Source organism: Orussus abietinus, unplaced genomic scaffold (assembly GCF_000612105.2).
Source record: "Orussus abietinus isolate OABI.00-Male unplaced genomic scaffold, Oabi_2.0 scaffold298, whole genome shotgun sequence".
In the NCBI taxonomy this organism is placed as follows: domain Eukaryota; kingdom Metazoa; phylum Arthropoda; class Insecta; order Hymenoptera; family Orussidae; genus Orussus; species Orussus abietinus.
This window is the reverse complement of record NW_019394442.1, coordinates 1-71,129: the sequence shown is the minus strand read 5'-3', so window position 1 is coordinate 71,129 and position 71,129 is coordinate 1. Positions and strand designations below refer to the sequence as shown.

Genomic DNA, 71,129 nt, shown 5'->3' with positions numbered 1-71,129 from the left:
GGAGCCATTCCGACATTTGGGCGAAATTCCTATGACCGTGCAGGCGAAATTGGACCAAACGTCGGGCGCCTTTAGGCGCTCTTAGTAGCCAAAGGATTAATCGCCTTCAAGGATGTCAAGGCAGAAAAAGAATCTTTTTTGTTTCCTCATTGTCACGTATATTCTCCCCTTATCATTTATTTTAATAGACCTGTAATTATGTAACGTGATATATGGCATCTTTTTAATCTGCTTTACTTGCAACAATTGTCATAGGTGTCAATCCAGTACAATGGAGTTCACGATTGTGGCGGTTCAATAATATCTAACCGATGGATTTTGACAGCCGCTCATTGTCTCGTTGGGTGAGTGACAGAAATTAATCTGCTTATCATTTTTAAACTCTTATCTCAGCCATACAATTAGGGTTCATTTTAATTCCATTAATAATTCCTATAACGAAAATTAATTTAATTAAATTAGCTGGCTTTAACTTCTTGATTTAATTAAGGTGATATGAAAGGGTCATTCTACATATATACAAAGTCAAAATATTTATAAAGCTTTTCTCGAATCGTTGGAAACTTCAATTGTTCAAATTTGCGATTAAGGAAATCGGTGAAAATTCGACTTTAATTTCTCTCCTTTCAGGAAGACCCCAAAGGCTTTAAAAATCCGAATTGGCAGCGCTAATGTTAATCAAGGAGGTCATCTCATCTCAGGCATATCTTCCATAATTTTCCACGAAATGTACGACGACGATAGTTACGATTACGATGTCGCCCTGATAAAGGTTCTTCATCATTTTGCTGATATATTTTAAAAAATATATACATATACTTCACTATTTCAGCCCGAGAAACACAGCCAATTGTTCCTTACAGACTTTCAAACAATAAATGTCCTTTTGAATTTTCTTAAAAAGTCAGTACTTTCCGAGTTACAAGCGATTGAATTTCAGCCAATGAGAGGAGAGCGACAATCCCGACGCGCTTCTCTGATTGGTCGAACTTAAATCCCCAATAACTCGAGAACCGTCAACTTATAAAGAAAACCCAAAGAGGCATTTTTTGTGCAGATTGTTATAAGGAATCATTCTGTGCACGCCAAGTCACGATTTTTGTAGATCACGGTTCTAAGATACCAGAATAACTGTGTCCATTTCTCGGGCACTTTCTAACGCGCTGCAGAGGTGTCGATCAATTGCAGTGAAACGCATTTCCACGGTCGTTTAGAGTCTTCCAGATGACGAATGATGATCTGGACGATGGTTTTGATGACTGGTCCAATTTCAGCTGACGAAGGCTTTGCCGTTCAGCAGTTCGGCGCGCGCCGTCACCTTGGCTTCCTCTTCGTCCGCCGTGACCACGGGGCTTACGGCGGTGGTTACGGGATGGGGAAAAACCACGGTGAGTTTACGAGCTCGCTAATGGCCGAATGTCGGGAATAACTGGAACGATAAAGTTTCTTGTGGCGGCGATCGGGCGCCTTTCCTCGGCTACGAGAAAAAGTTCTTCCCGGGCGAGCGACCGACCGTGAGTTACGAGAACGGCGTTTCATCATTTCGCTAAGTGACTCGCCACATCGGTTTTCCAGCCCACCGGCTCGATGTCCACCAGGCTGCAGTCCCTGATGGTGCCCATCGTCGACCAGAAGACGTGTCAGAAGACGTATTTGCATCTGAACGTGGTCACGGACAGGATGCTGTGCGCTGGGTACATGACGGGCGGGAAGGACGCCTGCCAGGTGAGGACGTCATCCAGGGTAGCTGAAAATGACGGGGACGGATCTGATGGTCATTCTTGATCTAGGATGACGGGAGAGGGAACCCTGATCATTCGGTTGCCCGATGCACTTGAAGCCTTGATAATGGTGACCAGCAAAATGGTCATGCACGGTCGAGTCTTGATCTTTCTCTTGCAAAGTTAGGGTTTGGCCTGGTCTTGGTCTTGCTCTCTTTTCAAGACCAAAACCAAGACCAACTTTGCTCATCGTTATCTAATAACTGGGTGACGGTGTGTAGATTAGGATACCCTTGTAGAAGAGGATCTGATGGCTTGGAGGGATCTTCCAACTCCAGTCTTAGGTGTCTTTGAGCCCAACATCAGTCAGACCAAGTCTAATTTACCATCTCATCTCCAACTGGGACTCTTTCGAAGTTTAATCACCGAATGATTATGGTCCTTGTCATACAAATGTGGTTAGGGCTTGGCCTGGACTTGGTCTTGTTCTCTTTTCAAGACCAAAACCAAGACCAACTTTGCTCATCGTCATCTAATAACTGGGTGACGGTGTGTAGATCAGGATACCCTTGTAGAAAAGGGTCCGATGATTGGGAAGGATCTTCCAACTCCAGTCTTAGGTCTTTCAAAGTTTAATCACCGAATGATTATGGTCCTTGCCATACAAATGTGGTTAGGGTTTGGCCTGGACTTGGTCTTGTTCTCTTTTCAAGACCAAAACCAAGACCAACTTTGCTCATCGTCATCTAATAACTGGGTGACGGTGTGTAGATCAGGATACCCTTGTAGAAGAGGGTCCAATGACTTGGAGGGATCTTCCAACTCCAGTCTTAGGTGTCTTTGAGCCCAACATCAGTCAGACCAACTCCCATTTACCATCTCATCTCCAACTGGGACTCTTGCAGAGTCTAATCACCGAATGATTACGGAAAACCTCAAATCAGTCCCGATCATCCCTTTCACAAGCATCATAGGTGAAGCACCAAAATGAACTGTCGACTCTTTTCCCTAGGGTGACTCTGGAGGACCTTTGGTGCACAACGGGAGGCAGGTGGGAATAGTGTCCTGGGGAGCAAAATGTGCATCACCAGGATATCCTGGCGTCTACACTCGCGTATCCTCGGTGCGAAGTTGGGTAACGAAAAAAGCCGGAGTGTAAGGGACCCCGCCATTATCTTAGCAGTAAAGAAGGAAAGCCTCGGATAGGAGGTACTTGTTGCAACACAACATCCTTGGCGTGTAATTGTTTGTTGATCCTGGCGAGAATGGGAGGTTTCTAGAGCGCCGCTTGAAGTTAACGACACGCGTAACGAGCGTTGTGTCTCGGTAACGAGACCAGCCTAGAATTGAGAGCCGCTGAGGCTAATTATCGATATTACATCAGGCTGTAAAACCGATCCTAGCTCCGGCATTTTCTGGGAAGGCTGCGAAGTTTACAGGATTGTTCCTCGGCGCGACTTTGTCGTCCAACTTTGTCGCGACGCCACGTGGCAGAGCTCTCTCGCCGGGGAAAAGTCGGAAAATCGGTCCTCGTCTTCAAAGATTTCCCCCCCAGCGAGGAGGAACTCTTCAAGGTCTGTCGGGAAATGTCGGAATATCGGGTTTGAAGATTTTTCCTGGGGAGGAGGATCCTTTCTCGTACTTTCTAGGACTGGTTCCTCCAACGCGATCGTGTCTTCGGGTCCGTTCCAGTGTCTTCCGGTTGTCTACGCCGCCATTTTGGCTTTCTGAATTTCCTCTTTTCGATTTTCCGGGGGCAGTGGGGGACCTACGGAAAGTGCTGATTGTTAAAACAGGACAATTGTTGCTGAAATGTTGCCCAGACGCCTGGAATCGTGAACGCAGATTTCGTCGGTTCTTTTGGTGTGGTGAGTTCGCCGGAAGTGGTCACTATTTAGTATTATTTTAGCCATTGTTCGCCATTTAGTATAGTAAAGATAACTAGTAATCCTTATCGGAAGAGGGCCAAGGTGATTTTAATTTGCACTTATGGGTGGCAGTTAATAATAGATACGGCTTGGTAATGTTTATTAAAGGGATTAAGTTCGATAGCAACTATCGTGGCAGAATTGGAAGCAACTAATATTTTTCATTACGTGATATTTATTACTGGCAATTTTAATTTCTTTCTAATATATTAATCAATAGTTAGAAATTACAAAAAGGAATCAGTAGGTGCCGACACTTTTAGGAAAACTAACCTAACCTAACCTAACCTAACCTAAACTAGCACTACAACTTTAATATAGCACATGCATGCAATTTATCTCAATAATGGTTCGCCAGGAAACATATCAAAGCCTTATCAACAAAAAATCTGAATTCCAAAGAATGAAAGCGCTTTTCCGAAATATTTTATAAATATAAATTCTCCGCAACTGTGTTAAATCGGAAATATAGTTACAACGTTGTGATAATTATTTAATAACTCCTGTAAATTCCAGCTGACGAAGTTAAAAATATTTTCATACATTTTATTAATTCAACAAAGTATATTGTGACGATGATATGTTAAACATTTTCTTTCTGTTAGTGGATTTTAAAATTGTGAAAAATAATGAGCCTTAAGAGATAATAAATTGTTAAGTGGTGTATTAGTAATATCACTCTGGTTTAGTTTCTTCGTATTCCGTGGGACGCAAAACAATTATTTATAAATAATAGACTGTGTTATGAAAAAATGTTTTAGGATTTAGTTTCTTCGTATTCCGTGGGACTTAGAACAATTATTTATAAATAATGGACTAGTGATGTGTAATGAAAAAATGTTTTAAGGTTTAGTTTCTTCGTATGCCGTGGGACGTAAAACAATTATTTATAAATAATAGACTGTGTTATGAAAAAATGTTTTAGGGACGGAAGAATCGAAATGCGCGCCGCAAAATTGACATTTCTCCTCGGTGGATTTACCTTTTCTCTGACAATGATAAGTAGTTAAGCTCGGCATTAAAGGCTATGAATAATTAGGCGTAATAATTCCCAGGATTTTCTCGTTAATTATCGAGTTGTCGCGGATCCTCATGGAGGACAGAGCGGATTACCGGAAGTCCGGAAATGGGGAGGTAGTTGCTCTTCTCGGTGTTAGGATCGCTACTAGCCATGCTTTCGATATAGTTGCCGGCAATCAATAACCCCAAGCTATCAGGAATGTTGGCTAATAGTTCGACACCCTGCTTCCCTTGGGTTCGACCAGGGCTTTCCAGCAACAATGAATGATGCGCCTTGTATCACGAGCCTTTGTTGAAATTGTTTAAGACAAATATCTCCCAAATCATCCGACTCTGTATAGTTGTTTATATATTGATACATAACATCGAAATATCAAAAGTTGTTGGAGAACTTCTGATTGAAGATATGCACCATTGTTGCTTGTTGCGGAACAATTGTTCAAGACAAATGTCTCCAAAATAATCAGAGTTTGTATAGTTGTTTATATATTGATACATAACGTCGAAATATCAAAAGTTGTTGCAGAACTTCTGATTGAAGATATGCACCATTGTTGCTTCTTGCGGAACAATTGTTCAAGACAAATGTCTCCAAAATAATCCGACTCTGTATAGTTGTTTATATATCGATACCTAACTAGACATCGAGATATTAAAAGTTGTTAGAGAACTTTTTAAGAAAGACATGCACCATTGTTGCATTTTGTTGGGATGATAAATAACTATTTATAAGAATTTATTTAATATAAACATTTATATTAAATAAATTATATTTAATATAAAATAATCTAAAGGATTTTTCCGAACGCCTGTCATTAATTCATTAAAATGACTTCCGGTAAATACTGCATTAAAAACAGCTGATGAGATGAATCATTCCTTTAAGACTCTACAGTGCAGAAACTCTATTACAAAATAAAAAAAAAAAAAAAACAGAACATAAAATGTCATAATACCTTTAGTAACGAGTGATGAAACTTGTTAGCAGTTCTTTTTTTATTAACTTTAACGATGACTCCATCTATTCAAGATGAGACGGTTTTCCGAAATCGGTGATTAATTACGTTCTAAGAAATCCAGGTCATCGTCATTAGCTGTCTTTAAAGAAACGTCATCCAAATCATTTTATGTTAATCACTTCGTTCTAACAAAAATTAAACCTCACTCATTTGGCATAAATACCACCGATAAAATTCTATTTTTAAACAAAGGTCTCCCGCCATATTGAATTCACTTAGAGGTTGTAAAATTCCGTAAAATGGGTTAAGCTAATTGTAAGCGTCCGACAAAATATTTTTACGGTGTGGACAATGTAACATGTAAAATGCATAATGCATGGTTAAGGTACTTGTCAAAGAGGTCATATATAATTGCATGGCAGTGCTTCAATAATCCGGCTTTATTACAAACGTGCAGCCATTTTCTCGGACGAATTTCCTTTAGTCGGTAATTAGGCTGGGCAAAAAGTAGGTCGAGATGGATTCCCTTTTTTTCCAGATTACAGTGGCCATTTCGATTAGAAATCAATTAACCCACTTAGGTTAAAAGAGAAGAGCCTTGCAAGCAGGACGCATAGTTCGTTCAGAGGCGCCATCATGTTTACTTCTTCGTGGGTCTTCGCGGCCATTTTTATTCTGGGCAATGGTGAGTCCTAACCTCAAACTACTTGAAGAGCAAGAAAAAAAATCCACTGGATAAATCAGCTGATAGAATGAACACCAGAAATTCTTATGCATGTTTACCTTTCATTTATTTTGCAGTGGTAAACATGGTAATAAAGGTTTAGTGACATAAAAAGCAATAAATCAACTAATACAATGAACACCAGAACTTATGCACGTTTACCTTTCATTTATTTTGTAATGGTAAACATGTTAATTAATCTTAAGTGACATAAAAAGCGGTTCATTAAGGGGATATGAAAGTGGAGTCAATCGTTCATGAAACATTTCCCCAAACTGGGTTCACCGAATCGTATGAAACTTTAGAACGTGAACATGAAAACTATAAGGAAGGTCCTGACACCCATGAAATTTGATTTTTTATTTAAAAAAAAAATTATCAAAACGTCCGTAAATAAATTTTGTAGAAAATTGAACTTTCGTGAGTGTCAGAATCTTATATGGCTTATCTGGATATTAATAGTGCATAAAAAATGTAAACTTTGGCTTCTTTAAGTTCTACTTCTAATTGTTTATTAGGAGTTTTCGGCGAAGAAAGTGGTCGCATTGTTGGAGGACAAACGACGACGATAGAGCGATACCCTTATCAGGTGAATTTCATATATTTTTTTTTGTCCAGCGAAAGTCAAGAAGATAATATAAATAATTAATTTAGTATAGACTATTTCATGTTTATGGTAATTATTTTCAGGTGTCTTTGCGATACAATAACCGACACATTTGCGGTGGGGCCATACTTAGTGAAAAGTGGGTGATAACAGCAGCACACTGTGTCAAAGGGTGGGTTAAAAAAATTGTTTAAACATATTAAGGAAGACGTACTGTTTATAAAAATTGAATATCATTATTAGGCCGTTCGCTCGAAATTTTTCCGTGAAAGTTGGCTCCTCGAATCTGGACGCAAAAGGAACTGTTGTTCAGGCTGAACAAATCATCATCCACGAGAGTTATGATAAGAATCTTTCCGATTTTGATATCGCATTAATTCGGGTAAGTCACTAAAATTATTTTTCCCTTGATTTGTATTATTCTGGATTATTGTTTAACTGAAAATGTTCCCTGAGTGGAGTTTATGAGTATTGGGATTCTGAATGTTCATGGAACGTGTTAAATTGTTTATGGGAGACTTGTATGTTTCGGGCTCGAAATTTATACGCGGACATGGTGCTATCATAATCGGGAATATCCAATGAATAAATCAGCGAATGAATTGGCCCATGAATGTTCCATGAATGTTTCATGAACATTAACGTCTTGGGTTGACGTCACATCTGCCACTCGGCGAACGTATCAGTTTCATATCGTCGGCATATTTTTTAAATTAAAATAAAGCTACTTTTATTTTTAAAAAAATATTCCAAATGCTCTATGAACAATTTGAGAACATTTTTAAGGCAGGGACATTTACATAGTGTCATTAGAACAATAGAAAATGAATATGAAATTATTACAATGATCTTAAAGTGTTCATATTAATCTTTCTGGGTACATGTTATCAGGGCTGAAATTACACACGTACATGAACATATTATGACAGGGGCTATCCAATGAATAAATCTATGAACATTATTCAACATATCTTTCATGAAGATTAATGACTTTAGTTGGAGTCACCACTGACACTAAATGACCATGTCAGTCCAATCTCTCTGCCATCATTGACAGAGCGCTACTCCAGTGGCACCGTGGCAACTGTCACAGGTTGGGGTGCCATGAGAAGTAATGGCAAACTGTCAAACCAGCTGAGAACTGTCAGCGTTCCCTTGGTCTCACGAACAGAGTGCTCTTCATTGTATGGGAAACAATTGATAACCGAAAGGATGCTCTGCGCCGGATACGTCAGGACCGGCGGCAAGGATTCCTGTCAGGTGAGAAATCTGTTCATCATTAGATACCTCCTTCGTTAGGACGTCATCGTCATCGGTGCTTCACCTTTTCACTCTAATTGCATTTCATTTCATTGTAAACATGCATTGGAAGGTGCAGATCGGAAGATCAGCATCAAACCTCTACTGTTGGTCTGCGCCAGTTTGCTCATTGTTCGTTTCTTATCGTTGTTCCTTTGGATCGCTGTTTAGTTTAGCATTTTCCTTCTTCGTCCACAGAGAGACAGTGGATTGGTGCTCTACATGTTCACTCTAATTCTATTTAATTTCATTGTAAACATGCGTTGGAAGGTGCAGATCAAAAGATCAGCATCGAACCTCTACTGTTGGTCTGCGCCAGTTTATTTATTGTTCCTTTCTGATTGTTGTCCTCTGGACCGCTGTTTAGTTTACAATTTTCCTTCTTCGTCCACAGAGAGACAGTGTATTTGTGTTTCACATGTTCACTCTAATTCCATTTAATTTCATTGTAAACATGCGTAGGAAGGTGCGGATCAGCATCGAACCTCTACTGTTGGTCCGCGCCAGTTTATTTATTGTTCCTTCCTTATCGTTGTTCCTCTAGACCGCTGTTTAGTTTACAATTTTCCTTCTTCGTCCACAGAGAGACAGTGGATTGCTGCTCCACATGTTCACTCTAATTCCATTTAATATCATTGTAAACATGCGCTGGAAGCTGCGGATCAGCATCAAACCTCTACTGTTGGTCGGCGACAATTTGTTCATTGCTCTTCCCTCATCGTTGTTCCTCCGGACCGCTGTTTAGTTTAGAATTTTCCTTCTTCGTCCACAGGGAGACAGTAGATTTGTGCTTCACATGTTCACTCTAATTCCATATAATTTAATTGTAAACATGCGCTGGAAGCTGCGGATCAGCATCAAACCTCTACTGTTGGTCGGCGACAATTTGCTCATTGTTCTTCCCTCATCGTTGTTCCTCTGAACCGCTGTTTAGTTTAGAATTTTCCTTCTTCGTCGACAGGGAGACAGTGGAGGACCACTCGTCCAGAATGGGAAATTGATCGGCATAGTGTCCTGGGGAATGGGATGTGCAGAGCCCTACTACCCAGGAGTCTACACCCGCGTCGCCGCGATGAGGTCCTGGATCTCGCAGAAGACTGACTTATGAACCAAGACTCCTCTCCTGGGCATCGACGGCGACCTCTTCTAGAGCTCCTCGAGGAGGTTTCGATCCGGGGTATCCAAAGCATCTCGAGATTCTAGGAGTGTCCTGCTCCTCTAGAAGATGGCTTCTTAAGGGCCATCGAAAGCCTGGAGGCGCCCAACGTCCCGACGCCTGCAATGCGCTTACAATGTACACCTACACCATCGGTATATCTTTACACCAGCTGAAAAGACATTTAAAAAAAGATCAAGAAAAAAAGTTCACCAGCACGAACCATTGCAAATCAGACATTTGGCAAACGAACGCCACCACGTATCTGGAGTCTTGCTTGGTGCCCGACGCAACTTCTTCATTTTTTAAGGGGATGTCAAAGGCGGTAAAAAATATATTCTACGTCGATATATTAAAATTCATATGTACCCATTTTGGTGGGAAGGTCATTTTGAATCCTCAAGTGGGAACATAAGGCGGTAAAAAATATTTTCTACGTTGATATATTAAAATTCATATGTACGCTTTTTGGGTGGGAAGGTCATTTTGAATACTCAAGTGCGTCAGGTTACCGTCATTTATATTTATGTTGAAGTCTTTTACAGTCCACTTTGATAATTATACGAACTGAAGCGTTCCATGTCATTTCGGTAAAGTAATGACGAAGAGGTCGAGATTTATAAATGGGTTATAAACCCACTCCGAATCGATCAGGTCGAACGTCTAAATCTAAAGACAGATAACTGAAGTTAAATAGAAATAATAAGTTTGGAGGAGGTTCATAAACACTAGTTAAAATCGGAAATTGCTGTCAAATCTCTGATAACGGAACTGGGAAATCCGTAATGTGTAATCATCTTATTACGGTCTTTTCTTCGCGTTTGTTATCATTATCTCCGAAAGACATTTTTTTTTCTGCCGTATCTGTAGACATATCTTAGATTAGTTCTATTGTAGTTCGATTACGGAGTCTGTGGAATACCCAAGAGAGATGTCGAAATTTTATAATCCGATGCTGAAAGTTGAAATATATAGCGAGTAATAATAATTTATGGTAATTTCAGGCGTTAAGTTGTCTCGACTGCAGCGGCCATTTTGTAACGCTTGACACTCGACTTAAAAAACCGATTTTCTACATTTACAAGCGTTTCTTTTGCTTATTATCGTTCGCCAATATTTTCTATCCAATATTCAAATTCTAAATAGTGTAGAAATTCCTCCATTTATCGAGAAATAGTGTTTTAATTTAATTTCGAGCGCAAAATTGCGTGAGGCGTCTCCAGCCGCAGCAGCCATCTTGAAATGCTTGACGCCCGACTTAAAAAATCGATTTTCTACATTTACAAGTGTTTCCTTCGTTCATTACAGTTCACAAATATTTTCTATTCAATTCTCAAATTCTAAATAGTGTATAAACTCTTTTATTTATCGAGAAATAGTGTTTTAATTTAATTTCGAGCGTAAAATTGCGTGAGGCGTCTCCAGCCGTAGCAGCCATTTTGAAATGCTTGACATCCGACATAAAAGACCGATTTTCTACATTTACAAGCGTTTCTTTTGCTTATTATCGTTCACCAATATTTTCTATCCAATTTTCCAATTCTAAATAGTGTAGAGACTCCTCTATTTATCGAGAAATAGTGTTTTAAGTTAATTTCGAGCGTAAAATTGCGCGAGGCGTCTCCAGCCGCAGCGTCCACTGTGCCCTGGTCCTCCACTTGCGAGAGTTGCATCCACATGCGAACTTCCTCTTAGTTAATTCGTTGTAATCTGTTCGAAATTCGAAACTCATGATACTTAGTCCCAAGCAACGGCGTACCATAGCTAGTTGGAGCTTAACACGTATTTACGTGTATGCTCACGCCTTGAAAGCACCCTGGACCGGCAAATCTCGTCCGGTAGACGGCTTAAGGCGACCAAAATTCCTACATAACCTCAAAAACGCAATATTAACAGAAATCATTGGAAATCGCTAGAAATTAAAATCCTGTAACAATTTTAAGGTCGAACCGTCACTCGTTACCGAAACGCATTATTGTTTATTATATAAAATCCGACGCTATTTCCAGACTTTTAAGGCTTAAGGCGACCAAAATTCCTACATAACCTCAAAAACGCAATATTAACAGAAATCGTTGGAAATTGTTGGGGACCATTGGAATCGTTTATACCTTTGATAACACCTGTCTTATCTAAGCAAAAGGAATCAAAGCAACATAATTACTCGAGAGGCAGAACAACACATGATATCACTTTTAGAATAATCCCAATCAACTTTCCATTACAGATTTAAGACCTTCATTTGTTTTTCAGTCCCTCGAGAGATAAATGTTGCTAAGGTGAGAAATCAACATGTCCAACTAATCATATCAACGTTAATTGAAGACTCAAATCTTGCTCCACGACCCACGGGCGTGTTAAATTAATAAATGGAATAATTTAATCTAATTATTTAATATCGACACTTAATTTCATTATTAAAAGTCAGTTCTTCTTGCAACGGGCGCCTGGATTAAAATTTCTAATATTTTAAATTAATTAATCAATTATTCCATTACGTGTGTGCCTTAGAGGGAATTTACAAGATTAATGTTGTAATTGCAATTGCAAGGATTAAACAATGGGTAGTATTTTTTCCGGCCCCCAAGCGATAAAAAATATATGTCTGAAGCGACACTATGATTCATTGAAGAGTTATCAATGGATTATCGGGAATTATTTACGAGACAGTCTCTTAGTGGGCAGACGGGAATTTTAATTGCGCCGATTATGCGAAAAATAAGGTTTATTACTTTATTACGGGATTAAGGCGGCGATTTAACGTCTACCTCCTGTCTGAGTTTGCCGTTTACGCTTACTAAGATTTATATTAACTTTCGCGATATCCAATTTTTTCGGAAACAGATTTTCGAGGGATTACCGAAAGCGTATAATCATCGCTTAATCATGTTTTCGACTAATTCGTTCCGTCAAGAAATTAATCCTTTCTTGTATCTCCCTAAAAATCGTCGAATAAATAATGAGTAACGCGGTTTGCACATTGTATATTTTATAAAATGCTTTGATATACACAAATCATTAATAAAATATTTTTAAACCATGTATTAAAAAGTACTTTATTTTTTTGGAGGATTTACGTAAGGAGATATAGTTGCGAACCTTATTAACCTTCTGGCTACTAAGAGCGCCTAAAGGCGGCCGACGTTTGGTCGAGTATTGCCTGCACGGTCAGACGAGTTTCGCCCTTACGCGTTCAGGGAGTTAAAAAAAGTCAACTATTATATGAGCCATGATCTCATTATTTATTTGTTACGCTTCCGAAGATTTTTCTCAAGCATTCCAAAGCGTCCTAAAGTTTTAAGCGGGCTTTCCGAAGTTGCCAGAAAAAGTGGGTAAAACAAGGCGTGGGAAAAAAAAAAAAAGAAGAACGAGGAATTAAAAAGTACCGCCAAGTGGTGAGCAGATTTATATGCTAATAACTAGGTTAACCGAGCCATTCGCAGAGGGAATAATATTTTCCTCCTATTATCGGCCCGTATTTCGGCCGGCACATTTCAATGCATAATTTATACGAGCAGAGATAGGCAAGGAGCGAGATTTCCATATTTATCGTAATAACGTTTCCAGGATATTAATGTAACATCCAACGAGGTAAAGGGTTGCGGCTCGAGGTTGTAAAGCCCAAAGTGGACACACTTGGGTCCTCAATTAATTAAGCGGACACTTAAGCTTTTACGATACCTTGTAAATAAAGTTTTGCCACTCGTGTTGTCCCTAGCTCGTCCTAAAATCCCTAGGGAACGAAATCTGACCCCTTTCGAAACACCTCCATCCGATAAAGTCCGAACAACCTACTCCATAAATAAATAATAAATTAAAAAAAAAAATCAGAGAAATAAATTACTTTATTTATTAATTTTATATCTGGATCTCCGGCATTAGCTAAAAATCTCATAGTCGGTAAGCTCCTCAGATGTTCATCCCATGTGATAAAATATTTTACATTATTAAATACTTCTATCATTTCATAAAATATTTTGCATTATTAAATTTTCTACCTGGTATAATTTAATCGAAAGAAGCATCGCCTCAGGAAATAGATTTAAAAAATCGTCTAGTTTTAATCTGAAAATTATGCAATTTGATATGTTTAATGGTGGCGCTCTTATTTAGTAATGGATCCAATTTATTAGCCTTGAAATAATATATATATGAAATAATATATCGCGATAGCCTCCAGGGTTAAATCGGCCCACATTAAAAATAAAACCCCTCCTCTGGGGATTTCTTTAGGGATTTCTTTAGGGATTTAGATCATTCTTCCCAGCTTTGCACGTCTGCTCCGATAGGGGGGCACATTTCCTAAAAATCCAGGGAATATTCTTTACGAACGTCTAGATAAAGTCTGATACATTTCTTATCGGACAGATAATTCTTTACCGGATTTATATATACACGAGAGGTACTCCCCGGCAAGCTCAGAAGCAAAAAGTTGAGAAAATGTTCAGCAACATGTTGTACCTGATCGCAGTTGTCAGCGCTCTACTATACCGGCCATGTAAGAGAATTAGTACATTCTAATTATTTATTTATTTCTATCATATTAACNATATTATATCGTAAGTAAATTGCATTTCTGTCGGAATTATCAAAATCATGATTGATGAACGTCACTTGTCACCGAATTACATTGTTGTTAGTCCCATTATTGTTTGTATTGAAAACTTAAAATCTAGATTTGCATAACCATTTGCGGATTGCTTTCAGGCATCACTTCAATATAACGAATCATTTTTCGGGCACGATGTTCTGCACTTTTGCGGCGGGAGTATTATCAGCGAAAACTGGATCGTTACAACTGCCCAATGCGCCACTGAGTAAGAATGTAATACTATTGTATCTTCATGACTCTAGACATGTCAGGACCATCGGCAATTACACTTTCGACTTTCGTCAATGTATCCGAAGATCGATCGTCATATTTATCTTTTATCTCACCGGGTTATCGGTACACATTGCACCTGACCATCGCGCAATCGCAAAGAGGGTCATAACCAATTAAGGTGATATGAAACTGACACCCATGAACTAATTAACGACTAAATGTTAAAACAATTAAAGACGCATTAATAAACTAAGCTGAAAAATATAATATTAATGTTAAAATATGTTATTTTATAGGTTAGAAAAGGAGGAACTGCAAGTGCGAGTTGGGTCAAAGTATTACTACGAAGGTGGCCAGATTCACTTAGTCGCTGACATCTTAGTACATCCTAATTACAGCGAAGCACATAATGACTTCGACGTGGGACTACTTAGGGTAATTTTCTACCGAGGATTTAATGTAATTACTTTTGGAATTAACGTTTATATGAAAATCATTCGATTTCTAGCTGGCTAGTAACATCACCTTCGACAACCAAACACTGCCAATAAGGTTACCTCCACCCGATATGGAAATTGCAAACGAAGAAATGATTGCTGTTGTCGGATGGGGGGCAATAAAGGTAATTGCGCAATGTTAACGTGTTTAGTATGCGCCATCATTGATGAAAATCACCTGCGATGCGTGGAATTGAAGCAATTAGTCGTTTGATTGGTTGTGGATATTGCGACACTGTGCTGTGCCAAGCGAAAGATACATCGGTCATTTATCTTCATTTCTTCTTTAATAGTACTTTGTAGAAAAAAGTACACCGTATAAACATTATACGGAAGAATGAGTACTACAACTTTTGTATAAAGCTTTTTCTTATAAAGTTCGACATTAAGAAGTTAAACTCATCCGAATTCATAGAAATCGTAATGACGATCCCCTTGCTTATCATGGCCACTTTGTTGTAAAAAGGAAATGTTTCTTTTTTTTCGCTTCAAATGTTCATTAATGTTCATTATTTGGAACTTTCAATGTTCATAGGTGTTTATTTGGAACTTTCAATGTGCATAAATGTTTCTTTGGAACTTTCAATGTTCATCCATGCTTATTTGGAATTTCATTTGGCAGAATCTCGGAAACTTCTCGGGGGAAATTCGCAGCACTAAAGTGATGAAGATCGACAATGACAAATGCAGACTCGTTTACGGAAATTTCTCCGTAACTGACCGGATGTTTTGCACAAATGTAGATGGCGCTGGACCATGTATGGGTGATTCTGGATCTCCGGCATTAGCTAAAAATCTCATAGTCGGTAAGCTCCTCAGATGTTCATCCCATGTGATAAAATATTTTACATTATTAAATACTTCAATCTTTTATCATTTATTTAACATGCGCGAACGGCACCGAGCACTTATCACCAAATTGCAGTACTTAAATATGATAAATGTTGTTTTAATAATTTAAAAGACCCCAGAATATATTGTCCGTGCATGTTATTTTACCAATGGTAGTTTATATTATTTATATCCTTTTATCATACACATATCATGCACGAACGTCACCCACCACTTATCACCAAATTTCATTACTTCAATTTGATAAATGTTCTAGTAATTGAAAAGACCCCGGAATATATTGTCCATATATGTTGTTTTACTAATATTAATTTATATTATTTACAGGAATAGTGTCATGGAGTCATAAATGTGCAGAAGCCGAGTACCCGTCCGTCTTTGTCAACGTGCCAATCATTTCAGGATGGATAACAAATGTGACAGGCGTGTCATCGACCAGCAGAATGACATACAGTGCGGGATTATTAATATTGGCAATATTATTAGGACTGACATAATTATTAACTAATATTATAGTATAATAGACGATCTGAGTCTCTTCTTCGGGCTATCGCGGTCGACCTTGTTATCGAGCTTAATCTCGCGGACGAATGATAAGGAAGAAGGCGCGATCAGTGACGTAGTGATAATTCGATGTCGGAATTTATCCTGATCGATAAGTCGAAATTATGTCGGTCGATGAGGTGTCTGATATCGGAAGATGTCCCGAAGTCCAACCTATCAAAAATATATCCGATTGATTGATAATCGCTAACCCTTAAACGGATATTAGGTCATTTTTGGCCATCGTCATGAAATGAAATATTTCATACCTGGAAATCGAAAAATATTGTCCGAATTTTAATGCCGATCGTCAATTTTAACCGAATTAAATTATTCTTTGTCATATGTAATCGGCTAATTATCTGAACAATTAGTCGATTTCATATGAATTAGAATAGTCCCTCGCGAAAAATGATATAATTGTCACACAAGAGTATAGAGTCACTTTCAACATATTTTCTGACAATTATTAATCGTTAACTACGGGAGAATATGATAAAGTGTCAAATTGCATATGCAAAGTGCGGATTCAGGATTTCATGACATTGGCTCAAAATTGATAAATTTCTGTTTAAACGAACTGTCGGAGGCATCGAGTGCGGATTCGTACAAATTTCTGTGATCAAATGAGACCTGTACATTGTTAATTAATTATTATAATAAACCAAGTAATGTGTGTATAGAGAAACATGCTCGAACGATTAAATGAAACTGAAACATTTCAAACTTTACAACGTGAATGGGCTATAAGGAAGGTCCAGACCCTCGTGAAATTTCATTTTTTAACAACAAATCTTCAAAACATCTATGAACAAATCTAAGAAAAATCGAAATTTCATGGGCGTCAGGATTCTGCACCGAAGAAAAGTTTCATGAACTCTTGGATGCCGCTTTCACACCCCCTTAAATCTTCGGATTTCATCTGCAACACTCACAAATATTTTTAGCCCTTAAAGAAGGTCCCTCCCCTCGTGAAATTTCATTTTTTAACAACAAATCTTCAAAACATCCATGAACAAATGTAAGAAAAATCGAAATTTCATGGGCGTCAGGACCTTCCTTATAGCCTCCAGATGAACGTTGTAAGGTTAGAAAGGATTCAGCACCGGCGAAAGGTTTCATGAACTCTTGGATGCCACTTTCACATCCCCTTAATCCAACTTAATTCCATCCATAATCCGTCATTTGGGATGAAACTTGAATTTTCAAGAGAGAATTTTCAAGAGACGGAGACTTCCGAAGAAATTTCCCCACCCATGGACATTCTTTCCTCCCTTGGAAGGAGCTCCCCTATCCTGGGTCTGGCTCTATTAACCCTTCGGCGAGTCTCATAAGGGTTGGTACGTGCTCCGAGCCACGCGTTACGAGAGAACATAATATCAGAATGCGGTGTCGCAAGGGACTACGCCGCAGGGAGGCGCTTATTGCGACAATTTGGCAAGATCTCGACAATATTAGTGTCGCAAGCCGCCGCAGTTACCCGCGACGGTGGCTCCCTCTTCGGCAGGTACGGAAAGTTTCAGACAATTCGGTGGGCCCATTTTTCATGAAAGCTTTATTAATATTTTAACATTCTTTTACGTATATACCACAGTTTCATGTCACCTTAAGGTGATATGAAATAATGATATATACCCTACCTTATACCACGTAATGAACCTTCAAATTATTCGGGGCACCCAATTCAGAGAAAAGTTTCATAAATATCTCAAAATTTCATAAATATCTCAACATTTCATAAATATCTCAAAATTTACTTTCATGCTTCATCGCTTTAATGTTTAGCCTCTATTTCGATCTTATAGTTTCCTAACAGGGATTATCTTTATTACCATTCCTTAGTACTATTACGGCTTTACGTAATTCGTGTAATAAGGGCAAATTTACGTGTTTGCGCGTTCGTCTCGGCGGGTCTGGAAACTTAATAACGTAAAGCCCGGTCCACACGTGACAACGCGACACGTGACTTGCACGTAGAGACGAGATTACCCCAAGCTGTCTTTCTGGGTTAATCTTCTCGTCCCTCGACCCGTTGAATAAAAAACCCCTCTTTTAATAAGGATTTTTAATGTGACAGGACTTGAAAGGTACCTGATTTTCAGGTACCCTTTAAACTATTTCAGGTACTTTTACTGCAGGCTTGCAGGTACATTTTAGAGGTTCTTAGGTACCGTTTAGAGGTTTTGAGGTACCTTTAAAAGGTACCTGATTTTCAGATACCCTTTAAAATGCTTCAGGTACTTTTGCTGCAGGTTTTCAGGTACTTTGCAGAGGTTTTCAGGTACTTTGCATAGGTTGTCAGGTACCTGCAAAAGGTACCTGATTTTCAGATACCCTTTAAAATGCTTCAGGTACTTTTGCTGCAGGTTTTCAGGTACTTTGCAGAGGTCTTCAGGTACTTTGCAGATGTTTTCAGGTACCTTTAAAAGGTACCTGATTTTCAGATACCCTTCAAAATGCTTCAGGTACTTCCACTACAGGGTTTCGGGTACTTTTTAGAGATTTTCAGGTACCTTAAAAAGGTACCTGATTTCCAAATCACCTTTAAAATGCTTCAGGTACTTCCACTTCAGGGTTTCAGGTACTTTTTAGAGATGTTCAGGTACCTTAAAAAGGTACCTGATTTCCAAATACATCACCTTTAAAATGCTTCAGGTACTTCCACTTCAGGGTTTCAGGTACTTTTTAGAGATGTTCAGGTACCTTAAAAAGGTACCTGATTTCCAAATACCCTTCAAAATGCTTCAGGTACTTCCACTTCAGGGTTTCAGGTACTTATTAGAGATTTTCAGGTACCTTGAAAAGGTACCTGATTTCCAAATACCCCTTAAAATGCTTCAGGTACTTCCACTACAGGTTTTCAGGTACCTTAAAAAAAAGTACCTGATTTTCGGGTACTTTGTGAAGATTTTCAGGGTCCACGGAAGGGCTTCGTTACGAGCGATATCGTCGATTGGATTGGAAAAAAACGAATGTATAACAGATAAAAGATAAGTTTATTTATAATGCAACTAGAGAATACAGGCTTCGGTTGATTATAGTTACCGTAAGTACATAGCGAGCGACAGGTGTTGGGTAACTATAGTTACCATAAGTACATAGGGAGCGACAGGTGTTAGGTGACTATAGTCACTGTAAGTACGATCTCTCGATAAAATCTGCATTTTAAAGATTTTGTCTCCATGAACATTGTCAGTCGCAGTTTTATGAAACGCACAAGCTCGTGAGAAGGAAGCGAACGTCGCCAAGTATTATATATATATATATATATATATATACATTTAATATTAATAAAATTGACAATACAACGCAGAGTCTAGACTTCGAGTGTCCTTCTCCTCTTTCCGGTGCTCGAATGGCGGAAGCTGCAACGCAGCGAGTCTGGATTCAATGTCAGCATTAGGGCGAAGGAGGATGCAGCCGATGCGGTGCATACGTCGATGCATAAATCATAAGGGCCATATTACGTCTGCGAGACACGTGTCTGGTGTGCGCCTTGGAGATCCGCCTACGGAAGTGCCGAATTTTTATATTTTCCGGTAATTCCGGTTCATGTCCCACCTTCGACCCTTGTTGTGTCGCAACGAGAACTGTTCGTCCGTACAAGAGGCGGTGGTTCCTTTATTTCGGACTGGGCGCTTCCATTTCGTCCTGTCGTCTCCTTCCTGACGGTCCATTGAAAATATGGCCGTCCACTCGCGCCGAATCCTAAAAGCCATCCCGGCGTATCACCGCCAACAACGCAAACCAACTCGAAACCTGCAAAGATAGGGGAGATTTATTAATGGTAACCGACGTTGGCAGGGATGCCCGTAACTTTCCTGGGGGTAATGTGTCCGGAGCCGTGGCTGCGTCGCGCGCCAAATACTTTTGGACTCACGCTGCGAGAGACGTGAGTTCTATACCCACCGCGAGTACTAACTAAGGTTTATGAACCTTAGCTCGTCTTCTTCCTGATTGAAAATATGGCCGTCCACTCGCGCCGAATCCTAAAAGCCATCCCGGCGTATCGCCGCCAACAACGCAAAACAACTCGAAACCTGCAAAGATAGGGGAGATTTATTAACGGTAACCGACGTTGGCAGGGATGCCCGTAACTTTCCTGGGGGTAATGTGTCCGGAGCCGTGGCTGCGTCGCGCGCCAAATACTTTTGGACTCACGCTGCGAGAGACGTGAGTTCTATACCCACCGCGAGTACTAACTAAGGTTTATGAACCTTAGCTCGTCTTCTTCCTGATTGAAAATATGGCCGTCCACTCGCGCCGAATCCTAAAAGCCATCCCGGCATATCGCCGCCAACAACGCAAAACAACTCGAAACCTGCAAAGATAGGGGAGATTTATTAACGGTAACCGACGTTGGCAGGGATGCCCGTAACTTTCCTGGGGGTAATGTGTCCGGAGCCGTGGCTGCGTCGCGCGCCAAATACTTTTGGACTCACGCTGCGAGAGACGTGAGTTCTATACCCACCTCGAGTACTAAGGTTTATAAACCTTAGCTCGTCTTTGTTATAAACCTTAGCTCGTCTTCGTTATAAACCTTAGCTCGTCTTCGTTATAAACCTTAGCTCGTCTTCGTTATAAACTTTAGCTCGTCACCTTCCTGACGCTCCATTAAAAGTATGATCGTCCTCTCGCGGCGAATTCTCAAAACCATCCCGGCATATCGCCGCCAACAACGCAAACCAACTCGAAACCTGCAAAGATAGGGAAGATTTATTAATGGAAACTAACTTTCCTGGGGATAATGTTTCCGAAGTCATGGTTGCGTCGCGCGCCAAATACTTTTGGACTCACGCTGCGCGCGACGTGAGTTCTATACCCACCTCGAGTACTAGAACTAAACATTTCTATTTATGAAACAAATGAAATAGGAAATTACTAACGTATTAAAATCGATTAGCAATCTTAGAATCTAATGAACAGATGAATTATACCGGCAAAAGGCAAAGTGAATGTATTTGGCGCGACCCTCAACCGCATTTTCATAAATTGAGGGGAGAGTGTACATTACCTCACGTGGAAATTTCCTGTACTTTGGTTTTCACTTATACATTCTCATACAATGCTTGAGCGATTGTATTAAACGACAGACCAATACTGCGCGTCTTCGTAACTGTATAAAATGTGAAAATTTCATCCGTTATTCTGAAATTTCAACGTAAATTAGCATTTAGCCCGGGTTTAAACATGGCGGACGGCACGGTAAACGTTCCCTCGTTGGTTCCCCGCATAAAGGCAATGACGCAACGAATATGAGGGGGCCAATCTTAAAAGCTAACCTCAAAGCGAGTCTCGCGAGCCCCGCGAGTTTCGTCGGATTAATTTCCGACGTAGCGGAGGATCGACAAAGGACGATGTTACCGAAAAGTTACACCGAGGCGCCCCGACGGTCTCGCCACCATGGCGGCGCTTTAACCGCTGCAGAATTCCCCGTAGTGGCATGCTCCCGGAATGGAATTTCAAGCCCTTTACCGCGTGCCACGTCGGGATAAACTTTTAATACGGAATTCTTCACGCAGGGAACGTCTCGTGCAGATATCCCAAGGAATTCCGTGTAGCCGAATAAGTGGAAATGGAATTAACTTTCGCGAGGTGGGAGCACGGAGGAGCGGACGGTGGCGCGCCTGTCGGTGGCGTCGATAACTATTCGAATCTGGAACCTCGGTATGATCTAATTGGAATTCCTATCGAGTCTCGTTAACGGATTTTGGGGGGATTTCACCCGGAAAAAGGTAACGTTGAAGACCCTCCGAATCGTTTCATTAATAATTAAGAACGGAGGACTCGTCGGGGAATATTAATTTGGGAATTTTGTCATCTCGTCGCTGTGGAAGTCGGTTTAGAGACTGCGTCAGGGCCGACCGAAATTGCGGGGGCGAGATAAACAATTACGAGGAAATACGACTGCGGAAAAACACTCCGGGGAAATAGGAGGCCGCGTGTCGACGCGATGCCCATCCACGGGAATAAACGCCCCCGACGCCCGGCGTCGACAGGCGTCGCCGAGCCCTCTGCGAAGCCTCTCGAGTAATTAGTCAAACAACCTCCGGTCGTGTCGATCCTCTGAATTCGACTCGCGGACATTTTTGGGTTTTCGGAGGAACTTCTGAAAGTTCGCATTGTTGACTTTCAGAAACCGCGGTCTTACTCCGGCGCCGCAATTTTGGGTATGTCAACATTGACATTTCTAGGCGATCCGCCTCCTGTTTTACAATTATGCAGTTTTGGATATGTCACAATTGACATTTCTAAGCGATCACTTCCCATTAAATGAATTTTAAGAACTAATCTTAATTAGCCTGAAAATTGGGGTGGATGTAGCCGAATGTAAGAGCTAGACGCGTGATGAACAATGAAGCAAACTTCAGCAATCAGCATTATTTAGTCACGTTAACAAGAATGTTTCATGAACGATAACTGGAAATCATTCTACTAGACATATCCAGTCATTAACAAAATTTATTTAGTGCACATTTAGAAGCGAAGCATCATCTGGGGTGGACGTAACCGAATGTAAGAGACACGTGATGAACAATGAAGCAAACTCCAGCAATTAGCATTATTTAGTCACGCTAGCAAAAATGTTTCATTAACGATGATTGCAAATCTCAACTGGACACATCCAGTTATTAACAAAATTTATTTAGTCCACATTTAGAAGCGAAGCATCATCTGGGGTGGACGTAACCGAATGTAAGAGACACGTGATGAACAATGAAGCAAACTTCAGCAATTAGCATTATTTAGTCACGCTAGCAAAAATTTTTCATTAACGACTCAACTGGACACATCCAGTCATTAACAAAATTTGTTTAGTGCACATTTAGAAGCGAAGCATCATCTCGGATGGACATAACCGACAGTAAGAGTTAGACATATGAGGGAAAAGAAGTGACCACAGTCCGGCTGTAAATAACGAAAGACGTCGGGTTTCGAAGCAAGCTTTAAAGTTGGAGAAGACCAGCAGGAAGGAACGACGACAGGGATGAGCAACGCGGTCCCGCGAGTTTCCGGTCAACGGAAGGAACCGAGCGGTCTGAAATTCGGCTATAAAGAATAGCCGGGCAGCCCCGGGAAGTCGGCGTCCCAAGGCATAAATGTAAAGGGGAGCGAAGCATGCATTATCAATATGGCCGCCACGCCGGAAGTCCCTGCGAACGACCCATTTTCCACTCTCCATTTCCGAGTGCTAGACTACTGGGAGAAGACCGCTTCACAGCATCCATACGCGACCCTAACCTCCCATCCACCAGCGTCTTCCTAATTACCAGAAGGATTCCCAATTGCTGTAATAACTCTCATTGTATTTCTTTAATAAAGTCGACACAAACGCACGGAAATACCATTTTACTTTGTCCCTCGAGTCTGAATTTCATTCGCTTCGAAGTAAGAAGCTAGCCAATGAGGTGGGCCGCTTGTGTTCCAGATTCGTCATAGTTCCACCGTGGGAGAAATCGTGGTTTTTTAATTAAATAATGTAAACGCTTGGATGGTTTACAGGCCTCTCTTCGTGTCTGTCATTTCGAGATCCGGAAGTAACCCTATCACGAAAGGAAGTTCAGCCGCTATTGTCGCGGCGGTGTCAGAACTCAAAGAAATAAGCCCATTAATGTTTCTTCTCGCTTAGTTCTCACACTTATAAGCCATCCGAGGAGGACGTGTTCAAGTTGCGGTAACTCTTGGGAACTTCGTTCCTCGACGGTTGGCTCCCTGGAGTAAGACGGAGAAATTGGGGAAAATCGCGTTATACACGCGCCAAATAACCGCGCCGTGATTACCGTACTTCCGAGTTGAAGATCAAGTTACCTCCCAGTGCAGCCGTGACTTCGGTGCTGGTTTTAACGCATGTCGGTACCATTGGTTTTCCTGTTACAGTTGATGCCAGTAATGCAACCTATTCTCCCTGTACGGTTGGAACCGTTGGTCCCACTGGTCCCACTGGTCCCACTGGTATCATTGAAATAACGCATATGTACCCCAGATCCTACTATCACCGTTTGAACGGCTGAACTGATCCCCATCACTCTGATACATTTGGGATCACCAATCTCCCCATTACTGTTGATACCGCTACTACATTTATCCCACCGGTACATGTGATACCATTGATATACTTGGTCCCACTGGTCCCACTGGTCCCACTGGTCCCACTGGTCCCATTAGTCCCACTGATCCCACTGGTCCCACTGGTATCATTGAAATAACATATATGTACCACAGATCCCACTATCACCATTTGAACGGCTGAACTGATCCCCATCACCCTGGTACATTTGATATCACCAATCCCCCTGTTACGATTGATACCGCTGTCACCATTCATCCCACTGACACCATTCGCATCTGCTATCACTGATTCCCCAGATAAAGTCACTATGTCACCGAAGTTAAGCGACGTCAGGTAGCCTCTCTAGATGGGTGACCATCAGAGAATGTTCATCGCATAGTGTTGGCCAAAGACAATGATATTAGATCCTTATCAAATAAGATAGAGATCCAAATATACATACCGATACCATAAGTACCTGTTATCACTAGTCCTACCGATGCTATTAGAACCTACCTCTTATCATTGATCCCTCTGGTATCGTCACTGGTTCTACCGGTACTATTAGAACCTACCTCTTATCATTGATCCCACTGATACCGTTAGTACCTGTTATCACTAATCCTACCAATACCCTCAGTACCACCGATACCGCTGCTAACCACGACGCCATTGATTAATGACGTCACACGTTTAGCACGTCTGCCTGTACTAAACTTTGAATGCAGTCTGTTCTGGGGCAAAAAACGCCATTTCGCCCCACCGCGCGACAGCTCTCTATTGTGTGTATTCCAGTTCCTCCTCTTAGTGCACCGCAGTAATCAGAACCGCGGTAATTACCGCCCTAAGTAATACTGCCGAGACTCGCATTAGCGTTTCCGAGGGCGTAAAACATGGCGCCTGCAGCCGCGAGAACCTGCGGAACGTGAAACCTGGGACCTGGAATCGTTCCGAAGTTTATATCCCCGGCAGATGTAACCGGAAGCTTGCAAAAACACTTCCGCGAACAGATAGACCGGCAAAAGCCACCAGACCCTGAGGAAGCCAGGATTGTGCGACGACCTCTGCAATTTCGAGGAATTCGGATTTAGGATAACCGTGATAACAGGATTCGGAAATTTATATCTATTGTTCCAGGCCAGTCTACTCTTAAATAATTGTACGATACATAATGCAGAAATTACTATAAATAAATGAAAATGAGCAAGTGTAAATGTTTATTTCCCTTAATTTAAAATAGTGTATGATAGTAGTACAGAGGAAATAGAGTGCTACCCCAACGCGATGACCAACCAACAACCAAATTGTGTGGTTCTCGATAAGTCTGGATGGTGAGATGTAATTTGAAAGATGAGTAAATAAATTAAAATGAGCACGTGTAAATGTTCATTTCCCTTAATTTAAAACAGTGTACGATAGTTGGGATACTAGGACCATCCAGTAGTACAGAGGAAATAGAGCGCTGCCCAACACAATAACCAACCAACAACCAAATTGTGTGGTTCTCGATAAGTCTGGATGATGAGATGTAATTTGAAACATGAGTAATTAAATGAAAATCAGCACGTCTAAATGTTCATTTCCCTTAATTTAAAACAGTATACGATAGTAGAACAGAGGAAATAGAGCGCTACCCAACGCAATAACCAACCAACAACCAAATTGTGTGGTTCTCGATAAGTCTGGATGATGAGACGTAATTTGAAAGATGAGTAAATAAATGAAATTGAGCACGTGTAAATGTTTATTTCCCATAATTTAAAACAGTGTGCGATAGTAGAACAGAGAAAATAGAGCGCTGCCCCAAGATGGCGGCCACAGTCCGTATCAGGATGAAGAAGGCCCTCGTCAGGAAGGTCGGCGCTATCATCGCGGCTGGTTAGTCGTAATCCGCGATCACGGCAGTATTTAACCAGACCAGTACAAACATATTTACTCCCGACACGTAATTTGCATTTTAATTACTCATTACCATAGTAAATATAGGAGGGTTCGTTACGCGGCGCGTCGTCGGCAGCGTCTCCAGCACCCGATTCGCCCTGGTTCCATAACCATGGGGCGACATGCCCCCGACAAGTCCTCACCCCCTTCGACCTCCACCTCCGAGATTTACATTGTGCCAAGGAAGACGCGATCCACCTACCAACTCATCTCTCATCTCTCGTTGCCGTACTCGCTTTTGCTGAGCCTCGTTACATCGAACTAAAATGATTTTTTGTAACATAAATCGTTACATCAAACTAAAATGATTTTATGTAACATAAATCGTGACAAAATCAAGATAATTGTTGCATAAAATTAAAATAATTTTATGTAACAAAAATCGTGACAAAATCAAGGAAATTTAACTGTTCCTCTCGAAGGACTCAAATTGAGTGGACCCATTAGTAACGTTATTAATTAATCCTTGCTTAACTAATCCTACCCGTTGATCGAAACCTAAGCCAGAAATTGAGGTGGCTAATAAAGTAGCGTTTAAAATAAGTAGTGATGTCTAATAGCAAGCAAATATTAAATTACCTCAATTATCTCGATACTCAGGTTCGGTTTGAGGCGCGCGAGGAAAGTGCCGAGAGAAAGAGGTGGAGAGTAATTATTCGCGTCTTGATTGAAATCCTGTGGTCGCAGTTGGAAAGTAATTAACTTTTAATCGAGAAAGTTTAGTAGTTCTAGGTTACCACACTCTCACTCTCTCCTTTTCCCTCTTTCTCTCACTTCTCATGCTTTTGCGAATCCCTCCGTCCTTCACACTTCGTGCTTGAATTTCTAGACGGTGCTGCCGCCACTCAAAGTGTCCGAACGTTAAAGTAAAAAGCTTTCGATTAACTTAAACAACATAGCCGTGATTGTATGGTATGGTATTTTGCAATGGAGCCAATTGTTTGCAAATGAACGTGAAAAGGGAAGTTAATGCAGTGGAGACTGGAAAATGGACTCCTGGAGAAGAACTTCCAAGAAGGAACTCGGAAAAAAGACAAGAGGAATATGGGGACAAATTGCCTCTAATCAAATACACTGGGAGACATCAATGCCCTCCCATCCTGCACAGGCGATGTCGTACCTGCAGGGCAGGCATTCATGTCCACAATGTACACTGGGAGACATCAATGCCCTCCCATCCTGCACAGGCGATGTCGTATCTACAGGGGAGGCATTCGTGTCCGCCATTGTACGTGTTGGAATTAAGAAAGCGAGGCTTAAGCGCTGAAGAAATAAATCGTCCTTCTAGGAAGATTTGGAAAAGTCTGCAACTTGATGGTTTCCATGTGAGTCGAGAGCGACAGAAGGTCGCCCTTAAAGAGGAGACCTCTAAAACATCGAAAAAGGGAGACGAGCACCTTAAAAGTGCTAAAAAATGAAATCGTCCTCTAGGAAGGTTTGGAAAAGTCTGCAAATTAATGGTCCAGAGCGACAGAAGGTCGCCCTTAAAGAAGAGACCTCTAAAACATCGAAAAAGGGAGACGAGCACCTTGACCACGGGGGGTTCTATGGGGGTCCTCTATCCTTTGCGGAGAGGTTATGTTGGCGCGAAGCGTAGTTGAATTGATTTGTTAACTAATCTAAATCTAATTCTGAATTAAACCTACGGTATTGGATAGATCCAGGACGATCCAGGGCTGGGGAGCCGAACATTTACCGTCGGCAGTACTCGCAATTAAAAGCCCGATAAAAGCCCCATTACATTCCGGCAGATCGGTTTCGCAAAACCATTAATTACTCCGTATTCGGGCCGCGACGCTCTGGCGACACCTCCTCCTTCGGTTTTGAGTGCAAGGGCCGGTCGAAGTGCGATAAATATCGATTATCGACGCTCCAGCAAACGGGTTGTGTGGCGGGTGGGCAACCAGCTTTCCGGGATTTGTTCCCTGGGGGAAAAGTTTCGAGTGGGAAGTATTAACTCCGGCCACGAGAGCGCGCCTCTGTGGAATTCTCTCCGCAGAGCTGACCCCGCTCTGTTCGGAACCGCACGTGCGAACGGACCCCTCTCGCCAGAGTGCATCGAGTTCCTGGTGCACTAGCTCAAAAACTCCTGAGCATCGGCCAAGCCGGAACTTCCGGGGGAATAATGCCCCTCTTTTGCAGAAAGGCCCTCCGACTTTTCCGACTTTCCCTCCGAGATCGCTCCTTGTCGAAAACCCTGCTTCCGCTCAGTGGACTCTGAGCGTTGAAATTTCGTTTTATCATGAAATGAAATGGAAAATTCGTTTTATCATGAAATGAAATGGAAAATTCGTTTTATCATGAAATGAAATGGAAAATTCGTTTTATCATGAAATGAAATGGAAAATTCGTTTTATCATGAAATTAAATGAAATTAAAAATTCGTTTTCTCGTGAAATGAAATTGAAAATTCATTTTCTCATGAAATGAAATTGAAAATTCATTTTCTTATGAAATGAAATTTAAATTTCGTTTTGCATGAATTTTTATTTTTCATAAAAAATGTATTTACTTATCATGGGCTAAGACCAAGATGGCGTGGACGTTTTCGCTGTTTTACTCTTCTTGGAGGCTTAGAACGTTGAATGAATTTTTCAGCGCCTTTCATATCCATCTGTTATGAACGACTGATAGAAGCCCTAGTTATTAAAATTAAGTTGCTTCGGGTAAATCATTTCTAGTAGGAGTTGAAGCAAACCGATATCCTTGGTCTTCGGGGTGTTCGATATACTATGCACGTCCCAAAGACGGACATAGGTGGAAAGCACCTCGAGACATTTAATTCGGGAAGCAAGTTTGAACGCCCCAGGGGATGGCAGTGATGCCGGAACAGGGTGAAGCGAGAACAGGGGTAGTTTGAGCCAGACCGACCTCACCAAAGCGGAAAACTCAAACTCCGTCATTCGGTCCATCTCTGAATACGGATGAACTCCAGACAGAGTAAACGCTGAAGCCGCGTCGATAGAGAAACAAGAAGCCCCCAAATATACAAAGAGAAGATCTTGCAAAATTGTCCGAAGAAGTACCCCTTTATAATTATTTCTCAATTATTAAGAAATAATTTCCCTCCAACAACCCCCTTAAGACTGCGAACGAAGAGGGACAGTGTTAGGTAAAGCTCACTTGGAGCAGGCACTAGACCGCACTCTTTTTTTTATCCAGGATACTCTATTAATTTTGACAAACTGCGTTCATAAGTACTTTACATAAGCACCACGCGAAATGATGTTTAATTATACACCCCGAAAGTAACGAGTATGTCTAACCCTTTTAATTACGCGTTTAAGAGTGATGGGTAAGTAAAGGAGCTCTCAAATTACAAAAACTAGTGACTACTCCTTTTCCGTCACTAATTACGGCACTAGTCTTGCTTAAACCTGCAAATCCCTGGTACGATGTTCATACTTGACATTCATGCATGCACTTAGCGTGCATAAATGCGTACACGCCACTTCGTTACGAGCTCGTAAAGAGCTAATTTTTATCCTGCCAAGTAATGAGCCTAAAATCCAGTTACCACATTTTTAACCTGCATATGAAATCGTAAATATACTAAACACTTATATGACGTTGCTCGGTATGCCGTTCACACATCACACATCATATATATATCTTACATACGTTCAACAAACATTTATATACGATTAATCTACGGATATTCCATGGGACATGTCCCTCTTCTTCCTTCTCGTTACACCCAAGCTAGACGTAAAAATAGCGACCCCCACGTGTTCCGAGGGTTGGGACGAATGTGGGAGCCGTTCTCCACACAGCCAAGTTCGCCACTTTCCCACACCCCACACACCCCACACACACAATGGGATGAGAAAATGCGTGGAGGTTGAACATAACATTGAAATGTTGGGTTAGGCATGATCATATTCCTCGCCCTCCACCTTTTGGGGTCACTTTCTGTGGAGAACCGATTATGGACGTCATCCCATTACCCTACTTCATGATCGCCGAAATGTCCATTTCTGGTAACGCAGGCGCCTCCAGGTTCAGGTCTGCCTCTATTAGAGGAAGCGCATATGCAATAAAATGGCCCGAAGCAGTTAGTCGATTTTCCGGTTGCGGCGCTGGACCCGTGATCGATAGTCCTCGATAAATCGGCAATCGGGCCCTTTCGGCGTGCAATTACGGTCGGTCCTCATGCGGCAGTTCCGGTTCCGTATTTCATTGGGGGACGCGGCAGATGCAGCTGCGACGCTAGCGTCCCGACCACGTGCAGTTTCGCGCATCCTTGTGCTCGGGCGCGGCTGCACGTGCGGACTCCATGACGGGAACCGTGATAATTACGAGCTCTCTTTGGCCTCAAGTAATACGTACGGCTATTATGGCAGGTGCACATTGCGCGACCGTACCTACCTACGGGTTTATTGATAGTACGCGAACCTGGCCAGGGATAGAACGGGAACCTGACCCCCGGCGCGCCGTCAAAGACTCCCTAACGAGGCCACTGATTAAAGCCGCTTGTCTCGAATGCAATCCCCCGGAAAACACCAATTCCCCCGGTTTCTTTTCCCTGAGAACCTCCACCATGGGGATGAGCTCCGAAACATCAGTCATAGGGATTGCGAACTTCTAGATGATGTCTCTAGCTTCGGAATGGTTTAGGGAAGTGTTGGGCGTCGGGTGCATCGTGGACATAGGGTCCAGGATGCACCCCGCGCATTGATCTGGTTATGGACACAACAAATCTGGAAAAGAAAATATCAGTTATGGGGATGTCGAACTTCTGGATGATGTCTCTAGCTTCGGAATGGTCTAGGAAAGTGTTGGGCGTCGGGTGCATCGTGGACATAGGGTCCAGGATGCACCCCACACATTGATCCGGTTATGGACACAACAAATCTGGAAAAGACAACATAGGGGGACAAAGAGTATAACGACCGTTCATTGAATTTCTCGAGAACTTTGGGCAGCGCGTTTTGGCGACATCGACGTTGAATCGGGGTTCATGGTTTTGAGGAGACCTGGAAGGGACATCCGGGAGGGAAGGTAACATAAATAACATTGGAGTCTATTTAAACTTTTTCAATTATTTTGATATCTCCTGGAGGCAACCCCGGCCACGGTGTCGTTACTCAGGGTACCTAGACCCGCCCAGGCCGGTAAACGTTTCATAAATACGCCTTTGTGCAACCCGGCCAGAAATTCAATTGGAAAGTTCACTCCTGTCGGAGAGGGTCTCTGTCTCTGCTGCTCTCCTTCACCCCCTGGAAGGATATCGGGCCGACGGGGATGCGCCCTTAATTTTCCTCCTTTTTCGCCGGGGCTGGAAGAGCCAACCAGAGGGCCTCGAACCATTACGCTTCCCTGATCCGCGTACAACGATAACGGGCTAAATTGCGTTGTATTGACTGAAGATTGCACATGCAACGATACATGAGAATCCTCGGGGATGAAAAGCGAGACGGCTGAAGCTTCAATTGGCTTCGTCTGTAGATAGGTTGATTCCCCATGGAAGGAGGAGGGATTTAGTTACAGGATATCAAGCCTAGAGGAAAGGGGAAATCCCAATATGCCGCCCATTGATGATGCCACTCGCGTAGGATTAATTCAACATTGCTCATGTGTCGGTAATGGAAATCATTCTGGATTTAAATCAGGCTCCTTGGTACATTGCTTTTGAAGGTGGGGTGTAGGTACAAAATGCCGAGTACTCGAGGAAACGATTATGATATACTAAGAGTATGCTGCCCATGGGGCGGTTCATAGTAATGAATGTAATGACATCGTCGAATAATTAGGCTCCTGTATGGGTGCATTTCTATGGGTCATGAAATTTATGTCATATGGCATTAAGCCTCCTAAGGATGACGGCCATTGATGATACCACTTTCGTTGATTTAATTGAATTGTTAATTTAATGGTAATGGGAATTGTTGATGCTTTAATTAGGTTCGTGCGGAGATGCATTACTGCATATGCTGCATACGCTGTCCATATTATGGTAATATGTATCCTAGAATAATTAGGCTCGTCTATGGATGCTTCTCTATAAAACATGAAATTTAGTCCTGAATATGAAATGCATAAAAGTCCATGAAACGTATGGGAATACGTCTACACATGCACCGCGGATATGTAAAGGCAACCCAGAGAGTAATTATTGTTGTTACGCAGTTGAGTAATTTTTCCACGGAAATTCGAAGAAGAGGAAAATTGCTCGCAATCAGAGTCCTTTCAGGAGAAGATCGTCGGAGCACTCTGCCCAAGTCCTTGTATGCAAATTGACGTTACGACTCCACCTGATTATTTCAATTCATCCGTCGCCGCTATTACGGGATGAAATCCCGATAGAGAAAGAGAGAAGTCTCCTCTCTATGTCTCTCCTATCACATATGTCCAGTCTTGATAAGGGTTGAAAATTAAATGCCTTAGGATTCTTCCACACATCCGTTCTCTGCGTGTCACCCCTTCACGCTCGTTCAAAACCCCTGAAGATAGATATTTTTTTCCAAAAATGAAATTTCATTGGTGTCGAAACCTTCCTTACAGTCTCCATATTCGGATGGTAAAGTTTAAAACAATTCGGCATACTCAGCTCGGAGAAAAGTTTCATGAACGATTGGCTCCTCGGATGCCAGTTTCGCATCCCCTTAAGGACTTATCCTCCCCTTAAGGAGGAGGAATTATTGTCGCGGTATAAATTAAATGTGTGGAAACGACGTATAGCATCCTTCTCCGGGAAACAATTCCCATGGAAGGCCACTGCGATGTGTAAAAGCGAATCCGCACGAGACGATGCGACACTTCGAGAATGTTCCGCGTGGCGCTGATGTGGAATCTGCACGTCTCTAGACCGATCGTCCTTACGTCGGTGTCGTCGGGAATTGAAAATCCTTGGAATTCCGTCGAAGCGACGAAACGTGACGCGTCACTCGGATACAAGAGTGATCGGGCCCTCGTCTGCGAAACTGGATGGTCCTCGATCGATCCAATACCGTAGGTTTAATTTAGAATTAGATTTAGATCGGTTAAAAAATCAATTCGACTACGCTTCGCGCCAACATAACCTCTCCGCCAAGGATAGAGGACCGCCATATAACCCTCGTGGTCAAGGCGCTCGTCTCCCGTTTTCGATGCTTTAGAGGTCCCTTCTTTAAGGGCGCCTTTCTGTCGCTCTGGACCATCAATTTGCAGACTTTTCCAAACCTTCCGAGAAGACGATTTAATTCTTAAGCGCTTTCAAGACGCTCGTCTCCCTTTTCGATGTTTAGAGGTCTCTTCTTTAAGGGCGCCCTTCTGTCGCTCTAGACTCACATGGAAACCATCAAGTCGCAGACATTTCCAAACCTTCCCAGAAGGACAATTTATTTCTTCAGGACTTAAGCCTCGCTTTCTTAATTTCGGCACGTACAATGCCTCCCCTGCAGATACGACATCGCCTGTGCAGGACGGGAGGGCATTGATGTCTCCCATAGAATTTCCTTTCATCGCGGTCGATTATGTTTCTCGGCGCCTTTCGTATCGCCTTAAAGTGGAGGTGCGGAGAGAAAAGTGCGGAAATGAATTCGCCGGTCGCTACAACGGCAGACAATGCGGCCGAAACGCTGCGGAAATTGGCTCTAATTAGGGCGGGTCCGATATGTTTACGCAGCCCGGTCTTTAACTTAACTCGCTCGAGAGGTCCTTTGTTAGTAAGCGCTGCTTAAACAATAACTTGATTAAAAAGCCAAGCTGAACCGAACAACGGCATTTAATTAACAAAAGTGCTCGCCGAGAGTTTCCCGAGTCGGGAGAAAGCGCCGCCCTGGCGGGTCGCTCCGTCTCTTTCCACCGGGCGTCGCGACGGCAGCGACGCCAGCGACGCCCTCCGTTGCAAACCCCCCGCGAGCGCGTTAATTATGCGAAATTAAAAATATTTTTCCTCCCAGAGACGCTTAATCAAAAATTCCGCCGCGCCGAACGACGTGCGATGGAAATCAACACTCGCATGATATACAGGTACATTGAGCGGAATGTAATGTTGCTGTGCAAAATTTAAGGGATATGAAAGTATATCAGCTATTGCTTGATATACATTGAGCGAAGTATTTCCTTGCTGGGCATAATTAAAATGATAGAAAAGTAAAGCAACAATCGCTTGATATACATTGAGCGGAAAATAATGTTGCTCGGCAAAATTTAAGGGATATGAAAGTAAATAAAAAATCGCATGATATACATTGAGCGGAAAATTTCCTTGGTAGGAAAAATTAGAGTGATATGAAAGTAGACCAAAAATCGCATGATATACATTGAGCGGAAAATAATGTTGCTGTGCAAAATCAAAGGGATATGAAAGTAAATAAAAAATCGCATGATATGCATTGAGCGGAAAATTTCCTTGCTAGAAAAAATTAAAGTGATATGAAAGTGAACCAAAAATCGCATGATATACATTGAGCGGAAAATAATGTTGCTGTGTAAAATTAAAGGGATATGAAAGTGAATCATCACTTGCAGGATATACATTGAGTATTTCACGTCACCTTAACTCTCGATAACTGAGCGTAATGATACTAGTACGGGATGTACGATTTTCGAAATTCCGCCATTAACAACGTAGCCATTCGCTTCGCGTTCCGCGAATGTGATGCCTGCCTTTCCGAGAGATCCGTGCCAGGAATTTCGTCAAAGCTCCGGGAATTTCACCTATTTCGAGGTAGGCATTTTTGGAGCTGTTCGAACCTCCACCGGACAAATGCGACCTCTCTCGTGGAACGAAAAGCCCCGAAAAAGAGAGCGATACGTTCGATTAAAAAATGAAAGCAATTAGATTCCGCGAAACGGGTACAATGGGCATTGGTAATTGATTGTCGAACAACCGGACAGTTTACTCGACAAATTGCCAATTTATCGAGTAAACTGTTCGGTTGCACCAACGTGCGGCTAGTTGATTAAAAAAGATTGAAAACATAATTGCGGAGGAACTGGAAGTGCATTTGTTTAGTTGAATATACAGATATCTGTGTGGACAAGGGAAAATAAACCCTATTTAATGCAAGTGTCAAATTTTATAAACGAGTACACTGTACACACTTTCATATCACCTTAAGCCTTTTATCATCACTTTGATAAGCCGAAATACAGAGAAACTTCAGTTCCAAAGACACATCCCTTCGATAGCAACATCTTTAATCGGCCTATTATCATCACTTTGATAAGCCCAAATACAGAGAAACTTCAATTCCAAAGACACATCCCTACGATAGCAACATCTTTAATCGGCCTATTATCATCACTTTGATAAGCCGAAATACAGAGAAATTTCGATCCCAAAGACACATCCCTTCGATAGCAACATTTTTAATCGGCCTATTATCATCACTTTGATAAGCCGAAATACAGAGAAATTTCGATCCCAAAGACACATCCCTACGATAGCGACCTCTTTAATCGGCCTATTATCATCACTTTGATAAGCCCAAATACAGAGAAACTTCAATTCCAAAGACACATCCCTTCGATAGCAACATTTTTAATCGTCCTGACAAACCAAAGTCTGATAAGACAAGTCCAGAACTTGGGGTTCGCAGTTCATGCTCGCACTAATGGAATGCTATTTACAAACGGGAACAAACACTTCTATCAATTACAAAGCGATTCTCCTTACTTCCTCCCGAGGGAGGCTGGGAGCCGGGACCTCCATGATAGCGGCTCCGAACTTTTGATTACCCGCACCCGCCTTCCGCTTCCGGTCCAGCCCGTAAGAGATCGCAAGCTCGGCCGCAAATATTTGACACTCGAAAATCCCTCGAGAGGATTACCGGGAGCCCCGGAAACGCATCGGGAACGGAAACTCGAGGAAATGCCGAAAGAGCGATCGGGATCGTTTGATCCCAGAAGAGGATCCTGGAAGCGCCGATTCGGCATTAAACCAATTGCGAGCTCATCGAGTGCTCCCTTAATGGTGACCGGGATGAGTTTCCGGTTAAATAACCCGAACTTCCGGAGGGATGAGTACTTCCACCCTCTTCGTGTTTTTCTTCGGAATCGCTTGAAATCCCCGACCTTTCCGGGACATCCGAATTCCATGCCGAACTCTTCTTACCTTTCTTCGGCCTGAATGAATTATTTCTCCTAGGTAGTTTCATAATTAATATCGAGGATATTCCCTTGGGAATGAGTGAAATGGATCACCATTGAGAACCGATTGCCTTTCATTTCCTATTATAATCGGCAGGATGATTCAGGAACAAGTGATGGACGGCATCAACCCTTCGGATACTATGAGCCCGACGTTTGGTCCAATTTCGCCTGCACGGTCAGACGAATTTCGACCATATGTCGAAATGGCTCCGTGTTCAAGGGGTCTTCGGAAAAGAACACTTTCATTGTACTTCCGTTCTTCGGCCATTTAAGGCCGACTGGAAGATGCTTTCTAGATAAAAAAGAGCCGACCTTATTTCACTGGCGAATTCGAAGATGCGCTAAGGTGGAGGCCTCATTGAAAGAGGCAACGATGAATGGCCGTCTCGACATCGCCGGAGAGGGACGCCTGTAGCGAAGCCTATTATTATATCGTTCAAAAGAGCACTCCCCAGATTAATATTAAAGGTGTACGATGACTGCAGGGCCACTGGAGTGTCAACCACAGCCTGGAGACAGGCGCCATTTTTTAAATTTCTGTTGAAAAATGAAATTCCATTGGCATGTTGAAGAAGGAAAAACCTGGTTTTTCCTGTTCATATTCTCTAGAAGGAAACAGGATGATTTTCATTCAGCAGAAAAAAATAATAATTAGATAAGATCATGCATGATATGACTCTCATAAAATCGAATGTTAATGGAATTTCATTTTTTATATGACAATTCTTGTATTTGTCCCCGACTAGATCCAAGAATACATATTTCTGATGAAAAATGAAATTCCATTGATATGTTAAAAAAGGAAAAACCCAGTTTTTCCTGTTCATATTCTGTGGAAAGAGGCAAGATGATTTTCTTTCAGCAGAAAAAAATAAAAATTAGATAAGTTCATGCGTGCCATATAATAAGATACATGCAATAAAATATATAGAATAAAAAAATACATATATAGAAAATATAGAATATCACCTTAATTCGAGGGAATATTTTTCCGCGGATAGAAGCCAACCGGATATTCGGCGGAGACGCAGCGGAAGGGCCGGAAGATTCCACGAGATCAGCAAAACGTAGAGCCTAATTGAAAGCGACCCCGACTGGTCCAGGAGGAGAAATCCGCCATTAGATTGCTCCAGATTAGGCCAGATTATGGGAGATCAAAACGAGATTAGTCCGGTCCCCGAATTAGCGAGGAGATTTCTGTTATCCTCGCGGAATATATTCCTCCGGGTCGCGAAAATATCCAATTAAGTCGTCGGCGCCATTTTTAATTCGAGGACCTCCGGGGGGAATTAATGGAACTTCAGAGAAATTAGTGAAATATCTGAGAGGAATTTAAAACCGGGAGGAGTTTTCGCCATTCCAGATCCTGCGAAGGTGGGAGCCGAAAATCCTCGGCTCGAATGTTAAACCTCTAAAAAGGTCCTCAGAGGTCCTCTTAACGCGATCCCTGAAATTCAGAGTGCATTAAGGTGATATATTAAAGTGACATGTACACATGCCACTAGGTGAAAATATTCATATCAACTTTTCTCCATGTCTCCAAGTTTCTTCCTTTTATTTTTCTATGAAATGAATACATGTTTCGTCCTTTTTTCACGAAATGAATACATGTTTCTTCCTTTTCTTTTTTTTATGAAATAAATACATGTTTCTTCCTTTTCTTTTTTTTTTTTTTTTTAAATGTACACATGCCACTAGGTGAAAATATTCATATCAACTTTTCTCCATGTCTCCAAGTTTCTTCCTTTTATTTTTCTATGAAATGAATACATGTTTCGTCCTATTCTTGTTTTTACGCAATAAATACATGTTTCTTCCTTTTCATTTTTTACGAATTGAACATGGACCGGAAGGAACTCATCAGACACCCTAATATTTTGGAGTACCCTAGTGGACCTTCAGCGACTTCCTATCAGACTTTTGGGTCTTTATCAGCTTTAAGGGGTCCCTCATGTACCTCGCGAAGACCTCCTTCTTGAAGGCCTCGAAGAGGTTCCTGTTGAAGTTGTTCTGCCTCTCTCGCCAAGCTGGTCTACCCCTTTTCGATTGGAGGCCCCAGTGTCCCGTGAAAACCGGAGACAAGACTTTGAACTGATACCCCGCGACGAACATCTCGTAGACCTACGCAAATCAAGAAGAAGAGATAGGAGGAGACGATTAATCATCGGAGCACAATCCGCGATAACGAAACTCCCAGGACATTTCTACCGATGGAACTCATTTTTCAGAATATCAATCCAATCTAAATAACGTCTCGTAGATCCATGCAAATCAAGAAGAAGAGATAGGAGACGATTAATCACCGAAGCACAATCCGCGATAACGAAATTCGCCCAATTTCATGATTTCCGGTACCTTGGGACATTTCTACCGATGGAATTCATTTTTTAGAATATTAATCCAATCTAAATAACGTCTCGTAGATCCATGAAAATCAAGAAGAAGAGATAGGAGACGATTAATCATCGAAGCACAATCCGCGACAACGAAATTCCCAGGACATTTCTACCGATGGAATTCATTTTTCAGAATAGGAAATACGAGACTGACATAAGAGAGCCATCGTCACCCAATGAGCGTGGAATTAAAATTCAAACTATGAAACCTCTCTGTAGAGTCTCGCGCCAAATGCACATATGCACCCCATCGGCAAGGAGGCACTCTGGGTTCATTTCTTCGTTTCGTCTTCCTTGGGTGATGGTTCCTCGTTCGACGACTTTTAAGGGAATTATCATCGCCCAATAAGCGCTGATTTAAAATTCATCCGCATGAAAAATCTCGACAGAGTCTCGCGCCAAATGCACATATACAGCAGAAAGACACTCTGGATTCATTTCTTCGTTTCGTCTTCCTTGAGTAGCAACCCCTCGTCGAGTACTCTGGCATAACGCTATCCGCCATATCGCGGGCCATCAAAAATAAATCTATGTAGAGGGAATCGAGGAAAATGGCGGCCATTCCCGAGTTTTACGAGGCGATCCCCTCCTTTCCGCTGATCGAGATCTCGGGACAGTTCTCGCCCTGTCGAGTGCGTAATAAACGCGAGGCGTGTCACCCTCCCACTTCGGGGGCCACCCACCCACCCACCCACCACCCACTTCGGGGGCCACCCAGCCACCCACGAAGACGCGGCGACACCCACGACCTGGAGGTCCCGTCAGGCGTTGGATTTCTCAGGATTGCGACAGGCCGGTAATGCTCCGGTTTCCGGTTTCCTGGGAGAGGTCTACGGACAGACAGTCGACCCGTCAGACAGACAGACAGACAGTCTGGGTCTTATTGTTCACGCGCCGTGCGTCTTCGAGAATAATCCCACGTAACAACGGCGCGCCACGTGGGTGATGTTCGTAATGTCTCTTTGTCGTCGATGGAGTGGGTTTGCGATTTCGAGGAGCTGATGCCCAACAATATTCTTGGTTTGGTGCAATGATGGGTGGCCTGTGCATCTTTAAAAATGATCATACACAACAAAGATGGATCATGTAATGTCTCTTTGTCGTCGATGGAGTGGGTTTGCGATTTCGAGGAGCTGATGCCCAACAATATTCTTGGTTTGATGCAATAATGGTTCTCCTAAGAAATTGGAGCTGGTCGTTTTCTTAATTGTGATGCTCAGTCTTATTGTTCATCGTGCATCTTTAAAAATGATCATACACAACAAAGATGGGCCATGTAATGTCTCTTTAACGTCGATGGAGTGGGTTTGCGATTTCAAGGAGCTGATGCCCAACAATGTTCTTGGTTTGATGCAATAATGGGTATTCTAATAAGTTGAGGCATGTCGTTTTCTTCATTGCGATCCTCGACGCTGCAAGATATGTCAATAGGAAAAAGAAATTTCAAGGGAATAGTTGAAAAGCAAACCTTGGAGGCGATCACCTCCAAACATTTCTAGGTAGGAAATAATTGCAAAGTAATTCTAAGTAGGAAACCAAAGACGGCAGAGCAATCGATCGTAAAACGGAATGCCCGTTTCCAGAGGACGACAACTCACCGCACCAGGTAATCATGGAGCAAGGGTGGCCGACATCATTTACCCGTTCCATACATCAGAAGGGCGGCGAAGAAATATGGCGGAAGGAGGGGCTGGCATAATTTTTGTCGCCGTTACTCGGAAAAGGGGTGGAACCGACAGGAATGCGAGGCGGGCCGAAGGAACGGCGGGTAAATCTGATAATTGAGTTTTATGCGATCGCACGTCGGTGTAAATCCCCGAGAATAAGGTGTCTTCCCCTAGCGGGTGTGCGGCCACTTATCTCACCCTCTGGAGCTCGAAGGGGCGCGAAAGAGGTGCAGCGGAAAGGGACGCAGGGACGTGCAGATCCCACCAACGGGACCAACACCAGGACCAGGAAGGCCAACACCAGGACCAGCATCAACACCAGCACCAACACCTTAAGCCGCAATCGCACGTACGACCACTTAGCTCGAAGCTGGTGTTGGACCCTCGACCACGTGGGGCTCAGGCTACGTGCACCTGTAGCTGCAGGTGCACACAAGTGATCAGGAGCGGGATGGTTAACCCGGTCGACCCTTTTACGAGGGGCACGCGAAAGCCCTCCATTATCGCGGAGATAATTTAAATTGTTGCCCGTTATCCGGCCTTCAAGGCGCCGTTGATCCGATCAACGAATCCAAGGTGCAGCTGCGCTGAATTAACGCCGGATTAAAGCCGTCCCTACCGTTGCAGTTGCAGGGTCCCTATACATACCGCGGTTGCGAAAATAGAGGACTAATGTGCTGGGGAAATGTTTCCGGGTGGAGGTGAACTCTGGAGATTGAACTATTGATTCTCACGTGGAGGGAGAAACTGTGTGCTTCATGATAAATTTCCATTAGCATATTGATAATTGCATAGCGAAGGTGAACCCTGTCGATTGAATTACCGGTCTTAAGGTGGAGGTAGGACTTGTGGGCTTGATGGCGATCACGCGTTGATAATTGGATGGAGCTTGTAAAAATGGAAGACACCAGCCACCAACTTCATCTTTAGGAACTTTCTTCTCAATCTGATACTTCGATGGGGTCCAGCCACCCACTTCATCTTTAGGAACTTCCTCCTCAACCTAATACTTCAATGGGTCCCAGCCACCACTTCGAAGATGAAGTGGTGGTGCTGAAGACAGCATGCCCATCGGTCCCGTCATCAGCATCAGTCATTCTGGTGGACATCGCTGGGAGAGACCCAGGAATTTATAAACATCGCGCGTAAAGGAGATATCCACCCAACTGGGGACTTCTAAAATAAAGTGCCATCTGGTTATTCGGGAGAGAAACGTTGAGTAATAAAATCGGGGGAAATTCGGGAAGTTCCGTGGACCCTCGGGGATGCAACGTGAGGTAGGTCGCACGTCTGCCGGTCGTCTTCGAGTCGTAAAAAAGCGCAAGGTACGAGACGTACGGAGAGCCCCAGGGTCGAGTTGTGGGTATGCAAAGGGAAGAAAGTCCCGCCCGTAAAGGGAAACGACGGAGAGAAAGGGGCGATATATTCGTTCTCGCTCCTCCGCGGGGAGTGAATGTTGTGCGAACGAACCGCAGAGGGCCGGTGTGAACACCGATGTAACTTTGGCACCTCCACCGTGTGTGGTAAAGGATCTACGAGCAGTTCGTGTGGTGGTGCCACCCTGGTAGGTGTATGGTCGGGCCCGGATGTGTGTGGTAGCCCCAGGATATGTGTGCTAACACCAGGACGCACCAGGATGATGCATGTGGACACACCACGAGAATCCGTAAACGTGGTTGTACCCAGACGGTGCACACACACACATGAATGTATCAGAGGGGCACATAAGTGCATGTAGATGTACAACAGCGGACGTGGACGCCTTCTCCACACACACGGAGCCTCTGGTGTACAATCTTCAGGCAGTTCCTCCTTTAGGAACCCTTGCGCATTCGGAAAAACCACTTTTTAACCGGACAAAAATCCATCAAACACAACGGAAACATCGGAACTCTTGTGTTAAGGCGGGCAGGGGGAACTTTATGTACGTGTGGAACTTTATGTGGACTTGGGGGTATCCGGAGGATACGTACATGTGGGTGTGGCAGAGCGATACACACACGTGGGCGTACCGAGTCGATACATTTCACACACGTGGGTGTATCGCAGTCTCCCTTGTGTGTGCCTCCACGTACTCGTGTGGCACCGCGAGTACGTTCCACATAGATTTACACCCGTTTTATTGCTGACGGCAGGGCATAGCTCGTTTCGCGAATACACGATGGGAGGTAGACGTCGCCTGCGCGGATTTCCACCGCGATGGAATTTCGTTATTTCCACCGAACCTCGAAAGCACTGCCGGGTTTTCCTGCCCTCGCCCCAACGACTGCGAAATTCCGGATGGAAACTTACTCCTTTGCGCGATTTTAAGAAACGACACGTCAGGAATAGCGATCTTTAATCCGTCTCTTTCGATCAATTCGCTCTAATTGAAAACCACCCATGTGTGTTTCTACAACGCGTCTATGTGAATTTATCCTTAATTTTGTGGATTTTTCAATTGCAAATCCGGAATATAGATGCCACTTTCATATCGCGTTAACACCCAAATCGATCATCTATAAACGGAATAGTAAAGTTTCGGACAGTTTGGTCTGATACTCTTAAAAAAAAGTGTTGCATTCGAATCGACTGGGTTTGAAGGGAGTTTCACTTCGCCTTAATTTCGGAAACTTTACCGTCTTTAGAGAGGAACAACTAATTCCAATTAACGCGCCGAATCGAATGGGAGCATTGTGACATTTCGGTGCTCAAATCTCTCCTTGCGCAGCTGCGAAATTCTGCATAATTGATAACGCGGTTCGATATAGAGGTATCGTCTCTATCGTCTAATACATCCCCTTGTCTCTCCTCCCCATTAATTCCCAACCCCTTTCTTTCCCTCCCGCCTTCAACATCCGAGCCCGCCGAGTGCTGACACGTGAGAATGCAATCGCCAGCTCGAAACTACCGGGCGATGTATCGAGTTAAAATCGCATAATGCTTGTTTTGCGGAATGAGCTTGCGTAGTTCCATAACGCGAAGTGGAAACGATAATATGAAATTGAATTAATGTCGCCTCGCATGCAAAACCGGCCGACGGTTTATCGAACCTGGCGTTCAACTCTGCATCTCTCGGCCGTTTAACGCTTTTCCGAACTGTTCCCTACTTTAACCGAACTATTTAGAGTTAATTTATGTCCGAAAAATTGCCCTACAGGCTGCTTGGAAGAGAAACATTTAATATCTGCAGGAAATTATACGCCAGATTTGGAGAAATATATCCTAAATAGGTGTTCGGAGGCATTCTCTTCGAAGCGACATAAGTGTTCGATGTCATTCTCTTCGAAGCACCATAAATGTTTCATGTTACTCGATTTCAAGCTATTCAGGTCTTCTGTACAATATTTTTTGTAACATTATATGTGTTCGCTGTTCTTCAGAGCAACATATGTGTTCGCTGTTCTTCGGAGCAACATATGTGTTCGATACAATCCTCTTCGAAGCAATATAAGTGTTTCATGTAACTCTCTTCCAAGCAATTCAGGTCTTCTGCGCAATCTTTTTTTATAACATTATAAGTGTTCGCTGCTCTTCGGAGCAACATAAGTCTTCGATACAATCCTCATCGAAGCAACATAAGTGCTCGATGCAGCCCTCTTCGAAACAACCAAGTCCACTTATTCAAGTGATCATTCTAATTGCTTCGAAGTTCCCTGGGAGATATCTACAATACAGATATGTGGTAATTGATCAAAGAGGTCTGGTTATTACCCCAGCATCCCATCTCCATCTTTCTGCTTCGATCCAAAATAATTCAACCGATGGAACGCAAACTTTGATTACCAACTTCCATCCTGCCTCGTGGTCCTTTTTCATATCTTTCTCTTCGCTGTACATTCTTTATGCTCATTCCACTCTTCGTTAATTTGCATGCCCCCCCCGTATGCCCCTCTTTCCTTTTTGAATTCCCGCCACATATTGCATCTGCTCTGATATCCTCTGATAGGAATTGCTTATGGGAAAACGCACAACACGATGGAGCGCGCTCATCATGCCTGCCAACATTCGCGAAATTGACGGGCATTCGGTACCAAGGCTGGTAGACATGTACATAGAGAATATCACGACTACTCTGAAACAAGCTTCGAGCTCTCGACATTCGCGAATTTCAATATTTTCCCGGATTTTCGCGCGCAAAGCACCGTCGTTGAATGACCAGCTGACTGTTCTCTTTTGCGAGATTTCCTGAGCGGATGAAAGTAAAGAAATTTTTCATGAAGAAAATGAAATTCCATGAGTTTCGGGACCTACTTTCACGTGGTGAAGCTTCAAACGAATCGGTACCCCAATATGGGGAATACTTTACCAAGGATTTGATATCTCAGATATGTATGGGCTGACTCCTTTCGTACCACCTTAAGACCCGAAAGCTCGCTTTTCTTTTCCTTGCGCGTAATCAGGAAACATGTTGCGACTCACCTGGGTGTTCCTGGTGTAGCCGTACCCCATGAACCTTTCGTCGTGGGAAGGGACGGTGTCCTTAGCGACGTAAAAGGGCTCGTAGAATAGCTCAAAGTTGGTCACGTCGTGACTCACGTAGACCTTCCCGGTTTTCAGGTGATCCTTGTTGCCGAAGAAACCCGGAGAGACGTCGAGGATCCACCTAGAAGAGGTCCAAAGCAGCCGATAAAACGCGGGCCATTGATGATAGCGTGCAAGTGACCATTGAAATTCCCTTTTTACTCGACACAAATAGGAACCCATCCAGCATCTCCGATTTTGTAATCGAGAAAAGCAGAATCACTGCGATGAGTCAGATGGGTCATCAGGAAAGACCCAACGCATCATTCTTCAAGTTTAGGCCCTTACTTGGAAAAGTTGGTGGCGAACTGATTATGGATGAAGACCTTCTCGTGGAAAGGTCTAGCCAGTCCCTTCTTGGCCAGCCTGACCAACTCCGACTTGTTCTGGGGGAACCTGATCCTGGTGTCGAGCTCGTAGGTCGGGATGACATAGGCACACTTATCGCAGGTGTCCGAGGACCTCAGGAAGCTGTCCAGGGTCCTGGTCAAGTTATAGCTAGGGATGACGTCGACATCCGTGAGGAATACATAATCAGTCTGGCAGTTCTTCCTGGCTAGGTTCCGGAGATGATTCTGAGGATACACGTTCTGCGCCCTCCAAACGTTGTGCTGACTGGGTATCCTCTTCAGCAGACCCTTCAGGATGTACTCCGGACTGGCGCAGTCCAATTCGGAGTCGGGGATGTCGAAGCTCCTGGGCTGCCTCCTGGGGAGCCGAGCTTTGGGAAGCACCAACGAGACGAAGATCCTCTCCCTGATAGGAGCGTAGCATTTCCTGAGGTAGGCCAGGTACCTCTGTAGCACCTCGAATTCGTCGTCACCAGCTGCATATAGGGCCAGAGATATGGGACCTGTCCAGTGATGAGCGACCTGGACTATGGAGTGCAGCCTCTCCACGGAGCTCTGGGTCGCCAAGCAGACCTTGTGGGTCTCGGACAGTCTGGGGAATAGGGACCCTGTCAGGACCCCGTCGAAGGTCTTGTAGATCCGGCGAGCATCCCATCTCCCCAGCTTCGGGTCCATCCTGAGGATGTCCCCGTCTTCTACGAACTCGTGGGTGGAACACTGCTGGGAGACCTGGACCTCCTCGTCCTGGCGGGTCTCACTTTTCGAGCCCAGGTCCCACTCCGTCACGCCGTTAGTTTCCTGGACGTAGTCTCCGGAACTTGATGACCGACAGTTCTCGGACTGCAGCAAGAGGAAGGTCAGCAACATGTTGGAGAAGGCCAGGACGATCATGCTGATCAGGCTCAGGTTCCATGGACGGCATCCCAACTGGAACAGGGAATGATGAGCTATCAAGATACATCGTACATCATCCGCTAAGCAACATTACATGAACATTTGGTCAACCTAACAGCTCGAATCGACAAAGAAGCGCCGCTCGGAAGAGCAAGATTGGCCTGTAACCGACGTGGAAATCTGTTTGCGGAAAAAGTGCCACCGCCCTGGAGAGTTACAACTCCGGCAGCCGTTTTGCAGGTCTAATTACCCGACGAAGGTGGGCTTCTTGCGTCTGTCGCGAGAGCAAAAGTCTGGGGCCCGAAACTTGGGCGAAGTACGTGGCACGAAGGTTCCTCCTCCTGGTGCACATCGGGGCCACTAATGCGCCTGTAGAACAATGTTACCGTCCTGGAGAAGGCGGCCGAAGTATAAGCGACTGCCAAGTTACCGTGGATGTACTCCCGGAATACACCGATAAGAAGTTTGCCATTCAACTTCCATCTCTTGGCACACGGTCTCCTCCGGACCCTTCTAGGCTCGTCTAGATACCCGGCGAACTTCCGAGGAAGCTTTTAACTCGGATCTGAATAGCGGATGCGAGCTTGTACGGAGCCTTGACCGACTTCCGGGGAAAACAACCCCTGAACGTCCTGGTCGACTCCTTTCCAACTTTCTTCCCAGTTTTCCGTGGGAATGGACACCACCCTCTGCTTTCGCGTCCTCGCGCGATATCCTAACCTCAAGATGGGAAGTACTGTTCATATAGGAATTCATTTTTAATCCTTCGCGGATGAATGTCGCCAAATAGCCGCCCAAAGGCCCTTATAATGGAAAAGTCCCGTCTGCAAAGGGTTAAACCTCCAAAGCAACGCCACCCTCTGCTTCCTGGTCCTAGCACGATATCCTAACCTCAAAATGGGAAATACTGTTCATATAGGAATTCATTTTTAAGCCTGAAAAACAACGCCACACTCTGTAACCTCAAAAAAACAAAGATCAAATTTCACTGCGGTTCTTCAGACTCCTGCACACCCAAAAAAAAAATCAGGGCAGCCGATGTGAATACGGAAACACACTTATGCAGAAACACTAACGAGTATGCAAATGATGCGTCCGTCATTAAGCCGAGACAACAAAGATTCTCGATGAAGTTCTGTATACTTCACGTCATACGTTGGGAATGCATTAAGGCTGTTGCATGACGAATCACGTGTCATTACGATTAATTGAATGGCAAAGACATCCGCAAACTGGGAGGAATAACAATACCCCATCTCGGACGCACAAAGAATAAGAAACAGCGCATTGCTCTCCATTTTTTAAATCGAATGTCAGTACACATCGGAAAAAAATTAAACGAGCTCTCGGTACTCTTCGCTAGCTCGGCGCGCCATCTCTTGCATTTACGAAATACTAAACAAACGCATTTATAACCAAACTTGCCTTCCGCGCTTCAGGCTTCTGACAGTTCTTTTCTTCGCTCACGTCCTATTTACATATTAAAACGTTTCCCCCTCTCGGGAAACATGGAAACGAGGAACGGAATTGGATAGAAGACACGGCCCGGAATTCTAGACGGCATCAAACGAGATTTTTTGTTTTTTATCAAAATTCTATACGTACGTTAAGGCGACATGAAAGTGGCGTGGGACGAATTTATGAATCTTTCCTACGAAACTGGGTGTACCGTTTCAAATATCATACAATGTGAATACAGGAGCTATAAGGAAGGTCCTGTCGCCTACGAAATTTCAATTTTTAAATAATTTGTTTATAAGTACTTTGAAAATTTTTCATTAAAAATAAAATCTCGCGAGTTTCAGGACCTACCTTAGGGTCTCCTTAACCATGTGGCAAAGTTACAAACAATTTGGTACATTTAATTACAATGTGAAAAATGAGACTATAAGGAAGGTCCTGTCGTCCACGAAATTTCAATTTTAAGATAATTTGTTTATAGCTATTTTCAAAATTTTTTATTACAAATGGAATCTCGCGAGTTTCAGGACCTGCCTTAGGGTCTCCTTAACCATGTGGCAAAGTTACAAACAATTTGGTACATTTAATTACAATGTAAAAACAGAGACTATAAGGAAGGTCTTGTCGCCCACGAAATTTCAATTTTAAGATAATTTGTTTATAGCTATTTTGTTCATTTTTCAATAAAAATGAAATCCTGCGGGTTTCAGGACCTGCCTTAGGGTCTCCTAAACCATGTGGCAAAGTTACAAACAATTCGACTTCGATTGAAGATGAGGGAGAAAATGGCTGCAGAGTTCCGCCAGCTTCGTCAGTTTCGGGTAAAAAGAGGGATTGGTACCATTTACAGATCTTGCGATTCTAGAGCGAGGCTGGCTCGGGATCTCGCTTTTGGATTGGCGAGTGCAGCTGATGCAGCAGATGCAGCAGACGCAAAAGCGGGGAAGAAAGCGAAGCAGGAGTGCGAAAGAAAAAGGGCAAAAGTCGGGCATTGAATGTTGCCCATTTTATCCAGGTAGATCGCTCGCGTCTCGTCTCGTTGAAGGCATACTCGCTAGGGCCGCAACTTACCTCCGAATAAACTGAATAGTACTCATTACCGTCGGGCATACAGAGCGGGCATACAGCCCGGCCCTTAACCTACCTTCCTACTCGTGAAAAGCCCAGAATTCGAGATTCTTTGAAACTCAAACGAGGCCCTCCCCGGCTGCCCTGAAAGCCGGGAAAACGCCCCGCGTGATAAGTGAATCCCACTGTAGATTAGCTAACGACCGGCTGGCGAGGAAGGGAATTTTTCGGGAGGTGGTGCAAAAGTAGATCCCCACTGGCTAAAAGGAACTAGGAGGTTCTGGAGGAACTGGAGGAACGCTATATTTTTGGGGGAAAATTAAACTGACGGTAAAGTTAATATGGTGTATCTATTTTGTGGAGATATTAGGGCACCACAACAAAAAGGAACCGTGTGTGTTCATGATAGTGGTGTGTTCATGACATCTTCATGATAGAGAGATGGATCTTTTGATTGGGAAAAACGTAGGATTGGAGAATTCTCTTAAATTCAATGGAGGATTTCACTGGACCCCATGAAAGACAGAAAATCCATGCGTGATGATGATGGGAAATCCTATTGTAGATTAGCTAACGCCCGGCTGGTGAGGAAGGGAATTTTTCGGGAGGTGGTGCAAAAGTAGATCCCCACTGGCTAAAAGGAACTAGGAGGATCTGGAGGAACGCTATATTTTTTGGGGGAAATTAAACTGACGGTAAAGTTAATATGGTACATTTATTTTGTGGAGATATGTGGGCACCACAACAAAAAGGAACCGTGTGTGTTCATGACATCTTCATGATAGAGAGATGGATCTTTTGATTGGGAAAAATGTAGAATTGCAGAATTCTCTTAAATTCAATGGAGGATTTCACTGGACCCCGTAAAGTCCAGAAAATCCCCACGTGATGATGATAAGCGAATCCCACTGTAGATCAGCAAACGACCCGCTGGACAGAGAGCGAAATTTTTGGGAGGTGCCACAGTCCTTCTACCTCCATCCAAAGTTGGAAGACATCCCAAATGAAAAAGAGGCGAAGCGTAGCTTTCTCAAATTTAAAATTAACCCCATTGCGGTCGCATTTTCCCAAGATCAAGAGATTTTTGGTGGCTGAGAGTAGACATACGACCGCAAAGGGTTAAAGTCCCAGCCAGGAAAAGGGATGCTGCAGAGTGATGCCACCCACCCAACATTTCTACCTAAAACTGAAGAACCTTCCAAGAGGATGAAGATCCAGAAATCCCTGCAATGTCGCGATGACGGTACTCAAGGAAGTGAATCCAGCCGGATGACTCCAGGGAACGAATGACGCCACCCCATTCAGCAACGAAGTCCCAGGACGAACTGTAGGAGGCCGGAAGTCAAGAAAAAGGTCCCTCGAGCCGAGTGGCGAATCTCGCGTGGCATTTAAGCTATTTCCTCCTCTCTCTCTCTCACCTGGCCGCCCACCTTAGCGCGATAATTAGCGCTTCTCCAATTCCGCCTTCGCCGCGCGCATTTAGTTAGCAGAACCGGCGCGTTAATTAAATAGCCCCGAGCCTAAGATGGATCCCTCGACTCTTTAGAGGTGCCTTCTTCAATTTCCCTCCCTCGACAGGGAGGCCGAATCGCGAAGAACCTCACGTTTTGTCCCGGTTTTCTCACCTGGAAATAGTGAAGACGTTCCTTCCTCCAGGTGAAGCACCACCCCAATACACCCAGAATTGTGGAATGCACGTTTCGTGCACGTAACCATGGTGGAGGTGCAAGAAGTATACACGGTTCCTTCAGATGAAACTTCTTGAGACGATGCGAAGGGTGTTGAGAAATTGAAGAGTAATAAAAAAGGGGGGGAAGGAAAAAAGATACACCTTATTGAAGAGACTTCTTCCGCAAAGAAATTTCTTTCGAGTCCGACCTAGGAGGTAAGTTGGAGGAAAAGATATAAACGTTATCGTGGGGACCTTTTAAGGGCTAAATTTGTTTTAGGTCCCCTCGAAGTCGGAGAAGCTGGGGAAAAATTTTCCGTCTGGGACGTGCGTGGCACGAGGGGAAATTCGAGGTTATGGATGCCTCTTGAATGAAGGGTGGAAGAAATGTGGAAAGGCAATGGGGAGGCTGGGGTTCCTGAAGAGGGCTGTAAAATACTTGGCATGCGGCCCTTGTCTGCAACTTTTTCTATCCGAGATGTCGAGATATCGAATGACGTTTCGATCGTTGATACATCTTGACACGGCGCAAAATATGACAAAAAATATTATATATATATATATATAAAAAGCCTCGTATAGGAGGGTGAGAACACACTTAGCATGCACTCCTGGGGTACAACATCCCCCCAATCATGCACAATGATCAGCAACATGTTTATAAATTATAAACTACCCAACCCTGTCTGGAACATTTTATCAGCAGCCATTCCGAGCTTATCAATACATGTTTGGAGTGAACAAAAAAATATAAAAAGCCACGTAGGAGAGGGTGAGAACATACTTTGCATGCACTCCTGGGGTACGACTCCCTCCCAATCCTACACAATGACCAGCAACATGTTTATAAATTTCAAACTACCCAACCCTGTCTGGAACATTTTATCAGCAGCCATTCCGAGCTTATCAATACATGTTTCGAGTGAAAAAAAATATATAAAAAGCCACATACTTAGCATGCACTTCTCGGGTACAACAACCCCCTAATCCTGCACAATGATCAGCAACATGTTTATAAATTTCAAACTACCCACCCCTGTCTGGAACATTTTATCAGCAGCCATTCCGAGCTTATCAATACATGTTTCGAGTGAAAAAAAATATATAAAAAGCCACATACTTAGCATGCACTTCTCGGGTACAACAACCCCCTAATCCTGCACAATGATCAGCAACATGTTTATAAATTACAAACTACCCACCCCTGTCTGGAACATTTTATCAGCAGCCATTCCAAGCTTATCAATACATGTTTCGCGTGAAAAAAAAAAATATAAAAAGCCACGTAGAGGAGGGTGAGAACATACTTAGCATGCACTCCTCGGGTACGACTTCTCGACCCCATCTTGTCGAGCGAGCAGACGTCGTTCCGGATGGCAGATACCGTCATGGCGGATTCTGGGTGGTTCTAGGGGGGTTCGAAGGGGGTTCAGGGGATGAAAGGGGATGAAAGGGGTCGTTTAAACCTATACTCGTATACGGGGTGGCAAATGGGCTGTGGGGCGCGACGTGTAAGCCCGGCTTCTGGGTAATCGTCCGTGTTATTGTCTTCCCGAGGAATAGAAGCGTTAAGAACCCGAAATAGCTCTTCCATTGGCTCCAAAGAGAATTTACTGCAAATTACGGTGCATCCTTTCTCGCGACGAAAAACCGAGCCGCGCGCCAAGACACACCGGAGGCTCCTGGCTTCCGGTTCCGGTTCCGGTCCTCCCGGGAATTTTCATTACGACCGAACTCTCATTACGAAATTCCTCGGCGATGCCGATTTCATCAACGTAAATCGAGCTGCCCCGAGGATTGCGCCCTGGAAAACCTTCGGACTTTTTCCGCCACCCCCAGGATTTCACCTTTCCCTCAAACGACTAAATTCTGAATGAATTTTTATAACAGTAATTAGAATAATAATTACTGACCAAGTGCTAAGTTTATTCATGGAGACTTAACAGCGGATGATATTAAAATATTGAAATTTTCAAACGACTAAATTCTGAATGAATTTTTTGGAACAGTAATTAGAGCAATAATAATTGACTAAGTGCTGAGTTTATTCATGGAAACTTAACAGCAAATAATAGTCAAATCGAGAGCAATGATGGCACAAATACGGCAACATTCTAAAGGAGAACTCTGCTTAAGGGACTTCAGCCTAATTATTAAATTCGTAAGAGTTTCATAAACTTAATGTCTTTTACGTCGCCTTCGCATCGCCTTAATGGTATCTTTTTTTGGTCATAAGAACATTATAATGACTTTTCAACCGTGCGCATGCGCCACTTTCATCGGAACTCTAACCTCAAATTGTGAGTTGCCGATTATTTTCTAGCGATAACCCGTCATACGAGGATAACGCTTTCGCCAGCTGATACGGTGGTTCTAGTAATGCGTATCGGTGTTAATGGATGCTTATCACTCACCGCATTGCACAATCTACCGATCGGATTCATTATCGATAATTCGGTACTCCAATCACGCTAGTAGCACTGCCCGAACTACGACCGAAGCGCTTCCTATCGGGATAATATAGGAGATAATAGGACGATAAGATTAACCACCCCATCTGTATCAGCAAACCGGGAACAAATACCTCCAACAATGAAATAACCAGGACAAAAAACCCCGATTTGTTAATTTTTAACATAATTCGTTCAGTGACTTACGGCTTCGAGAAATAAAATAAACCCTTTCCTTTACTCGAGGAATTGCCAGGAATTAAATCGACGTCGACAAAATAAAATAAACACTTTACTTGAGGAATTGCTAGGAATTAAATCGACGTCGATAAAATAAAATAAGCCCTTTCCTTTACTCGAGGAATTGCCAGGAATTAAATCGACGTCGGCAAAATAAAATAAACACTTTCCTTTACTCGAGGAATTGCCAGGAATTAAATCGACGTCGACAAAATAAAATAAACACTTTCCTTTACTCGAGGAATTGCCAGGAATTAAATTGACGTCGATAAAATAAAATAAACCCTTTCCTTTACTTGAGGAATTGCCAGGAATTAAATCGACGTCGATAAAATAAAATAAACCCTTTCCTTTACTCGAGGAATTGCCAGGAATTAAATCGACGTCGACAAAATAATATAAACCTTATTATCCTAAATTCCATGAAATTATTTCTTGCACGTTTATATTCCAGGAATCGGACGGGCTTTTGAGGTTAACAGATTTTCTTGCACCTTGTGGTTAAACCGGAGACTGTAGAACTCGACAAGGTGCTATTAAACGAGCTGCCATAACCTTAATCTGATGGTGGTCACGCACGTGCTCGCATTTAATCGCCGGTTGTCATTACACAATGGTTCATGGACGTATTAACCCTTTCAAACTTATCCTAATTTCTCTGACGTCACTGATAACATCGATACCTCTTTAACAAATCTATAGAAAATTTACATTCCTTCATAAATCCAGATTTAACTCTCCAAAGTTGATCGCAAGAGTTTAACCATTTATCTATTAATATTTTATATATATATAAATGTTTGTTTTATGAATTTTATAATAACGTAAAATTAACTTTTGTTTAACCGACATTTATATACGGTAAAAAATGGAAATCCATCCCGAATGGTAGGGAGGTATCCTCGAGGAAGATTAATATAAAATTGTTTAGCCTCCGAGATGTTCTTGTTTGTCTTGTTCTCTGCATACTCCTACAAATCAGAATCTCTGAATATGTATTTATGTATATTTTGCAATCGCTTCCGCGTTTGCAGAACATTGGAATCTAGGTTAAGCGTAACATCGCTCGGTCGGATAATATCCGTGATAATTAAAAACAGATGCTTCGGTGTAGATTATCCGTAGATCATTAATAATAGATCAATTACTCTTCAGAAGAACCACCCCCTAGAACGAAAATCCGCAAACGTAAATTCCGCCCGCGTTATTTCTCCGTCATTACAATTAAAATTCAATCTAATCCCATGAAACGTTTTTTCTATTTTTTCATTGCAATTCATTTTTTTTTAGGTAAAACTAAATTACTGTTTCATAACGAAACGGAAACATTTACATTTACACGGGTTTACAATAACATAATAGCTTGAATTAACAATTTCATATAAAGAAATCTTTAATTTTATAGCATAAAAATTGTTAGGATAGGTTAGTGACGATTCACCGAAGGAGCAAATCTAGTCCCACCAATTTTTAGGAACTACGTTTAGTTTCGCCTTAAATCAGAATTTCATTTGGTTAACATTAATATAATAGCGTGAATAAAGAATGCCATATAAACCAATCTGTAATTTTTCAGCATCAAAATTGTTAGGATAGGTTAGTGACGATTCACCGAAGGAGCAAATCTAGTCCCACCAATTTTTGGGAACTACGTTTAGTTTCGCCTTATTTCATGATTTCCATCTGGTTTACATGAACATAATAGCTTGAATAAAAAATTCCATATAAACCAATCTTCAATTTTTTATCATAAAAATTGTTAGATTAAATTAGTGACGATTCACCAAAGAAGAAAATCCATAACCGAAGGAGGAAATCTAGTGACACCAGGATTTCGCGCAACCGCCCTAAGTCAGGATTTCCCCCTAGATTCAGTTTAACAGAGTTCGCCCGTGTTCCTCAGTAAACCCGAGCTTTCCGGAAAATCTATATAGGGGTATTCGCCATCATTTCCGCGCTCACGGAACATCAGAATCTGGACCGAGCATCGACTGGATGAGATAATTCCCACATCGTTCTGTGCCGGACGACCCGGAGGCGTCCGCCACTTCAAAGCAGTTCGGTTTCTCCGCGTTTCTATCGAGCGAAACTCCTCTGGCAGTTTAATGAAGTGCCCTTCGGCGTGTCTGCTCGTTCTCTGAACTCGTCCATCCAGGTTTCTACCCCAAAACGATCCCATAAATCGTCATGGAACTCGCTCGTCCGTTTCATCTTCTACCCCGAGCCGATCAGAAAGGCCATCAAGAAACTCGGTAGAGTCTCTCGACAAATACATTTTTCAGCGAGAAACTCGTAGTTCATCTTAACAAATCTTGCTACACTGAGAAAAAGAAAACTACTTTACTGTAAAAAGTATATATTGCAGCCTGAATTATATATCATCGCAAGAAACAATTGTTTCGTTGAAAAGAAGCCATCAAGAAACTCGGTTGAGTTTCTCGACAAGTACATTTTTGAGCGAGAAACTCGTAGTGAACACTGTTATGTAACTGTTGGGTAAATGTTACGTTTTAAAAGTTTAAAAAACGAATAAAAGTAACATGGGAGTTAGATATTAGTTATTACTTCCCACTCAGTTTCTTTTCCACTCACTTTCATCCCCATTTTTTAATATTCACTTTTTTTAACATTTTCATCCTACAATATGATACCCGAAGAACTTTTACGTAAAAAAGATACTCTTGCTCCATATTGATAGGGTTAATAGTTTTCGCTAAAATTGCAAATTTCTTCGATGCACATTTACCTCCTCGAGCCCAGGATTCCCCATTTGAAGGATCCTCATGAAGCATGTTTCTACAAATGTTTACATGACCTTATCTTCACAAAAATACCTCAGGAATCACCCCTTGACTTTTTGCCGCATCTTATTAAACCCTGTACAATACCTATCCAACCCTGGAACAGTCTCAGTGGAAGAGGTCAAGAGCAGGATCGACCAAGGGGGCCTAAAAGAGACAAGCGCGCCAAATGCTTCCCGCATCAACCGACAGGTGGCGCCACCGAGAACCGCAGTGCCGCCAACGGCACAGCTGATCGGATGGTTCCCCTTTCACGGCCAAGGTTCAGGGATAAATTGAAAGGACATCATCGCCCCACCGACCTAACCTAACGTTCCACGGCATAGAGGAACAATTAGGCTAAGACCCGCAGCCTTTCCCGAGATATTTGCCCCTCACCTGAACCATTGATGTGTGCCGACACGACAGACAGAACTCCCCGGCTCTGGCCCTGGTGAAACTAGAGCCTCCCAACTCCCTCTCGCCGTACTCGCCGTACATTCGCCAGACCGTGAACCCACGCACGATACGCAGAGAGAGTCACGCGAGTAAAGCAGCTTCCCGCTATCCGAAAACTAGGGGGACGCGTGTTTTGTTTACACGCCTGCTGAAAATGCGCAGGGCGCCCGCGCCGATGGCGGCGACGCTGCCGCCATCGCAGGATGCGCGCGCACCCGTAGGATCGATTTTCACCGCATCCCCCGGCGCCCCTGGTGGACGAGGAGGGAACCTCACCCCTCCACGCGGCATTTTTGAATACTTCCAGGCACACTCCACTTTACAGAACTTATATATAATAGAAATTGTTCTAACTGGATTATATCCAATATGGCGACGCTTGGATGTACCGTGATCATGTAAGAATTTTTTTATACACGTTTAAGCCCTTCTTGCGAACTCTCAGATGTAAAGATTGTATAAATCTTGGATGTTGGGTTATGCGCGTCATTTTTGTGGATGCCTATTTTAGATATCCACATCGATGTGGGGATTTTCAGAGGGAAAATTCAGTCTTTCGAGGACAGTCCACGGAGGTCGAAAATCCTAAATCATCCCTGAATCCTATCAGAGGTGGAGTGATATTTTCATAGATGTTGGAATAGGGGGATGTCATGGGAATATTCGTGCAGATGACAGTTCCGGAGGCGTAAGGGTTGTTTCGCACCATCCTGGATGTATCTCCCCCAGAACTGCGACGTCGCAAACGGGGTGGGACAACCTTCGATGAATAATTTATCCCGATGGGATTAAGTTTAAATATTTCATCCCTAAACTAATCTCCAGGGGTGCTTGCCAATTTATTTAGGGAAACATCGTCCGGTCGGCCGACCGTCCCCACGAACTGGGAATAATTTAAAAATGGAGGAAACGAGAAGATGGACACGTGAGGAATACTTTGCAGGCTCCTATCCTAATATAAGCAACGATATTAATGCTGTGCTTCACTCCCAAGTACCATTCCTGGTTTTCCTGTACGAGCCGGACTCCGGCATCGTCTCCAGGAACTCCTGCCCCCTGGACGTCTTCCGGTTACTCGGGAATCCTTTCACCGGGTAAGACCATCTTGGCAAACTGCTTCGAGGGGTTTTTTTTCCATCAGCAGTGGACATCCCGACTCGGGAGCCAGTTCACTTAAGGTCTACCCGAAGTATAGATCATGTCCAGATTTGCCAAGAGAAATGTTCACTCATACATACCCAAACAATGTAATTGAAAGTAAATGCCTACCCCATGCTGAAAACACATCCGATAGATCCCCCCCGAATTTTTAAAAAATCCACTTTTCCATATTTGCAACTCAAAGGGATATTTTAATCCTCCTAGATACTCAATTGGAGTTGGGATTAATCCAACATCCGACACCAACTGTTCATGGATGTCGCATCAACATAGAAGACATAGAAACCTTTCTCTTAATCGTGTCCACTGAATTGCTTCAAACTTTACAAGGCAAACGTGGAGACTATAAGGAAGGTCCCGACACTCGTGAAATTTCATTATTTATAAGAATTTTTATATTAACCTGGCCGTTAGATCTTATACTGCCTCCTGGGTGAAGGACCGAAGTGCTGTATGCACTTTGTAGCGACAAAGTGATCGAAAAACGAGGAAGTAACCCCATGGACCTTCCCTTTACTGACCCAACATCTGAACACCCGAAGCACCTCGAGGTGTCCAGCACTCCACCAGGTGATGGCCCATGGAAAATAAAACCCTAGGGAATTTTCCGTTCGATGGATCCTTTAAACGCGCGGAAATCCACTCTAGGGACGTTGCAGCGAGCGAGGCTCTAGGGAAGTGGCCCTAAGTTGCAATGCTCCTAGACTTCGGCTTCAAAGGAGTGGTATACAGTATTCATGTGGAAGGAGTTATCTACAATACCCTCGACCATGAAGCCCATATACTAGTCTAGATATCCAGATACATAAATGCTTATATATTGTACCACGGGGCATCGGAAATGACCGAACACCAACAAATCCCCCAGACACCACACAACGACTAAAAGATGACGAACTTTCGTAATTAATACAGTCGACAAAAAAATCAGCAAAAAATTGTTCTCTTCAACCAGACCATCTTATCATTTCCTCAGAGTGCCGATAACACGTTCCACACAACACATTACGTGGGCAAAGTACTTATCATAGGTGGACGATCAATTTACAGGCAACACATTGCGTACAATTAAGTGGGCAAAGTACTTATCAAAGGTNGCAGGACGCGGTGATACCAAAAAAATCGTCCTTTTCAACCAGACCATCTTATCATTTCCCAAAAGTGCCGATAACACGTTCCAGGCAACACGTTGCCTGCCGTCCGCGGCTCGCATCGTTAAAGAATTCACGAGTGGGAATTATTCAGAGTGGCCGGGCACAACTTACAATTAGGTGGACAGAGTACGTATCAAAGGTGGACGAGAGCACCTCCTCGTTTGCTTTGACCCAGGTGCTAATTAGTCGTGAGGGTAATGTAGAGGACGGAAAGAAAGGAGGGAAGGCAACGGACGCTCGGCGCGGCAAAGAAGGGCCGTCGCAGAGGAGAACGCCGAAGAGCCGAGAAGAGACCAGGATGGGTCCAGGATCGTGGCTGGAGGGCAGGAGAGCAAGGCGGGCACTACCCGGACATAAATCCAATTATACGCACAAAGCGACTGGCCCAGGCCACAGCGACCACGACCATAGGCGGGAATTGGGGGTACGTGCTACCCCGTCCAGATAACCCTATTCCGTGTCAGGAGAGTGGTCCATGTGACTGGCTGCCTCCTGGATGTTGTGGACGCTCCAACGCCAGTTCCCGGAGTGGATTTCCGCGTGCTTGAAGAATTCCCCGGGTGCAGAACACCCAAGAGTCCACCTTTTTCAGGGTCGCCACCGTTGGAAGAGACGTCTTTGGATGGGACCCAGAATAACAAACGGTTAAGCAGCAACCAACGAGTTCTTTTCATTTCTGCTCCCCTTCCGTCACTTCGGCAAAATCCGACCATGTCAATGGTTCCTGCTCGCCGTTTCCAATCAACTAAAACCGATTAAAACCGTCCAAAACTGTCTAAAACCGTCCAGAACTGTCTAAAACTGTTTAGAACCGTCTGACATCGCCTAAAAGCGCATAGAAGCGTGTATCTCCTCTGAAAAAAATCCCAGCCACTCGCTCGAGAGGTCAATTTGAAGAGAACAACCTTCCCCGTCGAGCTGATATGGTCGCGGGTCCGAAAAAAATTCACCGGGGGCTGGACAGCCCGAGAACCGGCAGAAAAAGTCATGGACCCCTCACAAAAGCTTCAAACCCTGTATCTCCTCTGAAAAAAATCGCAACCACTCGGTCGAGAGGTCAATTTGAAGAGAACAACCTTCCCCGTCGAGGTGCTGTGGTCGCAGGTCCGAAAAAAATTCACTAGGGGCTGGACAGCCCGAGAACCGGCAGAAAAAGTCATGGACCCCTCGCAAAAACTTCAAACCCTGTATCTCCTCTGAAAAAAATCCCAGCCACTCGCTCGAAAGTTCAATTTGAAGAGAACAACCTTCCCCGTCAAGGTGCTATGGTCGCGGGTGCGAAAAAAATTCCCAACCACTCGGTGGAGAGGTGAATTTGAAGAGAACAACCTTCCCCGTCTAGGTACCGTGGTGCACACCATCAACGAACGATGACTCGGTGATGCGTGGTCCCACAGGAAGGCACCTCCCAGGAATCTTGAAATCGCGGTGAAAATCGGGTTCGCTTTGATCGTCTCCCGGGTCTCGGAGACTCCGGTGGCCCCGTAAACGAGGTCCTGGCTCTTCCCGCAAATCGAGAAGATGGAAGCCCCAGGGAAAGGGGAGCACCGGTACCTCTGTGCGCCCGCGAAAGAAAACGCGTTCCCCTTTTGCGACTCGTCCTTTTGCTCGGCTCAGCCTTGCCTGGAGAATTTAATATTTGCTTCGTTCACCTCCTGGAGGGGACCCTCCTCGTCCCCGCTGTACTCGTAGCGCATACGGAAAATCCTAGATAGCTATTCTTATTGCCAGTCCATTCCCGGATATGCCCTCTGAGAGGAACGGGAACAACGAGACTTATACGACCTGGGGTCTGGGGAGACCAAAGGATCTTTGGGAATATTTCGACCGGGACTATGGAATATAGTCCTACCCTAGGTTACGAAAGGCCCGTTCGGGTTATCTGCACTTTCTGCACTTTCTACAATTTCAGAAAAGATATACACACCAGGGTTGGATAGGTATAACACGTCCACGAAGTTGTATAAGGAGACACAGCGCCATGTATCGAAATCTTCCCCATTTTAGGGGCCCAAGATCTTTAGATTCTTTCCGATCTAGTGCCGAGAGCACCTACTCGATGAAACTTTTGCGACTAATAATTGTACTATGCTATTTTGTATGTCTTTGTCGCGTTAAAAACATCACATTCTGTATATCATGGATTATCGTTTCGCTTTGCGTCCCTTAATTGCAAAATTAAAAGCATTTCGAGTCATTTATGTCGGTGGGAAACGCGTCTTGCTTACGTCATAATAGGGTTCCCTTATTATCCGCAAATGGCGCTCGCGTCGTTAGATTAACAAAAATCTGAGATCCTGGGGCCACTTTCTGTGGAACTGGTAATTAACGTCGTGTCTTTTTATTCCGTTTCATGGTTTCGACGAAGGTCTACAGGTACCAAGCTTTTTCCCCAGGACCGACATTGTCAGAAGTCCTGAACGAGGGCTGCTCGAAGGGGATGACTCCACCCGGAATTCCGAACGCGTAGCTAACCCGAATTCCAAGGAAAGCCTGGAATCCTACGGGAAGCTGTTAGAGGGTGGTTTTCCTCCAACAGAAGAGCTTACCCGGATTTTTATCGTTCATCTTCCCGGGATCCCTCTATCTGCGAGTTTCGAGGACTTCCCCTCATTGCTGCATTCCGCTTAAAAAATAAACTCAGATCAAATATCCGAGCCGAAATCCATCTGCAACGAGCAGTTGTTCGACATTAATTTTAAAAAGCTAAAATTATTGTTATATTATTATAAAATGTGAAGAAATAAATATACAGATTTTATGATTTTAACGTTTAATATGAAAGTACTATACCGTACTTGGCAAGAATAGTTGACTTCCGGTGGAGAGAACACGATTTGTACTATTTTTCCGTAATTGTAAGTCGCAACAATGTACTCGGCGAAGTTTTTTTCACACCTAAGGTGTTTTTCGAAGATATATAGGACGCAAAGCCGTTTCAAATTCCGCGCGCTTTCGCCGACAGCCAATCAGAGCGCGGTCCTGGTTCGTGAAATTCCCCGCGCCGCCTCGCCCATTTATGGACCAAATTCTCCTCTTTAAAGCGTCCCCAAGCATCTCCCTCGCCTCCATAATCTTCCTTATCTGTGATGTCCTCCATTAAAGTACAATAAACTTAGAAACAATTGAATTTACAGGGTGGAAATCCGTATTTCAAGTTGGCCCAATTCGAGTAGTGACGTGTCTGCTGAGCACGTTGACGGAGGGACGGGCGCATGCGCAATGCCACCTTACGTGGCATCGGCACCAGTCGCCCGCGCAGAGCGTAATAAATGTTCTTTATTTTACTGTAAACATTTGTGCAAACTACGTCCTTTGTTATGCTCCAAGCGATCCTAACGACTCTATGTAAGTATAGAAATAACGGGGCGTTAAGCGGAGCCTCGATCGGGCCCGAAACGGCCGTTACGAGGAACTTAGTGACATGCAAAATGGCTCGCACCTCTTACCACGAGAAACGTGACATTATACTCCTCTCCTGCTTTGTAGATCCCTCTCGCTGAGATTCGAAGATCGATCGACTCCTTTATTTCCACCAATTCCCGGACACCCCATAAGACGGCTGGAACGCACGATTTTAGGTTATACTCCCTCTGTGAAGGTGCAACCTTTTGGATTACGTGCTCCCTCGGACAGGATGTTACCATTTTCCTTACTCCGTATTTTTAGTTATTCATTTTTGCATTTACAATCGCCTCTTTTGGTTTACTTATAGGGCTCCGGTACAGTGGTGCGAGGTCTATGTACGTTATCGAGCGAGTCTCTACTCTTTATTTTGAGTAAAAAATCATACCGCGGTATTGGGCATCTCCGATTGTTTTTAGTTGCTTGGTCATCTTATCGGAACGTTTGAAACATCAGCGTTTGATTGGCTACTGTCACCTGTGGCGTCCATATGGTACACGTGTCATCCTCCAGTTTCGTCGCACCTTTCACAGCGCTTCGCGTGATATTAATTCAATTCGATTGTTAAATTGTGTATTCAGGAGATTTTGACGTTAAATACAATTTTGTCCCCTTCTCGAAAAAAGTATGACATCACACGACTGATTGCCTGTACTCGTTTGACTACTTTCACCCAAAGTTAATGATCACGTTGATCCGTAATATTCTGACATGTACCAAAGATTTATGGAGTTTAGGCTATAATATTTTGTTACTTTGTTAATGCTCTTTGAATCAGTGTTAATATATAATAATAAATAGGCTTAGATTTTTATTTCTCTTTCAGTTTCAAATTTTCAAATCCTCACCGACTGCATAATTCCAGTGCTGCGTTTAAATCACCCAAAGTTGACGCTTAAATTACTATATCCCGTTTCATAATTAATTGTTCTGCCACTCTACTGAAAATCTTGTTCTTTGTTGATTTTAGAATTAACCATGAATCCTCAGTACATGCAGCATCATCAGCAACAACAACCGCAACCTCCATATTATGGAGGACCTCCGACAGGACCACCATACCCTGGGCCAAACTCTAATGCTCCGCCAAATCAATATAACGGCCCTGGGAATTCACAAGCATATCCGCCACAAAAAATGATTCAAGAGCCAGTTTCGTCCAACAGTGCACCGCCACACACACAGGCACCTTATTACGTCAGTCACTTACAAGGTATGAACGATAAGTATTATTTAAAAAGTTTAAAACATAGTATGCGGACCATGAAATAACATAAAAAGCTCCTACCATCAGAAGAAGAATAAGGATAATAAAATTTTTAAATGTTAATTCTCAGGACAGCAAATAAATGCTCAGCAAGGTCCTCCGCTCGGTGGATCGATGCATATTGGTGCACCACCAACGAGTCAAAGTAACCTGATGAATCAAATGACGAATATGACTCTAGGGAATCAGCAAAGACCTCCGATAGATGTGTGACTTCTCTTTAATTTACACTAATCTCTGAACATAAGTAGTAGTTAACGGATGGTCTAATGTCAATATCTTTTTCTCTATCGAACAGTCAGGAAATTTACACCCAGCTGCCAAAAGTAATGCATTGTCACCAACTCCTCCTTCAAACGTTAATGGCTTCAGTCCATCGGATCACATGCCTCCATCGACAGGTATTTTTTTTTATACATAGGAGAGCGAAAGAAGAAATTCTATTACGAAACCGAATGTTCATTACGACTCTACGATAAGGATGAACAAATGAAGAGGAAGTACAGTGAACTTTTTCTTAGAAGCTGCTGGTCAGAAAGAAACGAATGGTCGACCTCCTCCTCCACAAGGCAGATCGCAAGGATCCCCTGCACCTAGAGCAGGACTTCACTCCGGCCACCCTGGACAGCACAATCAACAGGGACCTCCTCTGCCTGGAACGGGTCAAGGACCATATTCTGGACATCCTGGTCCAGGACAACACGTCCATCCTGATCATCCCCCGGAACAAATGGGGTTGCCTAGCGCACCATTGCCACCAATGATGCAGAAAAGTATGACCGGTCCATCGCAAGGACAACAAAATTTATCTGGACCTCCGCTACCTGGACAACATTTTGCTGGTTCTTCGATGTCAGGGCAACATCTTCCTGGGCCTCCGTTACCAGGACAGAATTTATCTGGCCCACCGTTACCAGGACAGAATTTATCTGGTCCACCGTTACCAGGACAGAATTTATCTGGTCCACCAGGACAGAATTTATCTGGACCACAAGGACCGCAGAACATGTCTGGTCCACCAGGACCTCAGAACATGTCCGGGCCTCCATTGCCAGGACAGAATTTAGGTGGAGTTCAGTTTTCAGGCCAGTCCAATATTTCTGGACCTCATGTATCCGGACGCACCCTGCCCGGACAACAGAGTTTGTCTAGACCTCCTTTACCAGGACAGCAGAACATGGCTGGACAACATGGTCAGCCCTTTCCATCCGGACCACCAGTACCTGGACATCCGCATTTATCTCCGATGAGTCCATCGTTACCTGGTGCTCAAATGCAAGGACAAAAGCAGTACATGTCCGGGCCCACTTTAATGAATCAACCGACGAGCACGTCGATGGGAATGAACCGTCAATCCCCAGGAGCCGTTCCTGGATATCAACAGGGAGGCTACCAACAGCAAAATTATGCACCCCAACCGGTATATTTTCACGTTTTATGAAATTCACATGAAATCAATAGACATTTCATGAACACATACACATATGTGTACGTAAATGAATTTTTCATATCGATGGAAATGAAAAGTTTATATACAAAATACGAGTACAGAGATGTACAAGTATTTCCAATGACTAATATTACTTTACGTAGGATGTGTACGGAGCTCAACGGAGTCCTTACCAAGGAGGCGTACCTGGTGCACCAGGGTATCAATCAACCATGCAATCGCAACAAGCCAAGAGATTAGATCCTGAACAAATGCCAAGTCCTGTGAGTCTAAAATCTATAAAATATATCCCGTTCATAAAATAATTAAAAAGTAACCCTCGACAATTTATGCTCTTTACTATTTCTTTAATGTACTGTCTTAGTCATTCCTGGGTTATTTATTAATACGATTGGATTATTATTCGCAGATCCAAGTGATGCAGGACGATCAACGTACAAAAGGAGATGTGTTCGTAACAAATCAAAAGGGATTGGTCCCACCATTAGTGACGACAAAGTTTGTGACGGAAGACAGAGGAAATGCATCCCCACGATACCTTAGGTCCACCATGTATACAGTACCTACTTCAGCAGATATTATAAAACAGGTAATTCTTTATCTTTCCTTCCAAGAGCAAAGACAATCGAGAAGATAATAATCCAATTCAATCTTCCTTCGTAACACCTTAACACTGGAGCCATCGCAGAGCATTGGCATCGTAACAACTAGAGCATGCATCGTTGACAGGAATTTATACATCGAGTCCTTATTTTATTTTATAGACAAGTGTTCCCTGTGGTCTCGTGATAAGTCCAATGGCCCGAATAGAACCAGGAGAGATGGAACCGCCCATCGTTGATATGGGCGACATCGGACCAGTTCGTTGCATACGTTGTAAAGCATACATGAGCCCTTTCATGCAATTTATCGACGCCGGTCGACGATTCCAGTGCTTACTTTGCAAAGCAACGACGGAAGGTAAATAAACGACTGCATTAAACAATGTAGCTAATTTAAATCCTTCCTTGTCACCGACAGAAATATGTTGACCGATGTGGAAACTTTCATGACGATCAAACTTATATCATTAAATGACTTGTTCAGCATGTTACGAGGAATAGGGATTTCAGTTTAACTTGTTGAAATGATATCCAAAAATTCCTCTTCAGTTCCAGCGGAGTACTTCCAGCACTTGGATCACACAGGACAACGTATGGATCTTTACGAACGACCAGAATTAATGCTCGGAGCATTTGAGTACATTGCCACTAAGGATTACTGTAGAGTGAGTACAACGTTCCCTATCATACATTATCACCTATCACGTGAATAATGAAAATATTGAGAGTATGCTCATCGAAGACTGACATTTCCTTTCTTTTTATTAACAGAATAATACATTCCCGAAGCCTCCGGCAATTATATTCGTTATCGATGTATCATACAACACCGTCAAGTCGGGCTTGGTGAATTTACTCTGTTCGGAGATGAAGAGGATCATCAGCCATTTACCCGTAGATGCTGGGCAGACGAAGACCAACATGAAAGTCGGCTTCATAACTTACAGCAACACCGTGCACTTTTATAACATTAACCCTTGCCTAGCTCAACCACAGATGATGGTTGTCGGAGATGTCCAAGAAGTGTTCATGCCACTTCTGGATGGGTTCCTGTGCGATGCCGAAGAAAGTGACGCCGTAATAGACAATTTAATGGCTCAAATTCCAGTAATGTTTGCAGACTCTCGGGAAACGGAGACGATACTAGCGCCAGCTATCCAGGCTGGGCTGGAGGCATTGAAGGTAAAGCATTTAAATCCTGGCATTATTCACAAAATTAAAAGACACAGCATGCATCGAAGTCGACCCTACTTTAAGACTCCAAGATCTCGAAATTTTTGGTAACCTAGTGCCAAAAGCGCTTCTTCGATGAAACTTTTAAAAATGACTTTAACTTATAAAATTATCGTCTGTTGGTCTTTTATCGGATTTTGTATAATATTCGTGGATTATCGTAGCACGTTGCGTACCTCGATTACGAAATCAAAAGTGTCTAGGTATATTAATGTAGTATAGTTTCTACATCCCCCGCAAGTAGCGCTAATATCGTTACATCAGGGAAAATCAGAAATCCCTAGTTCCTAATTCTGGGGCCATTTTTTCAGGAACCGACCACAGAAATTATGTCTCTATACTACTTCGTGTTCAGGAATGGATTACATATCTACAGTTAAGAAATGTGAATAATGCTACTGTTGATTTACAGGCCTCGGAGTGTGCAGGGAAACTGATGGTTTTCCATTCGTCTTTACCGATAGCTGACGCTCCAGGAAAGCTGAAGAATCGCGACGACCGCAAACTACTAGGTACAGAAAAGGAGAAGACCGTCCTAGGTAAACCGATGCACATTAAAGTGATTTCAAACAGCCTGATTAGACATTTAACTATTTAATATTCTGCTTTCAGCCCCGCAAAATAACGTATACAATAACTTGGGACAAGACTGCGTAGGCTCCGGATGCAGTGTAGACTTGTTCATTTTCAACAACTCCTATGTGGATATTGCAACGATAGGGCAAGTTTGTCGACTCACTGGTGGAGAAGTGTACAAGTACACGTATTTCCAGGTACGTCCTTATCTAAGTTGAAGCCCAAGAGAACCCTTCTGTGTCTACAAATGTAGGCACATTAATCTATCTCGATGAATGAAAATCCTGATTCAACATTTAGGCGGACGTCGATGGGGATAGGTTGATCACTGACATTATTAATAACATTAGAAGGCCAATCGCCTTCGATGCATTCATGAGAGTACGAACATCAACTGGAGTTAGACCGACAGACTTCTTCGGGCACTTCTTTATGTCGAATACTACAAACATGGAGCTGGCTAGCATAGACTGCGACAAGGTATGAGCACATCTTCTATCCTGATCTTTTGACATCACTTGAATAAACTAAATGTAATATATAACTGAAATTATCATCCGTTCCAGGCAGTTGCAATTGAAATTAAACATGACGATAAGTTAACAGAAGACGAGGGTGTATACATCCAGGCAGCTCTTCTGTACACGTCATGTGGAGGTGTTAGAAGGTTACGAATCCTTAATCTCAGTTTGAGAACATCGTCACAGATGGCAGAGCTCTATCGAGCCTGCGACTTGGATGCTATCATCAATTTCTTCTCCAAGCAAAGTGAGTCGCAGAGTTCAGCGAAAGGCTGAAACGTGTTAAGATATTGAAATTTAATCGTAACCATTCCTTTGACATATTATTTTTTCTCAATTAAATTTTTAATCATCAATCTAGGTGTGTTCAAATTAACCGAATCAACGCCAAAGACAGTGAAGGACAGCCTGATCGCAAGATGTGCATCGATTCTAGCAGCGTATCGCAAACATTGTGCTTCACCGTCCAGTGTCGGGCAACTTATACTTCCAGAGTGCATGAAGTTGTTGCCCCTCTACGTCAATTGTTTGTTAAAGAGCGATGCACTATCCGGAGGTAATTATTCCTCTACGCAGGCCCTGGATGCTGTATCACCATCCCCCGTAACCCAATTTTCACTCTCCGTAGGAGCTGACATGACCATCGATGACAGATCCTACGTAATGCAAGCTGTTGCCACGATGCCAGTTTCAACATCGGTTGCCTACATCTATCCTAGACTACTGCCTCTACATGATATCGATCCACAAGACTCCGGTCTACCACAGATGTTACGCTGCTCCATCGATAAGTTCACAGATGATGGAGCATACTTGCTCGGTGAGGAATATCCTACATTTATAATTATTATTAACCGCCACTACGTTTATATTAAATACTCTCAGCCATATACTCATTACTAAATCCCCTCTCAGAAAACGGCATTCACATGTTCCTGTGGCTGGGATTAAATCTCTCCCCCCAGTGGGTGCAAGATGTCTTCGGCGTTTCCTCAGTAGTCCAGGTTGACACGGATCGAACGTCGCTCCCTCTGCTGGAGACTTCGCTTAATAAACGTATCAACGAAATAGTCGGCCAAGTGCGATCTCAACGGCACCGATGCATGAGAGTAAGTCTTCCATATGTACTTGCACATAGAGTGGCATGTACAGGCTGACTCATATCGCGTTAAACGTTTCAGCTAACACTGGTTAGGCAACGAGAGAAGCTGGAGATGGTGCTCCGTCACTTCCTTGTAGAAGACCGCGGAAACGATGGCAGCGCCAGTTACATTGACTTCCTTTGTTACATGCACAAAGAGATAAGATCGCTTCTTAGCTAATGAAAAGGACCCTGATGGAGAAACGTCGACTCGAGCTCTAGAATATCCTCGTAGTTGAAGACACCGTGTCCTCGAGAAAGAATAAGGAAGCCAGTCCTACAGGTCGTTTCAGATTATTCTAGGAGGCTGCTAAGGTGCCTAAACACGAGATTCCAACGCTTTAACGTCAACGTCAACTGGGCCGTGTATTAATTAAGACGTGTCATAACGGGAGAGACAGCAAAACGAGATAAATAATTAACTAAATGAATGCTATATAGTTATTACGATGGAGGACGGTGTGCGGAATCTAATGCAAAGTCGTTGTACCGTGAGTAATCGAAGGTAGCCCACACGTACAGTGACTTCGGAACGAATAATTGTAAACGTAAACTGTATTATTATTAACCCTTATTTTTAATTAGTCCACTGTCTCTATTATTATTGTGCTAAATTAAACGATGAGAATTTATTAAAACGCAAGTTTGTACTGTGAACCGCGGAGATGCCTTGTTTTAATGGGAACACTGATAACATGATATCAAGTACAATTGAGTACGATGTTCACTTTCTGGTGTACTAAGAACATACAGGGTTTGTTCGGTTGGCTGCACTTTTGCAATTAATGTTTACTCTGGGAAACAATTGTCGGCGTTTTTCATCCTTGAAAGGGTATTGAAATTAAATCATTGGAAATTGGAAAAACTATCTGATACTAGTTGCGTTTAGAATAGTAGACGAAGGTGTACCTTAAGTTTTGCAATTTTCATGAAAAGTACAATACGGTCAATTACACAATTACAGAGAGTACAGATAATCCGAACAAGCCTTATGTTTATAGTGGATATTATGCAACCGGAGTAAGAAATATTGCTACAACTGTTTACTTAGCATCCCATATTGTTTACCATTTGTTAATGCTTCATTTATGTAAAGAGTGTTCTTGAGGAGAAACGAGTCTCGTGTAAATGAATCGTTCATTTGGAAAACTGCCACTCGTTAATGCAAAGAGTTTAGTGGTACTTGGTGTTACTCGGGTAATGTGCAAAAATTCATTACAACTGGTTACTACTTGGGCAACTTATTTTCCACCATTACAACTATATGTATAGCTTTTATGTAGATTTTATTAATATTAGGAATAAAGTACGAGAGCCCAATTACTTTTTTTTCTGTGCGAACAATGGAGAAGCAATGGTATAAAAACATTCTCATCGAACAAGTGGAAAATATTAAGTTTACATGTGATCCTTCGATGCATCTTGGCAAGAGAGATCCATCGAATACACATCGATACTCGATAAGATACTCCAATGTTGTTCGATCAAATGATTAACAATATGTTTTACTTAGCTCAGTTTCTTGGCAATTAAACAAATGCCTTTTTTTAGAAATATTGAATTGCAGATTTAGAAATATTGACTGACAACTCAAGATTCCTCCTCAACTCTCCGATGACAAACATCCTTCAACTTACTTCAACATCTTTCAGCAACAAGTCCAGGAAGCTCTGCTTCGTTGAACTGCCCAGGATGAATTAAAGAAATGGCTTCTTCCAAGTGGTCCACCTAAGCCTGGAAAGGGGAAGAAGAGAACAGGCAAAGCAGAAGATTGGAGAAGCACCAGGAAGTCGGCAGATTCCTTCAAGTGGCCCACCTAAAGCTGAAAGGGAACACAAGGGCACAAACGAAACCATCGGGAAAGCCAGAAAGAGACGGGGATGAAATAGCTAATAACTTGCTAAAGTGACCAAAAGCCAAGACTATTTCGCAGGACATCGATCTCGTACAATTGATCCAGGAGAGATATATTCAATTGTACATTGCTTGGCGTGAGAAAAAAAAAATCTAGAATATTTATCCGACTTAAATAGAAACTCGAGATAATCTCGTTAAAACGACAGTTCACCGTCTCTTTCCGTCGATCCCGACAAAATGACAGAGAAAAAATGTGAGGGACAAAGTGGCGAAAAAAAATTGATGACTGTCCATTCGAAAGAATGGAAGGCCATCGTAGTTGCCCTCTTCTTAAGGGGCCGCTTCGGCATATAGCCTCTTCGACACTTGCTGTCTCTTCGGGCAGGGCCCCCTACGTCTCGAACGCTTGGCAATCCCCTTATCTTTCGGATTAAAAGAAAAAAAAATAAATAAAAAAAATCACTCCGCGAGCAGATCCAAGAGCTAGCAAAACGACGACCTGCGATCCGAGGATGCGCAGTCCGTTCATATTGCACATTTACCCGGATTCCCAAGCGCGTCTAATTGATTTAATTCCTGAAAGAAAATTGTCATAATCGCGGGCGTCCGGGGATACCCTGAGG

General features: G+C 43.1%; 5 protein-coding genes across 7 annotated transcripts in view; 4 read left to right on the top strand and 1 right to left on the bottom strand.

Moving 5' to 3' along the window:
• LOC105703205 (trypsin-1) overlaps window positions 1–3,900 on the top strand; it is a 4,190-nt gene extending 290 nt beyond the window's left edge. Inside the window, exons 2-6 of the mRNA XM_012431414.2 lie at window positions 256–344; window positions 631–772; window positions 1,275–1,388; window positions 1,576–1,725; window positions 2,734–3,900. Of these exons, the coding sequence (XP_012286837.1) occupies window positions 256–344; window positions 631–772; window positions 1,275–1,388; window positions 1,576–1,725; window positions 2,734–2,880 (642 nt within the window). The 3' untranslated portion in view covers window positions 2,881–3,900. The remainder of the gene's footprint in view (window positions 1–255; window positions 345–630; window positions 773–1,274; window positions 1,389–1,575; window positions 1,726–2,733) is intronic.
• On the top strand, window positions 3,549–12,114 carry LOC105703210 (trypsin-7). The gene is made up of 7 exons (XM_012431427.1): window positions 3,549–3,589; window positions 6,167–6,313; window positions 6,871–6,941; window positions 7,043–7,131; window positions 7,203–7,341; window positions 7,956–8,219; window positions 9,220–12,114. The coding sequence occupies exons 2-7, from the start codon at window positions 6,265–6,267 to the stop codon at window positions 9,364–9,366; spliced, it is 759 nt and encodes a 252-aa protein (XP_012286850.1). The 5' UTR covers window positions 3,549–3,589; window positions 6,167–6,264; the 3' UTR covers window positions 9,367–12,114.
• Window positions 12,115–14,010: 1,896 nt separating this feature from the next.
• On the top strand, window positions 14,011–16,756 carry LOC105702465 (trypsin-7). Its single transcript, XM_012430054.1, has 6 exons — window positions 14,011–14,064; window positions 14,122–14,231; window positions 14,536–14,674; window positions 14,748–14,861; window positions 15,359–15,542; window positions 15,916–16,756. Exons 1-6 carry the CDS (start codon window positions 14,011–14,013, stop codon window positions 16,083–16,085), a joined length of 771 nt encoding a protein of 256 aa, XP_012285477.1. The 3' UTR covers window positions 16,086–16,756.
• A 21,250-nt stretch (window positions 16,757–38,006) lies between these two features.
• On the bottom strand, window positions 38,007–56,228 carry LOC105702622 (beta-1,4-glucuronyltransferase 1). 2 transcript variants are annotated; one of them, XM_012430321.1, is made up of 4 exons: window positions 56,080–56,228; window positions 45,057–46,045; window positions 44,667–44,850; window positions 38,007–38,323 (listed from the first exon to the last, which is right to left on the bottom strand). In XM_012430321.1, exons 1-4 carry the CDS (start codon window positions 56,179–56,181, stop codon window positions 38,090–38,092), a joined length of 1,509 nt encoding a protein of 502 aa, XP_012285744.1. In that variant the 5' UTR covers window positions 56,182–56,228; the 3' UTR covers window positions 38,007–38,089. The 2 variants fall into 2 exon arrangements, with proteins under 2 accessions (XP_012285744.1, XP_012285752.1); XM_012430329.1 differs by lacking the exon at window positions 56,080–56,228 and adding an exon at window positions 52,625–52,658.
• Window positions 56,229–61,662: 5,434 nt separating this feature from the next.
• LOC105703423 (protein transport protein Sec24C) lies at window positions 61,663–70,028 on the top strand. 2 transcript variants are annotated; one of them, XM_012431810.2, is made up of 18 exons: window positions 61,663–61,802; window positions 62,830–63,072; window positions 63,197–63,333; window positions 63,425–63,527; window positions 63,651–64,546; window positions 64,720–64,839; window positions 64,986–65,165; window positions 65,341–65,536; window positions 65,728–65,843; window positions 65,950–66,360; window positions 66,824–66,950; window positions 67,024–67,184; window positions 67,288–67,467; window positions 67,554–67,755; window positions 67,870–68,064; window positions 68,137–68,328; window positions 68,424–68,617; window positions 68,690–68,830. In XM_012431810.2, the coding sequence occupies exons 2-18, from the start codon at window positions 62,838–62,840 to the stop codon at window positions 68,828–68,830; spliced, it is 3,786 nt and encodes a 1,261-aa protein (XP_012287233.1). In that variant the 5' UTR covers window positions 61,663–61,802; window positions 62,830–62,837. The 2 variants fall into 2 exon arrangements, with proteins under 2 accessions (XP_012287233.1, XP_012287232.1); XM_012431809.2 differs by having other exon boundaries at window positions 61,664–61,802; window positions 63,648–64,546; window positions 68,690–70,028.
• Window positions 70,029–71,129: the final 1,101 nt, after the last annotated feature.

Bases quoted from the DNA above. Each gene is read 5' to 3' on its own strand.
- LOC105703210 (XM_012431427.1), top strand. From the start codon at position 6,265: ATGTTTACTTCTTCGTGGGTCTTCGCGGCCATTTTTATTCTGGGCAAT. The intron at 7,132-7,202 runs GTGGGTTAAAAA...TATCATTATTAG, and splicing joins GCAGCACACTGTGTCAAAGG to GCCGTTCGCTCGAAATTTTT. The intron at 8,220-9,219 runs GTGAGAAATCTG...CTTCGTCGACAG, and splicing joins GCGGCAAGGATTCCTGTCAG to GGAGACAGTGGAGGACCACT.
- LOC105702622 (XM_012430321.1), bottom strand. From the start codon at position 56,181: ATGTACGGCGAGTACGGCGAGAGGGAGTTGGGAGGCTCTAGTTTCACC. The intron at 46,046-56,079 runs GTGAGGGGCAAA...TCCCTGTTCCAG, and splicing joins GGCACACATCAATGGTTCAG to TTGGGATGCCGTCCATGGAA. The intron at 38,324-44,666 runs GTGAGTCGCAAC...TGATTTGCGTAG, and splicing joins GCTACACCAGGAACACCCAG to GTCTACGAGATGTTCGTCGC.
- LOC105703423 (XM_012431809.2), top strand. From the start codon at position 62,838: ATGAATCCTCAGTACATGCAGCATCATCAGCAACAACAACCGCAACCT. The intron at 63,073-63,196 runs GTATGAACGATA...GTTAATTCTCAG, and splicing joins TTACGTCAGTCACTTACAAG to GACAGCAAATAAATGCTCAG. The intron at 63,528-63,647 runs GTATTTTTTTTT...ACTTTTTCTTAG, and splicing joins TCACATGCCTCCATCGACAG to AAGCTGCTGGTCAGAAAGAA.
- LOC105702465 (XM_012430054.1), top strand. From the start codon at position 14,011: ATGATTGATGAACGTCACTTGTCACCGAATTACATTGTTGTTAGTCCC. The intron at 14,675-14,747 runs GTAATTTTCTAC...TTCGATTTCTAG, and splicing joins TCGACGTGGGACTACTTAGG to CTGGCTAGTAACATCACCTT. The intron at 14,862-15,358 runs GTAATTGCGCAA...TTCATTTGGCAG, and splicing joins TCGGATGGGGGGCAATAAAG to AATCTCGGAAACTTCTCGGG.